Source organism: Eutrigla gurnardus, assembly GCF_963514095.1.
Source record: "Eutrigla gurnardus genome assembly, chromosome: 14".
In the NCBI taxonomy this organism is placed as follows: Eukaryota; Metazoa; Chordata; class Actinopteri; order Perciformes; family Triglidae; genus Eutrigla; species Eutrigla gurnardus.
Window position 1 is genome coordinate 4,996,814 of NC_139937.1, and position 59,218 is coordinate 5,056,031.

Consider the following 59,218-nt stretch of genomic DNA (forward strand, 5'->3'; position numbering starts at 1 on the left):
GCAATAATTGGAAATAACAGACAAAGGAGGAAGAGGAAACAAGAAAAGAAAAGAGGAGAGGCGGTTGGAAGAGGAGGGAGGAAGGGAGGAAGGAAGGGAGGAAAAAGAGATGGAGAGAATGGAGAGAATGAAGGGAGAATGAGAACGGTGGGCTTGGTGAGGAGGGAGTGAACGATAGCTCATGGTAAGTGAGGTGTGGCTGTGTGGGTGTGAGAGAGTGTGTTGTCAGTCTGCTTGCAGTTTCTGCTCCTTCACTGTCAGCTTGCGTCAGTTAAAACACTGAAATTGCCATTTTCTTTGGAACGACACACATGCACAGACACACACAAACGCACACATACAGGTAGTTGTGAACATAACACACACTTCCCGACTGTTCCTATCCAATTTAGGGAGAAATAAGTGGACCTGTTTAGATTTAACAACTCTCATTATTCTGAACACCAACATGGACGTGAAGTGTGATGCTGCTGTTTACAAATTAACTTCCTGCATCTCCCAGAACCAATTTAAATGATGGAGGTCTTATAGTGTGTTTAATGCTGCGGGAGCAAAGTTTTTCATTGTTATCAGCAAATTTCTGAGAATCATCGCAATTTATCAATTTGTATTTTCTTGTAAAACAGGTTGTGTAACTCCCAGCTGGTTCATATTTAATGGGACACTTAATTAAATGAAATTAAGAATAAATGTAATTCCTGCAGATTTGAAGCAGTTAACAGCAACATCTCTACAATCAACTAACCCTTCATAAAGACACTACAAATAATCCATGCTATACCCCTGGTAGCTCTACTTCAAATAGCTGGCACACACACACACACACACACACACACACACACACACACACACACACACACACACACACACACACACACATAATCACAGATACATGCACATGCAGACAGATACACATTTGAATACAAAGGGATGTGCATGAGACACACACAAAGAAGTTTTCAAGCACACACCTCTTCTGGCAGCACATCAAAGTGTGTGTGTGTGTTTATGTATTGTGTGTATCGTGTGTATTGCATCGGTGCTTGTTTGGTAAGTAAAATAGAACGGCTTCTTGGACAAATGCAGTCTAAATAATCTTTCTATCCTGGCCGTCCAGATATCAACACTGCGTCCCATGTGGCTTCATTACTGTTGCAGCTAATTAAGCAGCTCCAAATAAACACCATCTTCTGCCTTCATTAACACAAACACAGCGGCATCAACACATGCTTAAACTGGATGTATTTGTTGATGCCGACATACGTCAATAAGTATGGAAATACATTATTCACTGTTGATAATGTAGAAAATTAACAATATATACAATATGATGTATTTACTATTCCTCAGAGAGTTCATATTCCCAACTGTTTACATTTCCCATACCATGTTAGCATCGTCTTACCTCTTAGATCAGACTCATTTATTGATGGGCATTTGTTGAATATGAATCCATTTCTCATGAAGGAAAACTATTTTAGAACTATACATTATATTATGTTTAACAGTACTTCACAATACTATTCCTAATAATAATGTGACATTGATGGATTTGAAAGCCTTTCCATGATAAATTAATATAATTGCTTGTCTGGAAAACGTGGCTAAGTGGACAACATATGTGTATATAAAGACAGACGACGCATTCCCACTATTTCTCATAGGGCTTTCAAAATTTGCCAAAAATTATGTTTGAATATTTGTTTTAGAAAAACATGAATAGGTTCAAAATATTCAAATATGATGTGGCTCTCTCTGCAGCCGAGTCAAATATTCATTTTCATGTTTAAATCTGTTTTTTGCTATTCAGATGCATATTATCAATACCTCCTATTGTACAGAAGTGAAGCCAAAATATCCTTGATATGGGAGCTGCCATCTTGCACTTTTGACGACATTTTGAGAGTGTGCACAATAGCGATCAGGCGTTAGAGCCTGATCGCGGCTCTGAGAGGCTGTAGAAATGGCTAAATGCTAACTTATGCGAACAATGCCTGACAATGCTGACATGTTAAGCAGGTATAATATTTACCATGTTTATCATCTTAGCTTCTATCACACTTCACACAATGTACTGATGGAAAATGTCTAAAGTTCTGCAGGTATTAGTTCATAAACCAAAGTACTGGTGAAGGCACTAATGAAAAGCTGGGGATCCACAAGGTTATTGCAATTCATAGGGAACAATACTGTCTGAACAAAATGTCATGGCAATTCATCACAGCAACAAGTGGAGTGTTAAAATTTCAGGGTTAAACAGTTGTGAGTTGATTTAAACTCTCAAAGTGGAATTTGAATACATTCTGATTGAAATGGTGCTCAGTGTTGGAGTCATTAGATAGAGTTGATCACATCAGTGCTACTTTAACTCTGTAGGGAGTAATCCTGAAAACCAAGCTCTCCTTGGTTTGTTGCTTGGACTGAACAGAGAATGACGAGGTGATTAGCTAGCTAGCTGTCTACTGCACCTGTTAAGCTTCAGAATGTCAATTAGGATTCGACAAATCACATGAAAGCTCAAAGTGTTGAAAAACAAAGCTTTCCATTTTTAATTTTTGAATTGTTGTTTGGGGCTGGCCCTAATGCTGGTCTGTTTTTTTCCTGTATAGCTCATTTTTGCCACAACATCAAAGCTGCTGCTCGATGGGGACGCTTGCCAGGAGGCCATGTTTCTGCTCAACCATCCCACAGACAACGCAGAGACCTCTCAGCCCCGTCAGAAGCCTTTTAATGACGAAGTGTCTATGTCCTCTTCACCGTCACAAGATTCTTGGATACAAAGGGATTGATAAGTCAGGAGTTATTTTTTATATATATTATTTGAATGTTTGAATTGCATAATAGCTGTTTTTTCATTTCTTAAAGGTGGACCAAGACTTCAGTCTCTTGTTTGGTATCGAGATCCTCCATGCGGCTTCAGAAATACACATTTGATATCCAAAGCTCATATTGTGTTTCAGATGACAGTTTGTATATCATAGATTCGTACACAATGTTTTAATGTGTGTTGAAAAGAAAAAAAATGCCTGTTTTGGAAATGTACTTTGTTTAATAGAATTCATTCTAACAATTAATTATTAGTATTTAACACTTTTTAGCATAGCCTGACACTTTAGGGAGGGAAAACCAACATTAACCAGGATGTAAAAAATGCTAGTGTTAATGTATCTCTGTTAAATGAGTTTAAGAAGGAACTGTGTTAAATGTTAACTCTAGAGAGTGTGGAGCTATATAAACCCACACAAAGTGATTTTGCTGTGATCCAATAGATATGGCAACATTGCAATCAAAACCATGTGCAAAGGGAAAATGTCAACACAAGCAAGAGTTGTTGAGATATTTCAGTCTAGCAATGCCACCCCTACAGCCACACTGCTAACATGGCTAAAAACATCATTTTATAATATTTTAACCAATATTTTATATAATAGCTGCTGCTCAACAATTCTTTCTTTTTTTTGTTGTCTTACTATGATGAACAAATGAATGAACAAAATTTGGAGACAGATCTTTAGCAATATCCTCAACCCCCACACGTCTACCGTTGTACATTATAAAGGACCTACAGAACAAGGACTTAAACTGTGCCAACATCCGTGACTAACACTGGAGGATACGCTGTCTTTCATACATCAGCCTCATGACCACTAACTCACTGTAAGGATAACGGAAGAGTCACAATATATCCACCTCCTCGACTGCATCACAGGATTGTGATTTATTAGCAGCCAGCAAGGAGGCAGACAGCAACTGAAGATCTGGTTTAATTAATTTGAGTGGGCAGTGAAAAGTGTTTAATAACAAAAGAGCTGAGCGTGGAGAAATCATTGAATTGAGGTGAATTACATCAGACTTGTTGCGAGCAAAGTGCGTCAAAGTACTTTAAGGACAAGACACACATGCTACGGCGTGTCTGGCTACATACATTTGTGTCAGCACATGCAGTGTGTGTACATTCTGCATTCATACTTTATGCCTGCACAGCAGTGTGTGTGTGTGAAATAATGAGCAGAAGATAAAACATAATTGTATGCTGAAATCTCAGCGCTTCAATTTATTCCTCCTATGCAGCTCAGAGTTAGACACAGTGCAGAGAGGGAAGCCTTTGATTATGAAGCTGTTAAGAGCTAGAACACAATGTAAACAACAACAGAACGCCAGACTGAACTTTTAGCTTTTCTTTCATCAAAAACAGAATTGATCCACGATTTGCATACAAAGACATCTAGCTACAAAATGCTTGGATTGTTTGTTTGAGTTGTTTGTTTGAGGACTGCAGTGTTGCAGTTTTTCACAGAGATTTGCTTTCACAAAGTGTGAGGTTAATAATGTCAGAGGAGCTGCAGAGTCAGAGAAAAGCTGTGATAAAAACGCTTCATAACCCTGTGACGAAAGGACGCCTCGCCTCTCTTCTCATACCCCCTTCAAATCTCCATCTTTCCCCACCTTTCCCATTTCCAACAGTTTACCCTTGAGCACCCATTAAGGTACATAGACAACATAGACCGGAGTGTGTTGGAGATAAAGGGGGAGATCATATCTGTACCTGTGCAAAGTTTGAAGTGAAAGCATTATAGCCTCACGTTTTGAGCTTGTTTTCTAGGAGGAGGAACCGACAAGGAAATCAAATAATCAGAGTTTTAATATGGGTGTCACAAACTAACAAATTAGCATCCTGTGTAGAATTTTACAGTGTTGTTTTGTAGAGTGCTGATTATTTCAGTGACAATTATATGGAGTCGACAAGTTGATGGGAGTGTTGTTTGTTCCCTCATAAAGTTGATGTGTGGTTCTGAGGCAAGTGTTCAAACTGCTTTAAAGTCTAACTAACATTAAAGGGTGTACATTTACACTGATTACTTCCACATTGATTTGTTTATTTGTTTAAATGTCGCTAAATGCTGCCGAGCTTAATGAGACTTCATGAAACCTGAAAAGTATAGCTTTATTTTTTAAAGTTCAGTCTGTTTTTTTATCACACTTGTCACATTGTGTGTGTGTGTGTGTGTGTGTGTGTGTGTGTGTGTGTGTGTGTGTGTGTGTGTGTGTGTGTGCGGGGGGGTTCAACTGTCTAGCTGCAGTAGAAACAGCTCATTTACCTGCAGCTATCGGTAACCTCATTTATTTTATCTCATAAAGAACCAGAACGAGGTTTTTTTTTTTCCAGTATAGCCAAAACAGAAATGTAAAGAATTATTTTTATTTTTAATTAACTTTTAGCAATTTACATGTTGAATTTTCCTTCAGGGCCGGTGATGTTGAGTTTCCACATAATTGAATGGTGAATCATAGCTGTGGGAGAATAGATAAAAAACATTTTCTGTGGTGATGCAATGATGGGAAGTGTCACAATTAATGAAAAGAATAGAACATGTAAAAATGAAGACGTTATGACATCATAATGTGAAACCCCATTGAAAATTCATGAGTATGAATTCACAAGTGCATAATGTGTCACCTCCAACGATCAGCATACTGCCATATTCCCGGATAGTGTGTCTGAGAGAGGAATACTACTTAATCATTCACAGTAGTGGAATAACTAATGCTGTCACACAGTGAGCAAGGCTATCAATGCTCAGATCAAAATAAACAATCAATAAATGATGGCACACAAAAGTAATTGTACATTTTAGAAGAAAGATATGGCCATTTGATGCATATTGGCAAACAATATTTACATTTGGTACTCTATCATTAACAATTTAATATGGGTGTAGTTTTCCCCATGGTCGGTGAATAGCTTTAAAGCCATTCATATTTCTATGTTAACAATGTATCACTTGTATGTGAAAACCCCAGAGTTCCCCTGACAAACCCCAGAGTTCCCCTCTATGGTGCTTTAGTGTATGTGAATGGATTTAATGTTGATCTGAATCAGTTCAAAGTCACTTTGATGACACATGACCAAAAGCAACCCCATGAAGCAGCCAAGACCCGATCCTCAATATCTGCTGGACTTTTTAGACCAAAGAACATCCTCGCCAAACCTTTTTGTCACATATTTTTTTCTGCATGGCAGCATGCAGGTTTGAAGATCTCTCCACTGAAACCTGATCTGATGAAATTCTTTTAGCCGGAGAGTCCAAACTCACCTATTTCACGGTAGGGAAAACACTGAGGCTACAAATGAACCAGATAAAATGCTTCTCCATTCTGTCCCGTACAAAATCATTTCCATTTTACATCACGCTGATATAGCGAGTGGTGAATGACATTTCCCCAGGCCAACCGTTAAACATGGTCTGCTTCACACACACACACACACGCACACACACACAGATAAAATGCATGTGTATAAAAACAAACTGTCTTGTCCCTCTCTGCTCTGTCTGTCTAACTCCCACTTCTGCCCTTTAATATTCTGAAACAAGTCAAACTATTTTAGGCTGCATTACAGTGCTGCTTGCATGTGTCCAGTGAATATCACAACAGTGGTAAACTGCTCTGATTGTAACCTTCTACAAGATATAATTATCTTTGAGTTCAATATTTGGCCATATGTATTGTTTTATAAGATACGGCATTGAATGACGGATGCAGAGAGTGAGGGGTGTAGAGCAAACATGACATCTGACAGGTTGTGATTCATACTCAAACGGACCAGTTTGTCAGCATGAAGCATGTATTTACAGCCAATGAGACAAAGGTATTAAACTTCACAGGGCTCATGAATGAGAGCCGTGTTTAACACATAATATAGTTTGGCTTTTGCTTCATTTTTCTTGTATTCATCATTTTCAAGACAAATTATGATTTTTAAAATAAGTTTGTTAAATTCAATAAAAGCCAAATTGCTGAAGCTCACTAGAAAACAGAATGTATATTGACTGTGAGAGTCTAAAGTAAATAAGAAAGACAAAAACAAATGTTGTATTCAAGCACAAAAAACAACAAACAATTGAACTATCATCATTTATGAGCAATCATTTTATTTAACTGGTGAAAAATCAGTTATTTGATTAGGATATACTTCCTGAAACATTATTATTTCAGAATTCAGAGCACATCTATTGCTTCCTCACAGCTCTTAACGCGGCGACGGCTGAGCCGGCTAATGATGCTCACAGCACGAGTGTTAACAGTGTTTTCATGAGGGTGGGCACTCTGCTTCCACGATGGCACCGTCTGTCAGGGTGGCGTTATCAGCTGTAACCGCCATACGAGTGCAGTGCAGAGCGGCAGCCATAAGCTAGCCAGCGGGGCACTCTCACATGCACTAACATGCACTAAAAGGCACACACAGCCAGCCCGCTATGTAAGCAAAACACAGAGAAGTGCAGATTACAGCACAGAGGGAGAGTGACTTCATTCTCTGATCAGGTAGGCATCACTCACTATATCTTTACATAGCAAATCATTGTTTGCCGTTATATTAAGGCTTACAAATCCAGCAGCTTTTACAACTCATTTTCAACAGCTAAAAAGTCCCAGATGATATCTGGGAGAAATAAATTACATGAAACACTTTAGGCAGACACTATTACTCAAGACTGAGATCCATCAAATTACCAATACTCCACCTGAAAGTCCCCAAAGTTAAAGCCACAATAACCTAGAAGTAACAACATTCTCACAGTCCTACAATTACCATGTATGAAGAAATAGGCATAGAAACATAAGCTAGGAGAAAAGTTATTTCCATCTGCAGAGTGCAGTGGAATTCAGCAAGGAAGGGAACCTGCAGGGTCTTTTTTTAAGAGTTTTCAGATATATCAGAAAGCAGAAAGCTACTCTGTACTTACTATCTACAAGGTTATTCCACTATTAGAAAGCTAAGAGAAGTAAAGGCCCTGTGGGTTTTTTTCTGCAGGGAAGGATGAGCTAAGAGTCCCGTAATACACCATGCTGCATGGCTCGGAACACTAGAATGGATCATGATATGAATGGGATAGCTCTGCTAGCAGCTTGGTTGAGTTTTCACTTACATGATACATGCAGTTACAGGCTGCAGATCTATTCCAGGGTCCTTGACAAGAGCATGTTTATTCCTTCATCTACCATTTCCCCACTTTGATTCCAGTCACCTAGCAGGAAGTCCACCTCTCTCTCTCTCTCTCTCTCTCTCTCTCTCTCTCTCTCTCTCTCTCTCTCTCTCTCTCTCTCTCTCTCTCTCTCTCTCTCTCTCTCTCTCTCTCTCTCTCTCTCTCTCTCTCTCTCTCTCTCTCTCTCTCTCTCTCTCTCTCTCAGACACATGGAGATGGATGGACAGTGTGTGCAGGAGTCCTTGGCTGAACTGTAGAAATGCTGACGTGGCGCCAAGCCCTCTAACAGCGTGATGACGCCTCTATCCGTCTCTCTGTGATGTGCTATCTCTTTCCCACACAAATATACGCACTCACAGGTGCACGTATAGAGGTACTTCACATATTAATGCAAGGCTTGACACAAACACAGACAAAATGGCACACATCCATGCACTGCATCTGCACACAGATTTATGTGCTCTCACATGCAAATGCACATTAAAAGGCACCGGTGCACGCACAAACACACATGGGTGCACAAACTGCGAATGCACAGCAGAGCACACACCTCTCTATCACTGTCTGTCCATCTCATGACACCGTTATCACTCCATCCAGTCTCCTATACAGATGCACCCACACACAGACACAGACACACACACACACACACACACACACAAACACACACATGCACACACACACAAACACACACACACACACACACACAAACACTCAGGTCAGCTGAGTGATGTTGGAGTGTGTATTTCTCTTCTGCCTGTGTTAAAGTGAGTCATCTATCCTTCCACAGCTTCATTACAACCTGCAAGGGCAAACACTATCTCTCGCTCCCCCTGCCTCTCCAGATGGAGGGAGAGAGAGTTAGAGATATTCAGTAGATAGAAGGTGAGATATCCCCCCCTATTTCTCTTTGTATCCCCCCCATCTTGCTCTTCCTTTCTTGTTCCCTCGTCTCTATATTTATCTTCACTCTCTACATCTATTGCCTTATATCCTATGTTTTCAATCACAGTCTTTCTCTCTTCCTCTCACCACCTACCCTTGAGCAAGTACCAGCATGGTTAAGCAGCTTGTGATGTAAACATTTGAACCCAGTAACAACACAAATGCAACAGAGAAAATACACAGACCAAAGGCCAAAAGTATATGCAACCGTATACAGATAACGGCCTGCTTGGGGCATTTCTAATTGTTTGGGCAAAGGACAAACGTTTTTGTACCGTTGTATGCTTTCTTCTCAACAGTAAGAAAAGAAACAAAAATAACTTTCATGTTAAAGAAGAACTTGATTGGCCTGCAAAGAGCCACAGTATGCTGTAACTGTATAGGCACACATGAATGCCTTTGTTTGGAGATTTTGGGGGGAAATGTTCAGGGGACCAGCTATAGATAAATGTAGACATGCAAGGTAACCAAGATGTATTAAATAGGGAAAAGGTCATTGAAAGGTCATGTATCTGTAGCAAGATGCAGGAGGAAACACGGACTGTGCAAAAATAAATGTGCTGTGTTCTTGGCTACCTCGCTCACAGCTCAGACAGAGAGCTTGTAGAAAGCTTCAGTTTTTGAGGCCCTCCAGAAAGCATGAATAATACATAGTTAAAACCTTTTATTCTCTAAATTTTAAATGGCCAGCTGTTATCAAGAATAACTTCATCTGTGGAGCATCAGATGTTGCACGCAACAGAGTGGCTTCAATAATATAACTTTGATTCATATTTCCAACTTTCTGAATGTGCCCAGCAGAACCAACAGTCACTCAATAGTGACTCATATTAATGATAATCACTTAGTCATGCATGCATTTTCTAATGAGAATACATGTTTTGACTTATCACCAGGGCATGTCCGAGATCATGACTTCACTAAAAATAGACTTTAGGTTTTTCAACTGGGAACCTCAAATAACACAAATCACAGTGACATGACTCACCAAAAGGTTGAAATAGGATTCAAGTCTTGGACTCCCTCTACTGGCCCGTAGCGCAGAATGTGAGAAAATGCTGTGGAAATTGTTGCACCGTCGTGGCTGAGACGTCTCTTCAGTGTAACGTCATACCGCTCAGCTTCCCTGAGGAAGAATATAACAAGCTGTTAGAAAAGACACCAGAACCAAACCCTGAACTCTGGAAGAACTATGCTGCTTTTGTCCCTTATAATCAAACGACAGGCCAGCTTTATATCATTTTACAGTCACTGCAAACAAAACAAAAAAAGAGCAAAATGAAAACTAAAAAGGAAACTTGAGATTTGAATGGTTTGAGGGGAAAAACTGCAGTTCAGCGAAGAGTTAAAACAATTAGTCATAAGTTTCCTATTGATCCCTCCCCAAGGTCTCTTATCCCAACAACTGCAGACAGGCTCATTACTCTAAAAGACAACCTTATAGACAGTAAGGAGTGATAAAGCTGGATCAATGCCACTGACCAGTTCCGACCACGGTATGGATAAGCATACAGAACTAGAATAGACAGAAAGGGCATTCTCATTAAATGAAAGCTTTCAAACTGTCTTTTGGTTGCTACACACATATGGCGTAACTTGCGAGGTGTGATGTAATGATCCTGTTTGCTACAGTCTCAAGGAAGATAGTTGAAATACCAATACATAATAGTTCATTGGCCATAAAGTCAAAAGGCTGTAATGCTCCTTGTGCACTACACAGCTATGGATGGATGAAGTAGAATGTTTGCCTTTCTGGGGTATGCCATTAAAGGCGGTGGCCACCAATTAAAAGGTACATTTACAAGGTTATTCCAAGGTTATTATCATGAACACTCTAAGAAGCTGAGCCTGTGCCCAAAAACTCAGAGGCAATAATGCCTTTCTAACTTCCTCTGTGGACAAGCATTGAGAAACACTTCAATGTATTTACAAAAGTGGCAGATTAAAAAGTATATTTTTTGTTTAGCTCTTTGAATACAAATGTCACAATGTCATACATGATCAGGAGCTTCAGGATGGCTACTAAAATGGACCTTGAGGTGTTATTGCTTTTGAATGCTATATTCAATTCTATCCTCCTAGCTTTCATCATGCAGCAGATGTGCAGGACCCGATCAGCTGGCAGGAAGTCACAACGCTCCTGTGTAGTTTGACTCTTTTCTGGGAGGAGTCCAGGCTCGCCTCTCGACGGATCCCGGTTAAACACTTCCTCATATCTTTAGTAAACCCTCGGGGTCTGGCTCACCTGTCGGGTCCAGGGTACAACAGTCAGACGAGTTACTGTAGCTGCTGTCACTGGCGCCACGAATACACTCCTACATCCATGTCAACCATACGGATACGCTTTGGGCGGGTTGTTCAGCAACCCGTTCACTTCCCTCTCCCACGCCAGTGTAGCCACACACAGGCATGCTGCTGTCAGAAGTAGTCTGAGTAGGTTTAACAAGGGCTCGTTTTCACTCTGTCACCATGGGGGAATCGGACACGGCCGCCGGGGCCGTAGCTCGCAGGAGAAGGGGGACCTTCGCGGCGGGGAAAGGTGCAAGTCTGCAGCCGACGAACGTGAGCTCTGCGGCGGCGTGTCAGAACTTAGTGGCCGCCGACATCGGCAGAGCCAACGGCCAGGGAAAACGGGACCGGTCCCTGGAAACGGTCCGGTCCAAACCGAGGAAGGAGAACAACAAGCGCAGGAATGACATAAGTGACAGACTGAGGTTAGTTAAGGCGTCAAAACTTTAAGAAAAGTTTACTTTAGTATTGGATTCAAACGACGTACCGTCGACGTTGCATTTACTTTACGCTAGTTACGTCATTATTACCGCCTTAGTTAGCATAGTTTAGAAAGTGAGCTAGCTTACATGTGTGACGTTAGTAGACGCAGCGGTTAGCGGGTCGTCTGAGGTCGCCCGGTGTTCGAGATTAACTGGTGGCTGAATTAACTGGTGATATTCTTTATACTAGGCAGATGTTTGGGAGGCGTGTCCTTCTGAGGACCCCTTGTTGACTATCCAGGAAATAAACATTTGATCGCTTCTTGTCTTTATCACGTTCATGTGTCGGTGTGTTTGGAAACATTACGGTCCGCTGTAACATTATAACCGTTCGCCAGCCCGTCGGTGAGCTGCCGCTGTCAGGACTCTCCTAGCAGGACTAGCGAATGAGACAGTAGGTGACTGTCCCGATGCCTGTTCAATACACTGCTAACGTTAATAAATCTGTTGAAATGTGTTCTTGTCGTCAGTCTCATATGTTTAATCACACATGGTTAGTAAACTGCTGTCCAGACGGCCCGATAGCTGGTTCTGCTTTAACCCACCCTGCAGGAGAAGCAGTTTCCAGCCCGCTCAGAGCGGTGAGGAGACTGTGGTCAACTGTGGTCTGCTCAGATTAACCTGTGATACAACATCTGCTACCTACCTGAGCGCTCTGCTCAGCTTTCTGCTCAGCTTTCTGCTCGGTCTAGACAGAACCGCTTGGTACCATCAGACATCTGGGCTGTGGAAATATGTTGTGTGGCGACAGAAAAGAAACAAAGACATGTTTGGCGGAGTTCAACGCGGCACATGTGAACACGACTTGGCTGTCAAGTAGCGTCAAGACCCGCAGATACCAGCGCACTGACCTGTGTGGACCTGCTCTGTCATATAAACACTTCCAAATAAAACATGATGCAGCTAAATGTGAGTTTACACACTGTAGTCATGCAGCACACTGCCAGAACTACAATCAGTCATTACTGTAGCAGAAGGAGACACAATGGATCAGTAACAATTCAGAATCACTTTTATTGTCCAAGTATATGTAGACATACACTAAAAATACAAGGCAGTAGCATGTCCTTAATGTACAGAAATGTGACAGACATATCTCATCTGCCAGTTGAGGTGTGTTCCTGTCCTGTTTGAATCCAAACCAGACTGAATTAGTCTGTATGTGGAGTCTGTTCTAATGTTCTTCCAGACTGGACTATTGCAGTGTGGAATGGGATCAGCAGCTCCGGAGGCAGGTTGGACCTCCAGAAGTAGCCAACACGGGTCTGTAGCTTCCTTATAATTTTCAATCAAAGTACACACGCAGGACAAAAATAGTTAAGGTCTGCTGGGGGACTTCCAACGCAACTTGTGTGGTACCACAGACTGCATGTGGTACACTCAATCTGAAAGGGAAAGAGATAGATGTTTAAATATCGACAAACATTTATCCTGATACTAGGGTTAATTCTTAGCTGTGGGCCTGTATGTGGAGTCTGTTCTTATGTTCTTCCAGCAGTTCCAGTGCCTCCAAAAAGTGCAGACATGCAAGTTAGGTGAATTAAAGTAGACATTTTCAATATCTGTTCAATTGTGACTGTTCACCCGGTGATGTTGAGGTGACCCATCCAAAGTGCATCCCAGTCTTCCAGCCAAACTCTGGGCAGGATATGAATTAAACTTCTTACCCAGTCGTCAATGTCAGCTCCCGAGCTGAGCTCCCCACAAGCTCGGCACAGCTGGGATAGGTCATCTGTTAAGGGGGGAAAAGCCATTAATGTAGTGCAGTGCCAGTATGGACACATTTCAGTGTAGCTGGTACAATCCTGAATACCTGAATTTTCCACCAGAGCCTGTGCCATGTTAAGCCGTAGTGTCGCCACCCCCTCCTGGTCCACACGATACTGCACAGTTTCATTTAGAAGTATCTGCTCTGCAAGCTAAAGTGATAACAGGGAGTACAATTCTGAAGGGGTTCCAATTATGTCAGAACATGCATGATCAAATTGTTACCTTGCACACAAAGACTCCACATGAGGACCCATCAGTCTGTCTTGGATGCTCTATGGTCGAGCATGTCCACCTTCCTACAGCGGGTCGTTTTTTGCGAACCAGTGCCCTGCACACAGAACGATTACAGTTTGGCAAGTGTATCATGAGCCCCAAAGAGATCATTTCCAATTAAAGATCAGCTGAATGGTGAAAAGGCTTCGTGTTGCTACCTAAAGACCAGCCAGTTGGCATTTAATTCACCTTGTTACATCTTTGCAGTGATTTATGTGTTCTGCAGAGGCCCCAAATGGGTCCAGGTACAAGGACCTCATCTCCTTCAGATACATGATCTATGGAGAGGCAAACAAGATGACAGCCAAGCCTTCATACATCAGATGGTCTCATAGTTTCATCTACATCTGTTAACTTTAAGATTACTTACAATGAGTGTCCAGTGTCCACCGTGACAAACCGCTCCAGCTGCCACAGCATACTTTAAGAGGTCCAGCTTACCAAAAAAGTACATAAAAACAAACATTATGCATGTACTGTGGAGGGAAACTGACAGACAAAGAGACTCACCGATCTTAAACTGCCTGTATTTCTTCCTTGCCAGAGTGAGGTCATGAGATACGAATCGATGATGAGTGCCCCAGCTCTCTGGCCCACCATCATCAAATACGCATTTATGATCTATGAGAATAATAATTAGTCGTGACAATGTGAAAGACAAATATCAGGCCAATATAAATGTACCTCTCCCTCCAGCAGCTTTCCTGGGGCCAAGACCAGCAGATCTTCAGAGAACAATTTGTATGGGCCGATCTTGGACCACAGCGTCTTCCTCTTCCTCCCACTCCATATGTCTCTGATCACTGTAAACATAGCAATACCAGTCATTTGTGAAATTCATATTTTATATGTACTTTGTCAGGTTACTGACAAGTTTCTGCAGGATTACAGTCATCCTGTGCCTTGCTGGATGAAGGTGGTCTTGCTGGCAGGGCACTGGATGTGGTTGGCATCTCACGGTCTTGTGGACCAGCCAGAGGAGAAGGATCCAACACCTTTTTTAATTTGGCAGGGATCCTCTCCTCTGGCTGGAAGTAATGTGTCAGGAGGTCTATATTCGACATAAGTTTGGCCTTCCCCTTTTCAGAGGCCAGGACCACATTTTTCCCCTCGAGTTCCATGATCCGGTATGGACCCATCATGTCACTCTCCATCTTGCCCCCTTTCCGTTGCTCCCGTCTGATGTTCTTTTTAAGAACTACATCTCCAATTTTGAACTGGTCATCTTGGCCCCTTTCGCGCTTTCTCCTTCTCACCATTTCCTGGCTTTTTGCGATGTTGGTCCTGACCTCTCTGTACGTGTCCTGCTGCATTTTTAGTCCTTCTGGAAGCTCCTCTTTTGTGACCAGCCTTTCTACTTTCTCTTCGGTTACCTGGCACAAATCACAGTTAGTATGTAGAGGACATAGATGAGCCCCTTTTTTAAGGATGAGAACATTAGAGCAACTTACTTCATACTCCTTTGGTACCTCTGAAGGATACCTGGCCTCCCTCCCAAACATCAAAAAATATGGGCTATACTTTGTCGTCAACTGTTTCTTTGTCCGCAGACCAAACATAGTTGACTGCAGAAACTGGTCCCAGGATTGTGGTTTCTCACCCACCAGTTTGTTCAGGGACCTCAAAAAGGAGACAGGAAAGAATTTAGATACTCATGCACAGTATGACAAAACACATATTAGTTTAGCTCAATATTTCATGAAGAGCTTAAGTTATTGAACACAAATATACCTCTGTATGGTGCCATTAAGCTTCTCCACTAGGCCGTTGGTCTGGGGATGGTAGGGGCAACAGAGGCTCCTTTTTATGCCCAGCTTCTTGCACAGGCCGTAGTTGACCTTGAAATGATCAGTTGGACTAACATTAAATAGGTGAGCACAGCAGCAGTTACATATCGGGCAGTCATAATGCTTCATCATGGTACCTTGTTGCGGAATTCTGAGCCCTGGTCTGTTAGCAGTCGTTTAGGTGCACCAAATTTGTAAAAGAAATCAAGAATACAACTGGTCACCTCATCTGCTGTTTTGCTCTTTAGTGGGTAAGCCTCTGCCCATTTAGTGAAATAATCAACCATGACACATATGTACTGGTTGCCACCATTGGTTACTGTGAGTTTACCCACTAGATCCATCCCTACGAGCTCCAGAGGCTCAGTTACCTGGGAGGAAAAAAAAAAACACATTATAGTATTTCTATTTCAGTGTTGTGATTGAAAGCTGACAAAATGTGCCATTGATTCCCTTACCTCTATCGGGTTGTATTCCCTCTTCTCTTTCACGTTCGCTCTCTTGGCCTGGCACTGTGGACACTGAGCAATCTAAACATAACATGAGTTCCAACAGCATGATGAATGTGTTCACACAAATGATTTCATGATACATTATATTGAAAACTAATAAAACATACTAGCAGTATATGAACAAACACATCACACTCTACTGTACAAGCTGAATGAGTGTTCCACCTCATTTTAAAGATACAAACTTACCCACTTGCGAATGTCCTCCTCCATGCCAGGCCAGTAATACCGGCTGATGATGGCACTGTGGGTTTTTTCCACGCCACAGTGTCCTCCAAAATGGCTGCAGTGGAATTCTTCAAATATATCATTTGCTTCCTCTGCACTTAATACAACCTTAGCAAGGTGCTCAGCTTTATTTTTTCTGCGCCTGCAGATGTAGTGCAGATCTCCATCTGGTGTTTAAATAACATAATGCTACATTTGTTAGTTTTACCATGGCAGATGATCACTGTGTTCTGAACTTCAGATGGCAAGCATTCTTACCTTTAATCCGGGAGGTGTCCGCTCTCCTTTTGATAACATATTTTTGTTTGGCCGTTAACCCCTCAGGATACTGGTTGTGGAGCTTGAAATTGAGCACCTCCTGCACAATTTTGGGATCCATCACCCCTATCTGTCCCTAGCTCCTACCTCCACCTGTCTCACCTGCTCCAACCTACCTACTCACCCCTTCACACACAAACAGATACACAACAAGATACAAACAGGACAACCACAATAAAGACAAATAAACCTCTCAAACACACACAGCCACACTCTACTACTCACAGCAACCACTCAACTATCGACTACTCACTCACTCAGCTACTAACCAATCACCTAACTATGTCTGACTTATATGTTTTATCTCTCTCTATCTCTCACTATCTCCGTCTCCTCACAAACCCACAAAGTTGGGGCATGTCAGTTGGGTTTATATAGTCTGTACCATGTACCAATGAAACCTGCTCCCAACCACCCACAGGTTAATTTAATAACACTGATTAACTGTAACTCCTGATTAACTCCTGCCCAGAGTTTGATTGGAAGACTGGGATGCACTTTGGATGGGTCACCTCAACATCACCGGGTGAACAGTCACAATTGAACAGATATTGAAAATGTCTAGTTTAATTCACTTAACTTGCATGTCTCTGCACTTTTGGAGGGCACTGGAACCGCTGGAAGAACATTAGAACAGACTCCACATACAGACTAATTCAGTCTGGTTTGGATTCAAACAGGACAGGAACACACCTCAACTGGCAGATGAGATATGTCTGTCACATTTCTGTACATTAAGGACATGCTACTGCCTTGTATTTTTAGTGTATGTCTACATATACTTGGACAATAAAAGTGATTCTGAATTGTTACTGATCCATTGTGTCTCCTTCTGCTACAGTAATGACTGATTGTAGTTCTGGCAGTGTGCTGCATGACTACAGTGTGTAAACTCACATTTAGCTGCATCATGTTTTATTTGGAAGTGTTTATATGACAGAGCAGGTCCACACAGGTCAGTGCGCTGGTATCTGCGGGTCTTGACGCTACTTGACAGCCAAGTCGTGTTCACATGTGCCGCGTTGAACTCCGCCAAACATGTCTTTGTTTCTTTTCTGTCGCCACACAACATATTTCCACAGCCCAGATGTCTGATGGTACCAAGCGGTTCTGTCTAGACCGAGCAGAAAGCTGAGCAGAAAGCTGAGCAGAGCGCTCAGGTAGGTAGCAGATGTTGTATCACAGGTTAATCTGAGCAGACCACAGTTGACCACAGTCTCCTCACCGCTCTGAGCGGGCTGGAAACTGCTTCTCCTGCAGGGTGGGTTAAAGCAGAACCAGCTATCGGGCCGTCTGGACAGCAGTTTACTAACCATGTGTGATTAAACATATGAGACTGACGACAAGAACACATTTCAACAGATTTATTAACGTTAGCAGTGTATTGAACAGGCATCGGGACAGTCACCTACTGTCTCATTCGCTAGTCCTGCTAGGAGAGTCCTGACAGCGGCAGCTCACCGACGGGCTGGCGAACGGTTATAATGTTACAGCGGACCGTAATGTTTCCAAACACACCGACACATGAACGTGATAAAGACAAGAAGCGATCAAATGTTTATTTCCTGGATAGTCAACAAGGGGTCCTCAGAAGGACACGCCTCCCAAACATCTGCCTAGTATAAAGAATATCACCAGTTAATTCAGCCACCAGTTAATCTCGAACACCGGAACCAGCCTGTTGACTCCGCGTCGGTTGTCGCTCTTTTCCATTCACACTTTGAGTTTCACGTTTTAATGCCTGGTAAACAAAATACAACTTAGCACTCACGCCAGGAATGTGTGTGTGCGTGCGCGCGTGCGTGCGTGCGTGCGCGTGTGTGTGTGACGGCTTCATTGATTAGAGGCGTTGGCTATCTAAGGGCCTGACGAACAGGGTGAATTGTGGGCGAGCATAATGCCCTGAAGCAAGTTATTACCCAAAATACTCCAAAGTGAGCTGATTAAGCACGGGTTGTTATTTACTTTATTGCGATGTGTATAATTAAATATTAAAGTAGTTTGTCATTAAGGGACATATTGAACCTCACCTTGTTGTTAATTAGAGCACATTTGAGCTGCTGCCTCATCATTTTTATTATTGGGTGTAGACTATTGTTTTTGCTGATGTAATCCATCTTACTTTATTTCTTATTACTAAAAATGTCAGTTAATCTGGAGGACAAGTATTCTTAAAGGACAACCGTTTCTTTTTCCTAATATTCATCGTGTGATGTGCAATTGATGTGACGTTTAAAATGACAGTGATAGTCTTGATTGTTTCACCCATTCATCCATCGTATTCATTCTGTAGCTGTCATAAGACACAGGAGTCCCTGCTGAGTTCAACCAGTGGTTACAGTAACTACAGAGGAATCCTCAACTGGTGCGTGGTCATGCTGGTAAGACAAAAGCTTGTGCACACAAATAAACCAAACATATACATACAGCACTGAAGCCATGTCCACACCAGGCTGCAATAAAAACACATCTTTTATGTTTTGGCTTGCGACAAAAAATACTGGCCAAAAAACATTCTGCAAATTGGATAATAAATAAGAGACCAATGTGAATAGAGGATGGAAATGTTTCCAGATTTTTTTTTCTCCATCTATTTTATGTAAATTTAGATAATGTACTTAAATCCCCAGTAGACACTTCAGTTTCCTCAGTAGTGCCTTGTTATGTCCTGCATACATTTTACAGTTTCTCTGTCTTTAGTTTTTTTTCACATTACAGCCTCTTAATATGAGTTAAGTGATGATGTTCAGGTTACATTTTTCATATTAAGTGAAAATATCTGTGAAATATATAATGTGCACTAAGATACGTAGGATTGTTGGTTGTAATTCAGCTCATATTCGGTTCGTGCTGATCATCTCATTCCCAGAACCCACTATAAAACAGAAGGAGAACCAAGCAGATAATCTACTGGCATGGATTGATACGATCATTTCAAAATCATATAAAATAAAGAAGAATTAGTCCACATTGTTCTAATAATACCCATTTGTTTTCAAACAGACTCACATTGTCTGATCCTGTGTTTTATCTGGTTTTCTGCCAGCTAAGCCACATGGCCAAAAACCTGAGTCTGAGTAAGGGCTTGTGTTTGACAAAGGTGGTTTAAATCAAACATGTCACAGTGCAGACAAATCATTTTAGGGGTTAGAGAAAAATGTATGTTTCCTTTATTGTCCACATGTTGCATTTTTGTTGTTGAATGTATATTTTCTTGAAATATCAAAATGATTAACAAGTTTATGTCGAGCTCAACACCTTCTGCAGTTCTTCCTCCTCTGTGCTGGGGAGAAGCGACAGAATAGGAGAGAAGACAAGGCTAGCAAAGCCCTTCTGTTAATCCAGGCTTTGAACACAGATCGTGTTCAGCGCAGGAGGTTTTTCTTCATTCCCACTGAACTTCTGTCCCATCCCCAGGCATAGAGCCTTTGTGCTGCGTAATGAGATATTACAATCCATTTAGAAAGAGGAAGAGCGAGGAGGAGAGATTAAAAAAAAAAAGAATGTGTGGGGGATGAAGAGGAGGAGAAATAGGTTGAGGAAGAGGAATGAGATGCGATACAGGGAGAGGTGGGAAAGCAACAGAAGGAGAGAAAAGTGTAGAGGAGGAGAGAAGTGATGTGGAAGGATGCAGTTATTGGATTAAAACCGTAGAAATGAAAATATGAACAAATGAAAGAAACATACACGAGGCAGTCGGATGAGCATCCTTAATCTCGCTTTGTGTTACAGGTGTTGAGTAATGCTCGCCTCTTCTTAGAAAACCTGTTACGGTGAGTACGTTTTCAGTCTTTAGACATTGTGTTCCTGTCTTTCCCACATCCTGATAAATGACAACTTGTTATTTCCTGTATCCTTGTGTCCAGGAAAATGTAAATTCCAATTGTGCAAGTGATGAAAGATGGCAAACATCTCCCTGCTTTTACAGAGTGCTCTAACTAATCCTGTAATCTCTCTTTATTGTTCTATTTTGAAAATGGATGTTTTTCATCACAACACTTTGACATGTAGAAAAAGCACAGGTTTAAATAATACATCAACGACTGTATTTCACTTAAGGGAACTGGTTTCAGGGTCCTGGTATTCTGCATGTAAAAATTAAACCAGTATCAGAGTCAATGTTAAAAAAATCACGAAACTTAAATGATTCATTTCTCTTGTATAGTAGACATCTGTGCAGCGTGTAATCTCTTAATATTAAAAATTTGAAGGGAATCAAACTCATTAATTGACTTTAACATCATCTCTTTATTCTGGTAATTTAAACACATTTTAATATATATTTGTCAATTTGAATACCATTTTTTTTTTGTGTGTGTGTTTCAGATATGGTGTTTTGGTGGACCCGATTCAGGTGATTTCCCTGTTTCTGAAAGATCCCTACAGCTGGCCAGCAGCATGCCTGGTGATTGGTAAGTATACTTTTCATCTGTCCAAGTTACCTGCAAGAAAAGCCACAACACAATCACAGGCGCATCATTAAATAGCATAATTCCTATGTGTAAGTTTATGAACATCTCCTTAATCATTTATAAGAGGGGGGAATAGCATTAAATGCAATGTGTGTGTGTTAAAATTAGCTTAAAAAGAAGCCATTAAAAATTAAAAAAGGGGATAAATGGATGAATGTTGGAACTATAATTACTCCTAAACACGAAAGCCTGAAAAATAATATGTGACAAATCAGAGTTGTTTTTTAGACGATTAGATAGAATAATTAAACTGCATTTAAAGCAGTGAACATGTTCTTTTGGTGGCGTGATCTGACTCTTTTAAAGCCTTGTTTGAAGACGCAGGGTATATTAGGGTATAATGTTTTTTCAATATTTATTTTTATGGTATATCACAGTGAAGGTCTGCAGTGGTGCAGCGTACAGTGTCTCTAGAGGGACAATCACCTGCCCCATATACTGCACACTGGTGCTGTGCTGCAGAGAGAGGGAGAGGGAGAGATAAGTGGGGCTGAAAGGAAAGGAGCTGGGGGGAGGAGGCTTCAAATGGAAGAGAAAATGAAGCGATTTAAGGTCTAAAGAGAGGGGTCGGGAAGAGGGAAAGAATGCAGGGATGAAAAAATAGACACAGAGCAGGAAGAATAAAGGAGTGGGTAAGAAAGAGAGAGAGGGCCAATGTAAAGTGCTGTATCGACACAGGACAAGAGAGGGAGGAAGAGATGGATGGAGTTGAGGTAAATGACCACACTGCGATGGCTAGAGACAGGTGAGAACGAGAGTGTGTTTACAGTAGCACGGACAGTAAAGCAGCCCATCCCCAGAGGGTATTCAGTACATTAGAGTGACTGCAGCAACTTAACTCACTCTCCCACACACAAACACCCCAACACAAAGTGAATTAGAAGCCTACCATTTATGGTAGCCCAGCAGCAAAATGGGTAACATTTGGGAAAACCAGCCTAGAGTCTCCCATTTAAGCAATTGTGCCTGTGAGTGATCAAAATAAACATAAAACTGAAGGAGTCTGTTGCTGCCGGGAGTAGCTTTGTGGATACCTGGAGAAAGGTTTACATGTGTCTAACAGGTGCTGAATGGTGCTCTTTGTTCCAGTTTGATGCACAAGTTGCCTCAATAGTTGATCTTCTGTCACAGATACTCAACAGGCCGGTTTCTGAAAGAGATTAAAGAAGAACATCAGCTGCATTTCTTGTGGTCTCTGCTCCTCTCTGATAGAGTCTTGATGTGTGATGAAAAACTTAAAATAAAGTAAATACATTTACATTTTTATTTCGTAACTTGTCATACACAACCCTGTTGAAGAAATAGTTTGACTCAAGTTGTGGACATTTTTTCAGTGGAACCAATTCTGCTGTTATGATTAAAAAATGTATTAACATGTTTTCATCACTCCAGAGAGGTGCATTTAGGGGTAAGATAAATTGAGACATTTGCCTTAATATAGAATTCCATGTACTATAATTTTTTGCAGAAACCTGCTGATGCTAACTTGTCTTACTACCCGAAAATGATGACATGTTGAATAAAATTAGTTTCACTTGTGGATGATTAACTTGCCTTATGGATACATCTGGTTATCATCACATTAAAAAGAGAACCTGCTCCCTCTTCCTTTGTCTCTTCATAGTATAAGCAAGTATACCATGAAGTCAAAAACAAGCAAGTGACTGCACCAGTAAACACACTGATTTGGGATGGCTTTGCTGATGAACAGTTGCATTGATGACAGAATGATAAGACCCAGTAATCAAAATATCTGACAGTTAACACATCTGCTCATTCTAGATTAGATTGATTGACACGCCAATGCACTGATTAGGGTCTTAAAATGGAACAATTGCTGCAATTATGTTCCATCAGTGTGGCTCAGCCGGGCCTAGTCATGGGGGAGAGCAATCTACATACCAGTGGTTTCCTTAAGTTCATTTAGCAGTGACTTACCCTGCAGTTTAACTGAGAAATCTACATACAATTCAGCCCAATTTGTTCCACACCGACTCAGGATCAGTGGCAGCAATTAATTCATAATAAAGTGTGCTTTACATTAAAAATCAGGATATTGTAGCTGTGTAATAACAAAGTAAGTTCTCTTTGATTTCCTTTCATAAAGATCTGAAAACTGCCTGCCCAATCGCCATATCGCTCTAAATAACTAGCAGTTGGCGTGTGCTGTGCAACACATATGCTCTGTTAGTGCTGCCTCATTTCTTTCATCAGGTGTTGCTGTTTAATCGTGTGTGTGTGTGTGTGTTAGTGACAGCAGGGTTAAGCTAAATTCACTCAAATAGTCAACTTGACACCAAACCTGTGCACACATTAGACTTGAAACCAACATCCAACTGCTTTGAAAAGTATTATATCCACAAAGAATTGTTTTCTTTCCTTTTTTGGATGCATATTCATACGATCATCCTGCAGAGACGCTTCAGAAGTGAGACTGTAAATAAAACAAAGCGTAATCTGAACTGTTTGTGTCTTGACAGTGTCCAACGTGTTCGCTCTGGTGGCTCTGTACACAGAGAGGCAGCTGTCCAAGGTGAGTGGAGGAACCCCGCTTGCACTTTAACAGCAGAGCACTGTGGATTTTAAAGGTTGAATTTGGAGCACTTTCGCAACTCCCAGGAGGGATTATTTTTCTAAAACTGACTGACTAGCTGACCCTCCCCAATTGCATTTGCAAATGTTAAATAGGAAAATGAGAAATTAGTTTCACCATCTGCATTTAGGGCATATTCAGTTATGCTGCTTGGCATGAATATGGAACATTGTGAGCTTTTAAAAAACTTGAATAGGCCATCCTAACTGGAAATGTGGTTCTGTTTTATACTGCAAAGATCTGTTCAAATGCAAAGCAAAGAAACACTTGCAATCTTCATGTTTAGCTGCTTTACTCTTCTCATTGTTTTAAGAACAAGCGCCACAACAAATGGCTTAAGTTGAAACATCTGCTGATAAAATAAAGACGATGGTGTCTTAAACCGGGACAACTTGTCTTCAAGATGTAATGTAAGACCTCCTGCTGTCCCTCTTCGCCTCTCTTCCTGCCCAGGGGTCATTCACTGAACTTGTGGGATTTCTGGTCCATTGCATTAACATGGCAATCATCCTAACATTCCCTGCTGCTGTGGTCCTACTGGTCCCCTCCGTGACCCCAGGTAAAATGTTTGTTTTTACCGTTGTTAAAATCATATGCAGCCTTGCTTCTACCGGCTGTTCTTCACAGAGTTGAGTCAAATAGAAACGTCCATTTAGCAGCCAAACCATTATCCATTCACAGGTGGTTTACAATGTTGCCACGTGAATAAAACAGAAAATAATGTAATTGTAATGAAGATTAAGAGGACGTTCACATCCTTGCCCTTCAGAGAAACAGGCGACCAGTTTGATAGTGCAGTAAAAGACATCTCTTATACAGAGTCATAATTGGTCGGTTAGTGGTAATGGACCAGTTGGTCATGACTGGATTATTTCCAGCTGGCTCTGAGGAGAAGAGAGGAGAGAAGAGATGCCAAAGTAGGTGTGGTTTGCAGTACAGGGTCATCCAAGAGTCACCTTCCTCTGTCTTCATCAGGCTGCCTGACAGAAACCATGGCCGCCCTCCACAAGCGATACCATTCACCTATTGATAAACCAGCTATACTTTACACAACGCGATACACCAGCAGCACACAATAGTCCTTTCACTGATTTAATTCAAAACATTTTAGATCCAGTTTAGAAAAGTTGCTTGCTTTGACTATTTGAAAAGTAGTTTTATCCAGCGACTCTTTTCTCAGCTGGGAAGCGAAAGAACGAGCAAGTTGTTTGAGTGAACACATCCTGGTACGAAACACGCAGGCATCGTAGCTTCAGCAAGGGACGTCACGTAGGCTACGTTGAGTTTGTAGTCTTTCTAATCACATATTTTCACATCGTATACTTTGACAGTCAGAAGACAAAATGTGACTCTTTGACGCAGAATTGGATTTTAAATTGATAATTTGTCGCACAATTCAAATCCCAAAATGATTTGCCTCTCGCCATTGACTACCGTACATATATTAAAAAATAGAGGTCTCATGGGAAACACCAGTCTGACTTGCTTCTTCCTCTCCTGTCCTCTCATCTGTTCTCTCACTGGGAGGCGAAGGAGTAAAGGAGTCAGTCCATCTGTCTGTCTGTTCTGCTCTCCACGCTGCTTCACACACTGAGGGCAATGGCAGAGGGCAGGTGTGTGTGTGTGTGTGTGTGTGTGTGTGTGTGTGTGTGTGTGTGTGTGTGTGTGTGTGTGTGTGTGTGTGTGTGTGTGTGTGTGTGTGTGTGTGTGTGTGTGTGTGTGTGTGTGTGTGTAGATATGTGTGTAGATATGTGTGCGTGTAAAGGGAGCTTTTGTATCTAATGGACACGGCTTATGCAACCAGTATTAATGTCATTCTACATGAAGCAAAGTGCAAGGATCTGATATCAAATGGTAAATGGTCCTCATTTATATAGTGCTTTTCTCCAAAGCGCTTTACAGTGTTGACTGACATTCACCCATTCACTCACACATTCACACACCGACGGTGGAGTCAACCACGCAGGGCGACAGCCAGCTCGTCAGGAGCAATCAGGGTGAGGCGTCTTGCTCAGGGATGTTTAATTTTCATTTGTATTACATTTCTTTTGAGGGTGGTACGTTCAGTGAAGTCCGACATACTTGGTGTGATCCGAAGCAGAAGTAAACACATTGTTAACCATTGGGCTTTATGTACAACAGTTTTGTTGAACTTTGGTTCTTGAAGTTTCCTGTCTTTACCATTTAACCTAAAGCCTGCAGATGTTAACGATGCCAACGATGAACAACTGTAAAATAAGTTTTTAATGCAGGTAACTCTCAGTGAAAAAAAGCAGCAGAATAACGCAGTCAGGCGCTGCCGGTCAAACGTTCTTTTACATTTCGCTGATCACATCTCAGATCAAAACTTAGATAATTATCCATATTGGAGAGGCTTTGAAGCAAGTGTGAATTGGCATCTGGATAACCTGCTTTGTTTGAACTTTTTACCCAGATCAAAGCACTCCCCAAAGAGGACAGCCACTTCTTACCACAGAAAATGGAGCATGTTGATTGTAATCTGTGGATCTTTACCCTCCCAGTCTTTGGCACTCTAGAGTCAGCTGACGGAGGAAACATTAATAGCACAGTCGGCCTCGCTGAGATTTTTGCTATTTTAAAGTGAATGGTCGTGCGTTCAAAGACAAATTCCTGATTTTGTTGGGAAATTGTGAGTGGTTCCTCTGGTATGTTGTTTTTTTTATTTTATTTTTATTAATCCACTTATAGTAAACGCCGCCTCTTTGTGTGTCTATGGTTATTATATACAGTAGCTCTCTGGAGCCAATCACGTTGTCTAGAAGCCACACAGTGCCAGAGAGACAGATGGTTGATGGATAAGATCTGCTGTGGTTTGATGCCAGGTGCGCTGACCTGCACCTCACCCTATTGGCACAACAGGCAGTTTTTATTGGTGTGTGTGTTTGTGCATGTATATATGTGTGTGTGTATACTTTGTGGTGTGTCTTCCTCTCTGTTCAGCAAAATCCTTTGCTATCAAGCATATGGTGACAATTGATAAAGCCCTGGTAGGCAAACTGTGTGTGTGTGTGTGTGTGTGTGTGTGTGTGTGTGTGTGTGTGTGTGTGTGTGTGTGTGTGTGTGTGTGTGTGTGTGTGTGTGTGTGTGTGTGTGTGTGTGTGTGTGTGTGTGTGTGTGTGTGTTCAAATCATTGTTTTATATTTACTCACAAAAAAACTAAACTGACACAGTTTTATGAATGCAAAGAGCACACACACACACACACACACACACACACACACACACACACACACACACACACAGAGGTAGATACGGTGACCAAACTGTATAATAATGTCCTTGGCTTAGTTAGACTGCTCTCATACTTTGAGCTGAGATGATTTATTTTACTTGGCTTGTTTTGCTGTTTGTTCAAGATCAAATGACGACCTTTCTTTCTCTCTTCCCTTCCCTTTTCCACTGCTTTAATCCTCCCCTCTCTCTTTGCTTTTCTCTTGCTCTCCATTCTGTCCCTGTCTCTCTCCCCCCTTCTCCATCTCACTTTTTTTGCCCACATTTTCCTCTTTTCTCTCCAGTCCCTCCTCCCTTCTTTCTCACCATGTTCTACCTTCTATTAGCTTTCCCTCATCTCTGCTTCTCATCCTCATGCTAGTCATTATCACATTACAGCTTTATCCAAATCACAGTGTTAACTCTCATGTCTTTTCCTCTCCCTCTCTCATTCTCTGTCAGTTGGCGGTGCATTCGTTCTCGGTACTTACACCATCCTCTGCCTGAAGCTTTACTCCTACAAGGACGTCAACATGTGGTGCAGAGAGCTGAGCAACGTCAAAGCAAAGAAACTGTCCCGGTCGCTGTCTTGTAAGTCACAAACACACGTACATATATGTAGTTTGGCAAAAGAGGGTATTCTAAATCCATGACCCAAATGAGAATTCATTATTTGCACATTTTAAGGTTAGTTTCTGTGTACGGTTTAATTTACTAAGTGATCTCTCAGCAATTTGCTCATGTTGATACAGTGACATCTAATGGCAGATACTTGATACTGCAGCTCTTAAATAAAATAGAAGTTTGACAGATAAGCAAACACAGGCTGGCAGAGTCGCTAACTCTTGATTATGTCTAAAAATTGTCTTGCACATAATTGTTATTTTATGATTGTCTATGTATTTGTATGTGACCACTCATACAATTAAAACCTTCTGTTATACATACTTGACATGCGTGTCTGTGTATTCATTCTGCCGACAGGTCCCTCAGCACAGCACTTAAATGGAGGTGACCAAAAGGTGTGTTACCCTGGCAACCTCACCATCAGAGGTACTCAAATACATATTTCTAGAGTTTGTAGTATTAAAACCTTATTAGTTGTTTCATGTTGTCACATATACTTTGCCTAACCGTCACATTGACCTCCTCTCCATCCCTATAGACATGTACTACTTTGTCTTTGCTCCAACTCTGTGCTACGAGCTCAACTTCCCTCGCTCCCCTAACATCCGCATGAGTTTCCTGCTGAGGAGACTGTTTGAAATGGTGAGGAAATATCTAATGCCAGCATCACACAGAAAACAACAGCCTTTCCTCATGATGATTTATTTTAGTGTTTACTGTTTTGGTGAATTGTGTCACAGCATCTCCCGAAAAATACTTCAGGGCAAGAACAACTTTGCGACTTTTGAGAGCTTAGTGTTTGCTTGAGGATGATAATTTCATTTGAAAATATTTTTTCTCATATAATAGAATACATTGGGTCTTATGTTTTTAGTTTTTGTCATCATCATTAGCAGTTATGATAATAATTTCCATATTAAGTTAAATGCTGGTGACAACAACGTCCAACAGAGCAAGGAACATGAGTATTTAGACACTCCAACAGACAAACCATCTCTGTTCTAAACAGTATAGTAGATTTACTTTCCAGTAATGACACATAAGAAAGCTTTATTGTCTGTCTACTGATGCATTCCCCTTATTCTCACGTCATGTCACTCCCTCATGTTTTTGTCCCCAGCTGTTCTTCATCCAGCTGTTGGTTGGTCTCACTCAACAGGTACTTATAATGTCGTCCAAGACTGATGTTTAGTGCTTTATTTGCCTGTCCATTCACATTTAATTTTTTGATGTGATGATATAAGGTGTGGGTGTGATCATACTGTGTTGATCGCCAGAACTATGGAAGTACTTTGGCAAAATGACTATAAACATGACACCAGTGCTTTTTGCTTTCTTTCCATCAGTGGATGATTCCTGTCATTCAAAGTTCCATGAAACCACTTGAGGTGAGGACAGAATTACAGTCAAAGTGATATAGCATAAAAACAACGTGTCATTGTGTAGTCTTAAATACAAAGTTCTGCATCGTTTGTGAATCTACGGATGTCTCCCGTCCTCTATAGGACATGGATCTGTCCAGGATGACTGAGAGACTTCTACGGTTAGCTGTGAGTAAAAACACCACATATATAACATACTGTTGTTTGTCTTCATGCTTGTAATATGTTAGTGATTGCCTCACTTTAGAGGCAATATATTTTATTATATTATATATTTTATATATATATTATATATATTTTTTGTGATCTTGTTCATTGGGGTCCGTCCACATCTCCAACCCTTCTCCAGGTTCCTAATCATTTGCTATGGTTGATGTTTTTCTACGGGTTCTTCCATTCGTCTATGAACTTCACCGCTGAGCTGCTGCGCTTTGGAGACAGACAGTTCTACAACGACTGGTGGTAAACGGATAATTACAATCATTTCCCCTTTTCCTGCATGACAGCAACGATTTTAGACAGCTTTCCATCAGTATTGATCCAACTGTCTTAGATCCATCGTTTGAATTGCATAATGCTTCAACACTCCATTTGCTGACTCTTCTTTCAGGAACTCTGAGACGGTGACATATTTCTGGCAGAACTGGAACATCCCTGTACACAAGTGGTGTCTACGGTGAGTTATCCATACATGAGCACACTGAGAGGGAGCGGGGAAATTTATAGAAGTGAACACAGAGGACAGCACGGGTTCGATGCAGGGAGACAGACTTAACAAGCCGATGTATTTGGGAAATTGATTCATCTGGCTGTGAGAGAGTAAGTGCTAGTAATAAATATGGCGCCTGCAGCCAGTTCCACATACACTAACACAGCAGCAGGAGCAAACGCAGTGAGGTTATATTAAACAAGACAAAGCAAATGAAATGCTGTTTAAAGGGTTTAAAGCCAAGGTTACTTTGAATTCCTGTCAGGGAGGGAGAATTACAGCAAATAAGTGAGTTGAGATATTTCAACACGCCTTACACATTTACAGTATCCCTCCTAATCCATTTCAACATCTGCTTTTATGTCTTGTAGCCACTTTTACAAGCCGCTGCTTAGGAGAGGATTTAGTAAAATAGTCAGCCAATCAGCTGTCTTCTTCCTGTCGGCTTTCTTCCATGAGGTAAGAGCTGAGACCAAAACGACTTTCTCTGCTTATGTTGACATTGAATACAGTACACCGTAGACCTTCAGTGTCCTCAAAAATCTTCTTTCTGGTTATACTTTGTAGAGAATGCAATTAATTGTCCGTTTTATTTTTGTTTCCCTGTCTGTTCCTCTGTCAGTACTTGGTGAGTGTTCCTCTCAGGATGTTCAGACTTTGGGCCTTCATGGGTATGATGGCACAGGTAAGACCCAACGCATATCACTGATGATAAGCATAAAGCTGTGGTCAGCAAATTAATTGTGGTCTATGTACATACATTTTATCAGAAATTCCATGCCATCGTTTAAAAAGGTAAATGAAAGAGTTTAGATAGGCCAAAAGTAGTGTTGCATTTAGAAATGTGGTTTATTTGTGTAGCCCAATCATATTAAAATAAAAGAAACATGGATGACCTGTCGTTTTGACTCCTATGGGACATTTGAAACGCTGTGCTCAGTGTTTGGCCTTGGCTTCAGTATCATTAACTGAATAAACAACCTCCTTAGCATAACATATTAGCATGGGCATATTTGATGTATCCTGGGAAATATAGCAGGACAATAGGCAATATATTTGCCTCGTGGTCTTTGCTGACTTTGTCAGTTTGTTATCCATTAGTGTGCTGAGTCATAAAACACAGACAACAGAAATCCAAATAATATACACAGTGAATGTGAGACTGTGATTACTCATTAAAAACCTAATCATCCACTGTGTTTGTTCCATTTCTATTTTTATTTACTTCTCAGCTTCCATTAGCCTGGTTTGTTGGTCGCTTCCTGCGCGGTAACTATGGCAACGCTGCCGTGTGGATCTCACTTATCATTGGTCAGCCATTCGCCGTCCTGATGTACGTCCACGACTATTACGTCCTGCATAACAGACAGACAGGAGGCTAAGTGACACACACACACACACACACACACACAGAAGCACCACTTTGCCTCCAGTGCTGTATCTTCACACGTCCAGATGAACTGATCACAGCCTGATCGCAGCATGTTTACACGAGACACTTGTTGGCCGTTGTGTTTTCCTGCAATGCATGTGTTCTTCTCCCAATAAAAATGTTTCCTTTAGCAGGGAAAGTTAAGAAAAGCTTGACAGCGGGAAATATTTTGATATTTAAAGTTGAAATGTTAAGTCTTGAAACATCACTTTTACATAGGGAGGAAGGCTTCACTTCTCTATCAAGTGATATAGTCATGCAGCATTTTACTCAGGTGATTTTTCTTCCAGTGTCTTTTTTCAAACCTCTGATGGCCAGAGTGGGTACTGTATGAGGTTTTGCTCCTCTCCAGCTGTGTTTATGGCCAATATAATGAATGTGGATGAATTTTACAACATGATTCAAGTGCTTTTGTAAAAGTTGTTGTGGAGATTCATGATTCACTGTGTTTTCTTTTCCTGAGCCAAAGGGGCCTTAATCTGTCGGGTTTTAATGTGAGATTGAACACCACTAGCAGTCACCTTTTTGCTGCTAGGATTTGATTAACATACTTTATTTTTTTAAGAAAGCTATGAATAGCCAGTTTTCTGTATGTCTATTTTTATCTGAAGTGCCATTTAATAATATAGAACACATCACATCATGCAATATCTTTTGTGAATATATTTGGGGGGAGGGGGGTTTGTTAATAAAAGAAAATTAGACAGCATGCAAAATCACTTACTTTGTTGTTTTTTGTCACGCTAATATCTCATTGGGCTATTGCCAAGAAATGATGTCTAATGATGCTTCTAAATACAAGGTGTGTCTCTGAAAATGTCCACAGCTTCTGTATATTTATTGTTCTTACAGTAGCTGGCAAATATATGCAAACATTCATCCCCTCACAGTATCGGTGATCTGCTGCTGGACTACTTTTTTTGGAGGAGAGTCATTAACAGGTAGAAGAGGGAATCCCTGACCCACATACTGTACATCTAAGTGGGTTACACATTTGTGAGAAAGCTTTTACCAAAACCCAAAAGGTTTGTACCATCAGCATTTTCTAAGCTGTGCTTCAGCATAAAACCATTTTATGTGTCCATTCAGGAATTAACACTAAATGTATTAGTATACAGTCTATGTTACAGGATTTCTAGTTGTACAATCTGTTATGTTTTAGTCAGACTCCCTTTTTTGTTCATCTGTATAGTAAACTTGCAGGTTGAAGTCACAGAAAGACACTGCATTTACAATGTTTTTAGGCCTGTAAAAATCAGACTAGCATGTCAGATCATATTTGTTGCCATTGTATCTGACAGAACGTCATAATTCTAATTATAATGACTTCTTCTCAGACTGGGAGTAACTTTAATGTGACTGCATCAACCCAACCGTCAAAATACGCCTGCTTTTTATTCACAATTTTACAATCAGATCTTCATATGACTTTAAGGAATCTGTCGGCCATGTTCCAGTGTGATTCCCTCAAAATTGCTTTCTTAAAGACTCCTTTCATTTACATTTTTCATTTACAAATGCGTCTGCAACATTGATCCCCTGAACATCGATCCGGTGTTCTGCTGTTTTTACCAACAGGTGCTATTATCAAATAAAACCATCTTGCAGGAGGCTCTGAAGGAATCTATATTTCCACACGTTGGGCACTGATGGAGCTCTACAATTCTGTGCTTGCTTTTGTAATGTCACTCTTAAAAAAAAAAGACCACACTTCAGCCTGATCCCAAATCAGGACTCGTATTTAATCTCCTTTTACATCCTTAGTATTTCTTCACTTCCACGTCTCTGTGCTGTGTCACTTTCAATTCTTGCGTTCTCTGTATTAGTTTCCGTCACAGACATGTAACACACCACAAGTTAAATGACTAAAAATCATTGTTAGCCAGTGATATTCATCATCACTATGAGGCTACCCACCAGGCTTAATATCAAACTCAAGACAGCGATAAACATCATTTCACCACTTTGCTATTGGACATCTCACCCAAGGGCACAAAGCTGTGTGTGTGTGTGTGTGTGTGTGTGTGTGTGTGTGTGTGTGTGTGTGTGTGTGTGTGTGTGTGTGTGTGTGTGTGTGTGTGTGTGTGTGTGTGTGTGTGTGTGTGAGAGTGAGTGTGTGTGTGTGTGTGTGTGTGTGTGTGTGTGTGTGAGAGAGTGAGTGTGTGTGTGTGTGTGTGTGTGTGTGTGTGTGTGTGTGTGTGTGTGTGTGTGTGTGCCTGCCTGCCTGCCTGCCTGCCTGCCTGCCTGCCTGCCTGCCTGCGTGCTTGTGGAGATTTGTCATCCAGAAATGTGAGGACAGGACTGTGAACCTGTGTTGTGTCAGCTTGACAGTGAATTAAACAGTAAGTCTGAGGCGTGTGTACGTGCTCTGTGAGTGCGACATTCGGTTAAACAGTCAGTGGGGTTTAAAGTGTAGATGTGCCAGGAGACGTGGTACGGTACACGATACAATACAGAGAGTCAGCGCACAGTGAAAACAAACACCTTATTTTCCTCCGTAAACCTTTTGTTTTTTTCTCATTTCAAATTCTGCAGATTAAGATTAATCGAGGTCCAAAAGGGACTTGATCCACTGTTTCAGCAGCGTGAGCATAGCTAGTCTGGGAGATGTGCTCCTGTAGGGACTCGCTGAAAACAAGCACATGACCCTTCATCGTCAAGACTTAGAAAAATGTTGACCCACTGTGCTCTAATGAGGGGACTTTAGTGGCAAAAAAGCTACACACAAGCAGTTTCAGCATCACGTGGTTCAAATCCTACTTTGGTCATTTCCTTCAGGGGTCTTTAAAGTCTCACTTTGTTGAACATAAATACTCTGAAGTGGTGGTCTACACGAGATGCGGAGGGCAAGCAATGTTTCTGCATCTCGACAGGAGGGATATATGTGCAATTATTTGTAGAAGGAATCGATTTCTCACAACCGTCCCCCATAACTGCCACCGCTGCCAAAAAGTAAGCTTTTCCTGCAGGACAGCCGTAATCCTCCATCCATCCCCTGCTCACTCCTGACAAATAAACCATGAGAGAGAAAGGACGGGAGGTGGAGTAAAAAGTGCAGGAACCCTGTCGTCTTCCATCAATATTCAGACGTTTCTTGACATAAACAAAACTTTCCAGTCCCCCTGATTGGAGTATCACATCCATGCACCTCTCTCTGTAGCTGCAAGCACACGTGTCATACAATAATCTATCATTTCAACAGCCACACATAATGCACAGTCTCTTCCAGGCTTTGCTTTGTCTATTTTTTCTTTTTCTTTCCCCCCTCCCCCCCTTCTCTCACTCCTTTCTGTCCTGCACCTCATCCTGGTGCCCGTCCCCAGTAACAGGTTGATCCATGGCTCTCCTCCTGACATCCGTTATTCCGGATCTTTCCGAGGAACACTGACAAGCTGTGAGTGATGATGATCCTCGAGACAGGAAACCAGGAGAGACAAACCTGCCTCATTCTGTAAGATGGATGGAGCGTAGGTCAAGGGACACGTTATGAAGAGACGGCCGGTGCCTTACGTGTGAATACCACTTTTAGTCAGGCGTTTGTGCATTTAGATGGATATATGTAGATGAGGCATGAAACAATTGTACAGTATGTCCTTAATGGCAGTTTAAATTAGACACAAACCCTGATTTATTTTTTTATTTTTTTTTGCAATTGTCAAGACACAAAAACCGTGACTCTGGCCTAATTATTGAAACCGCTAGCTCATGTTTATTTCCTCGCTGCGCTAAACCACAAGCAGATAAAACACACTTTGCTAATAACTACACATTGTTATGTACATTAGACACATTCAAAACAAAAAGCCTGCTTGTGTTGTTTACTAAACCCAACGCTCAATTATCAGTCACCCAGAATGCACCAGTGAAAACACATGTTACCAATTACATTGCTTACAAATTGGAGCTTGAACAGAGAAATTCAGGTTTGCTCTTTGGTGTTCATGACAGAGGCCGATTTTAGATAGAGAGAGTGAGTTGATCATGGATTGGATTTGTATGGCACTTTTTTTAAGAGACCCAAAGCGCTCTGACAGGGTTCCAGGTTCCATTCATTCACATACAGTCATACCAGTGGTGGTAAACTACGATGTAGCCACAGCTGCCCTGCAGACTGACGGCTGCCATTCAGTGCCTACGGCCCCTCCGACCACCACCTTAAACATACAGCAGCCATACACATTCACACGAGGCAAGCTGGGTCCGTCATTGGCTAACCCGCTCTACCACCTGAGCCACAGTCACCCCAAATTACAATGAAATGTATGTTTGTTTACAGTACAATACAATAATATGCTGATGTCATCTCCAGTTAAAATAACACTGTTATTATATGAGTAGTATGTGAGTATTGAGAATAAACACATTGTATTTGTGTACATAGTCCATATTTACAACATGCTATAAATAAAAACAAAAAAAATACCAAAGATTCAAGATAATGGTGTTTTATATTTGAGTATATATCAGTGTGAGTTATTATTTGGTGTTTGTGTGCAAAGTTGTGATGCACTATCCATCTTTAGAAGAGTTAATCTAGTTTTAATTGAGTGCAAGATATACATTTTTTGTATTTTGTGTATGTATTTGTGTTTTGTTTGCAGAGCTTCAACTGAACAGTCAAACAAAATGCATTTGATGAAGAGCCACCGAATACAAACATTTTCTGGCAGCAGGAAGTTAACGGGACATACGTTTGGCTTAATGTACTCTATCTGGGGAAAAAACTGAGAATTGTATTAAAAAATATACAAAAGCTCAAAGAGCTATTTATCTGGGGGGGGAACTGAGAATTGTATTAAAAAATGTAGAAAAGCTCTTTGTTCCTCCTTCTGTCAAATCATCTGCCTCCTCCCAAGATAATACCCACAATGCAAATTACCTAAACCTTAACTCAGTAGCTTCTGTCTGGGTATAAAAAAGTGTAAGGATGAAAAAACATAAAATCACTTGTTCGGCCCGATTTGTTTTGTAGCTCAAGCTCAGCAGTGTGAGATGAAAAGGTTCCTTCAGGTTCAGGATTTTGTGTTTTGATTTTATTTTAAATAAATCACTATGAATCACGACAGCACAAATCACAGGGCTTCATCTTCCAGTTCAATCCCGTATATCCCTCTACATTCATCTTCACATTTGTCATCAGAGACGGAGTTGGCTCAATCCCTTCGCTTATGAGACACCTCATTTACTAGTATGTTATTTTACATCAGAAAGGAGGAGATTTATGGACGCACCAACAACATACATTATGTCTTCTTCTTTATTTGTCCACTTTTGGTTTAGTTTTTAATGCCAAATATGATCGTTAAAGTATTTATTGGTATTAAGATAACATTCAGTGTCAGTGTCAACGTATAAGAATGTATATATGACGTTTTGGGTCATATAATGATGGGTGCAATTCCATTTCCTGAATATATCATTGCACAGTTTAACATTAGTGTAAGGATGACAAAATGTTCATGTCTTCTCTGTTAGTTTCGACCCCAAGCATGTTCCTGTCCACCTGCCTTACAATGTTTGAAATAATTTTTCCTCTCATGTCTCTTGAAATGTGATGTACTGCACATTTAGTAGTATTTCAAAAATGTTTACATATAAGTATAGGTCCATTCTTCATTTACGCTGAGGGGACATTCGGGACGTCTATCATGTGTTTTCAGTCCTTTAAACTAAGCCTTATACACAACAATATCTGAGGTTTGTGTAGATTTGTACATTAGTGTGTGTGTGTGTGTGTGTGTGTGTGTGTGTGTGTGTGTGTGTGTGTGTGTGTGTGTGTGTGTGTGCAGTGTGCATACTGTACATGGACAGACATGAGGGTGTCCCGGCAGAATGTAAACACATACTAAGACTTCCTGTCTGACGACCAAACCGAGGGAAAATTCAGTGTGAGGGAGGAAAATAGGAAGGGTCATTGAAGGGAGAGAGAGAGAGAGGGAGAGAGGGAGAGAGAGAGAGAAAATGATAGTTGCGGGCAGAGAAAAAGAAGACAAGAAGATGATGAAGAGGACATATTGAAAGGAGTGAGATGTACAACAGTTGAAGAAAGATCTGAGGATGTTTGAGGAATCAATACGGCGCGTAGCAGCAGGCAGGATGACAAAGTGATAGAAATGACGGCGGTACACAGGTCTGAAGGAGTGTGTTGATTCCTACAGTCAACTGGCACGACTCAAGGATCTGACACAAGAGACACGACTGACACGCTGACAAGAGAAGTTCTCACTGCGATGCTGAACCGGCTCCAGACGGAGCAGCGGCTGATGTGAGCGGACGTTCGGAGATGATACGGGGTCGCAAAGGTCACGGAGAGTTGAAGCATCCTTAACTTGGAAAAGATCCAGCATCACCTGGTTGGACCCTGACGGGCATGAAGACACATCAGCTTCAGCAGAAACAGATTTGATTTATCCTGGTTCGACTGCGTAGTCCCTCCTTCACTAGAGGTAAGTGGATAAACAGTGTATTGTTTTTAAAAAGGAGAGGAAAATGAAAACCAGTACTTCAACCAGTAAACCACACTAATCCAAACATGCAGGTACAATGAAAACAGGGGCATGATCAGCCCCCAAGTACATTCACTGTAAAATATATTAAGTGCATAATTGTTACATTAAATAGACCGTACAAGCAAGCAGAGTGATCCATTAATGAGTTGCCATCGAGATGCGATGTTTGTAGCATGTTACACAATCAGAGTGCACAGAGAGACCCCCGTGAACTTTTATTGCTAGTACAAGTACAACTATCACCAAAATTAGAGTCACAGCGGCAAGAAAAAATGTTCTGTTCGCCTTTAGGGGATCTCTGTGAAGCTATAATTTGATGCAAGACAGCGTGAGATCTGTATTCCACTATCCCATCCTGTCTGTGTCCCTTTCTTTATATTTCTCTCTCTCACACACACACACACACACACACACACACACACACACACACACACACACACACACACACACACACACACACACACACACACAACAGGACTCCCACGCTGTTGGAATTTATTTGGACAGTGTTATTTGTGATCTGCCTCGGGGCCCTCTGGTCTCCTCTCAGTATCACTTTACAGTCATTGCATCACCACAGCCTTTGATGTCGGCAGAGGAAGAGGAACAATGGGATGGCAGCAGTGATGCATTCGATGGATATCGTATTATCTATCGGTGAACACTCAAATCAGAGGCCTACACAAGCTTGCATCCCAGTATTCCATATATTTTAGTATTAGCATTTTCATTGGGAAGCTGCATTCGGGTTTTATATCATGTTATTTTATCGTGTGTTGATTTTCCTATTGATATTTTGATATCTGATTGGCTGTTGTTTAGACCAGTCGGCTTAAACATGCATTCTCTCTACTGCCCATCAGGGGGGGGGACTCCACCGGGTGCAAAAAGAAGTCAGATTACATGGAAGTCTATGAGAAAATGACCCTACTTCTCAACATGTCTCAATTACTCAATACAGCACGATGTCCATTTTGTATATAATGGTCCAATTTACAGTTACATAGATGATAAAGCAGGGTGCTTGAGGGCAGGGCCATTCAGTCATAGAGGGGAAAATGTTCAGGGGCCACATTTTCAGAAAACTATGGGACCGGGGCCGGACATTTTCCTGAACTATTATTTTCAGGGGTATATTGACCCACTTGACTCCTTTCTGGCCTCATGATTTCTGACATAAACTCCAGATATCACATATATGTTTCTTTATATTCATTTTATTTTCAAAAGGGGGACCAAATATGAGGGATACTGAAAAAAAATCTAATTTAAAACAAATTTCCTTCAAATCTACACCACCAAAACATTTGGATTACGTGAAGAAACAGCCAGTTTATATAATGGGATTGTTAGATCGAGGGTGCTATAATGATCAAGTGTGCATCAACAATGGTGTAGTGACAGAAAGATTCTGAGCAACAGGGCACGTAACCGTAGTAACTCGCTGTCACTCCTGAATGTGTTGCTTCAATTGACTACATGTATGATCAACACTGATTGATAAACAGGTGGCAAATGTTCCCATTAGGAGTAACTTAACCTGCTGACCTCCAGCAGTTTATTTCCCACCTTGCTGCAGTGACGTAGGTGGACTCCGTGATGTCACTGTTGGGTGCTACAGCTGTGACCGAGCACCGTTCTGACCACACCAAACATCTTTGGATGGTTCAGTCAAGGATATTCATCTTTCCAAAGACCAGCTTTGACAGCGGATCATTGTAAACCACTGGAACATTCTGCTTGTCATTGCCATTTGTTTCTGAACAAATGAAGTGGTTTAATACACAATTTCCCAAGAGCAACGCTCATAACACTCGTTAGCGCTGTTAACGATGATGAACCATAGCTCGCAGTGAGATGAACAATACCAGGGGATGTTACTGTGAAAACACCCATTTATTTCATTCATTGGTCTTAATGTCTTATGGCTGGACCCATCTTGTTAATGCAGATGAAGCACATTATTCATGCCTCACCCTCCGCAGAGCATGTTGTTCTCATTAGCCGGAGTAGACTACATATTTCATCAGCCCGATGATTATTTCGCTGTGAGTTTCGTTGTGAGCCACGAGCAGACACAACACAAACATACCCAGTCTGGGATTCACATGAGCAATTAAGCTACATTTGTCATGGAAGAATAGGGTAACGTTACAGCCTCCAGACGATGCCCGGTGGAAAGGCTTCACGAAAAATATGGTGTTTAACCTCACTTGACTTGACAGTTTGTTTTATCTTCCAAATGCCTGTGGATTCCTCTTGGGTTTAAGTCCATCAATACGCAGTCCTAAATACTACTGGTATATCTGAAAGTCAGTGTGCATGAGTCTGTCTGTCTGCCTGCCTGTCTGCCTGTCTGCCTGTCTGTCTGTCTGTCTGCCTGTCTGTCTGTCTGTCTGTCTGTCTGTCTGTACATCAGATCCACTGAGCTACATTATGGCACAGTCACTGACTGCCCTCTGCTGTCTATAATAATCACACCTAGATTGTAGTTGATATTTGCATATTTTCCTCCTCACAGCTGACAACACCATATGGAAAGGGTCACGCCGTTACCATGAATGTCTAATGTTGTAAAGTCTCATAACAGCAGGGTTTTCCTTGTGCACCAACACAAATGATCAGCACACGGTGAACATGTGAAATCTGGCAGGAAACTGACTTGTTGCATTATGTCACAGTGACATCTGTTGCAGTTTCTTCTTCACCTTTAAATGAATAAAAAGCAGTGTTTGTACAGCTTTTTGTTGTTAACCTGTATTCACTTTGCAGTTATTTTAGGATGTGGACGTTTCATCTTGTGCCTTTTCCTCCAATAACTATGTCACTGGAGTGCTCCACTGAAGCCAATGAATGAATGTAAATTGTATATAATATAATTACATACTTGCACTGTATTACTAAAAACTTTAAATTGTAAATATCCGGGAAGGCACTGTTATCTTGTCCACATACACACACACACACACACACACACACACACACACACACACACACACACACACACACACACACACACACACACACACACACACACACACACACACACACACACACACACACATAATTAATCCAGTTTACCCAAATCCCCTCTATTTATCCCAATTTGGAGAAGAATGCGCCATCTTTCTTCAAGGTAAATAAACAGGCCACACAGAGGCACAAAGGGGCTATTTGTGGTTCAGATCTCATCTATTTTAAAGATGGAAAATCGTCTTGTTATGACTGCCATGAAAAGGTCACATCTTGGCCAGAAAGTGGTAGATGTTTTATTTCTGCGTTTTACGAAGTGTGCCAGTAAGGTAAAATCTATATTTTCTACTGTAATAAAAGAAAAATGCTGGAAATAAATTCCCCCCTGACACAACATTGCTGTAGGCATAAATAAACACGGTTACATTACAAATAAATACTCCAAATAGGTTTTATATTGGTTTAAAGTTGCTTTGTCATGGCTTGTCATGCCAACAGCAACACACACTGAGGGGGAGGGAGTGGACGTCAGGACGGGTGGAGAGAGGGGTGTGTGTGTGTGTGTGTGTGTGTGTGTGAGAGAGAGAGAGAGAGAGAGAGAGAGAGAGAGAGAGAGAGAGAGAGAGAGAGAGAGAGAGAGGGGGGGGGGGGCTATTTAGGAAGAGCCTCTAGTTGAGTTAATGTGGCCAAAGTTTAAAAAAGTAACTCAATAATAACAGGTTGAATCATGTTCGCATCAGGTTTACATTATTCCTGCAGTCTTTTGTAAGTGTGTATGTGTGTGTGTGTGTGTGTGTGTGTGTGTGTGTGTGTCCCTGTCGCCTAATGCATGATGGGATAGCCTGCAGTCCCTGAAAAGCTATAAACGGGTATAGAACTCAGATTGAAGCATTGAAGCATCCTTCCATAAAATCTCCCAGTTTAAACGCAGACTCAAATTTAAAGAAAATGTTTACTGTATCACAATATTCTGTGATTTTTGCCAGACAGTTCCTGCACCAACTCTGGACCATCATCCTCCTCATCCTCCTCATCATCATCATCCTCGTCATCGCCCTCATCATCATCATTGCCATTACCATTGCCAACATCATCATCATAATCATCATCATCGCCATCATCATCATCACCATTAAGATGGACTTCAACATTACTGAGTCCTGGCTTTTTATCAACACTTCATTTCCCATCCTGCCTGTAATATCCACTCCCAGTAACAGTAGTGGCATGGAAGGCTATCTTCAAAGACTGGCTCATTTAGACGAGGGGCTCTACAATGACTTTTACGGCCTTTGGATCGCACTGATGGTCATAAACTCTCTCATATTCCTGGTAGGCACTCTCTCAGGAACCCTTGTGCTATAAGTAAATATTCTTACATCCCTATGAGAGATTCAAAACTCATACTGCCAATATCACCCATGCACAAACTCCTTAATTCTCCTCTCCTCTCCTGCAGGTGGGCCTGGTGCTCAACACGGTCGCACTTTATGTGTTCTGCTTCCGCACCAAGCACAAGACCACCTCTGTGATCTACACCATCAACCTGGCGGTGACGGACCTCTTGGTGAATCTCTCTCTGCCCACGCGGATCCTGCTCTACTACAGCGGAGGGGCTTGTCTCACCTGCTCCTACCTGCACATCTTCAGCTACTTTGTCAACATGTACTGCAGCATCTTGTTTCTGACCTGCATATGTGTCGACCGCTACCTCGCCATCGTGCAGGTGGGCTTTGCCTCTGGTTTGGTGACAGAATTGGTCTCAGTGACGTTTTATGAAGGTATAACCGATCATCCTGAAGTCTAAAAATTCGAACAAACTGCATAGTTCCTCTCGTCCTTGCAGGTTGAAGCTTCTCGTCGGTGGAGGAACTCCAGTGTGGCCAAATGTGTGTGTGTCTCCGTCTGGCTGTTTGCCATCGTGGTCACCTACTCCTTCCTTTCCACTGCTTTCCAGCACCCAGGCTGCTGCCTCTCCAAGCTCCTCTTTCTCACCATCACCGAGTTCTTTCTACCCCTCATCATCATCATGGTCTTCACGTTGCGGATTATGTGGGCACTAGCTGATCGCCGCTTGATGCAGCAGAGCAGGTATAACCAATGATACCGGAATGATGAAAAAATCAATGATACCAATGATACGTATCCAAGCTTTGGATTCAACAACAAAAGGACTGAGATAAAAAAAATACTCATAGTTGCAATATTGGAAGCACTGATGGGATGTCATAGTGGTGGTTCTAACTTTCAACTCCCCCTCAGGGAGAGGAGAAGGAGGGCAGTCCAGCTGCTGAGCACAGTTCTGATCATCTTCACCGTCTGCTTCACGCCTTTCCACATCAGACAGGTGAGAGAGAGAGACAGCTGTGACACGTTGTTCTAACATAAAAGGAGTACAATTCAAATACTTCAATAATAAAGTTTTACACTATGGGGAAACAACATTGATAGTGTTATTGATAATGCACTGTGAAATTGGCCATCATCTGTGAAAAGTAAACATTGCTTTATTTGTAGCAACCGAAAAATCTTTGGGAACTACTGTCTTATCAAGACGAGTAGAAGAAAATGCAATATATGTTGCTGCTTTTCTGTATCTGTATTGGATAAATGTAACAACATGTTGTGTGATCTCATAGCGGTGTTGTGTTATTGTGTTGCAGGTTGTGGTGTACTTCCACCCTGACATGCCTCATCATGTGATAGCCTACCACTTGACTGTCACTCTCAGCAGTTTAAATAGCTGTATGGATCCTGTCGTCTACTGCTTTGTTACAAATAATTTCCAGGTAAGAGCAGAGCAACTTCATTCATCCCCAAATCCGTCCTTCCTGCCACCTGTCCATCTAGTTATTTGCTTATTTATTCATCAATTCATTGAATATTTTACCACCCTTTTCTCCCTCAGGCCACCATGAGAAATATTTTTCGTCGAGTGGAGCCCGAGCATACTAGCGGTGACATCATCAGTATGCAGCACAGCTCCAAGGCCTCAGGAGGGATGGCGAACGCCATCACAAATAATATGATCATGATGACCAAGGTCCCCACTTCACAAAAAAGAGACAATGTGGGCAACGACCACACACTGTAGATCCCCTTTCACGTGGGGTGAAGAGACACGAACGTTACGGAGACGGGAGGCTCACCTGCATGGGGAAAAGTGGCTGTTATTGGACTGCAACATATTGATCAGTTATTACAGCATTAGGATCAACCGCCAATGGTGTTGTTGTTCATAATAACAATAATACAAATAATAATTCAAACCAATCCAGCTGGTAGAGCAACATAAACACTTGTATTAACTACTTGAATTAATAACACCTGAGACAGGAGACCAGTTTAGTCTGCAGGTAAACATAATCATCACCCACAACTTTGGACATGTGACTTTTAACTGTGTGACAATCTCCCCATCTACATAACCAGTTTGCTGCCAAACAGACTATAAAGCTGATTCATGTGTATTATTGAATCATATCATCAAGTGAGTCTTGTAAGTCTTGATGAACAGATTTGATATCTACATCATCCACATTCTAACATTATATATTCTACCTTTAAATTGACCAAATACACTTCACTAAATTCATTTTAAAAACATACAAAAACAAAATCCAATGTTTGGTAACATAACAGGTATGGTTTTCACTGTTGTAAAACGATCTAAGGTTTCTTTCATACTGAATGACAAGTGACTTCTGTTATGCAGAATATCTGGTCAGGGCAGAAGTGCTGTTATTCAGAAGAGATATTGCTGATTCCTGATCCCGCCTGATACTGATACCGCCCCGATGCCTGCCTGATACCCCCTGATCCTGCCTGATCCTGCCTGATACCTCCCTGGGTCCACCTCACTCTTTTCATTGCAGTGGAATACACACTGTCAAACAGACTTGGTTTAACATCTCACTCTATACCTGGTGTGAACAGGAGGGAAATCAACGATATGCTGATGTAAAACATGCCACGCCTGTATCTGTTTACCACATAGAAAGACAGGAGTGTTTTTTGCCTGGATTACATGGTGGCCACTTTAGTAGATCCAGAATGTAATTTGTGAATGATAATCGCTTCTGTGCAGCAGAGGGCGACATTGCACTCCTTTCAGAGACCATTACAGTAAGAGACCAAAGAAAATAGTATCACTCAAATGGAGACTGCTTGTATGATTAAAAGCAGCAACAATGTGAATGTTTGGGCTGTAATATGATGTTGTTTTATGATAACAAATTTGTATATCATGTGTTCTGTTGCCTTTTTGATTCACCAACAATCATCAGAATCTCTTTTTGCAGGGATAATGTCACATTGAAAGTATAACGCAGAAATTATGGGGGGAAATAAAGGGGTGTTCAACTGAAATTTTAAATTTGCTTTATTTTATCAACTGGTATAGTTTTTTACTGGTTTGTGAAAATATTTGATTTTCCTTGCCTCACGCTGATGATATCTGTAGTGAATGGGTCAACATGTGTGGTTCTGAATATAGTTCTGCCTGCTTCTTCAAATGTGAAAAAAAGATTCATGAGCCTTACTTTTGCTTCTGATGAATGAGATTTGGAAAAAAACAATGACTTAAATGCTCCATTGTTACAATTTGAAATAAAATGCCCCTTTTCAAATTATTAAAACATCATAAGAAATATTAATTACATCGCTTTTGGGGTGTTCACAGCTGACGGAATGATATGCAGGTTGAACGAGCATTTCAACTCTGATGTGTGAAATGCACTAAAGCGCCTGAGAAAAACTGGTGAGTATGAAAATGCCTTAATGTAAGTGAAACATCAGTATTGTGCTTCCCCGCCCACCGTAGGTGAGTAGCTTGATGACGTCATACGCGTCTCTTTCGAGCACGCCCCGCTTTGTTACTGTGGAAACCAATGAGTATAATGAGAGGAGTGAAGCAGATGGTCACTCAGTTAGCCAGATTGCTAATCCAAAGAACAGGCTTGCTGTCACGTTATCGAAAATTGACATGAAGCGGAACTGCATTTTACTTTACCCGAGGTACGTCACGTCTGTCTAACTTTAATATAACTCTCTCTCTCTCGCTCTCTCTCCCTCCCTCCCTCTCTCTCCCTCCCTCCCTCTCTCTCTCAACACGCTAACGTTGGCTGCCTTAGTTATTAGCCAACCTAGCTCGCTACGGTAACGTTAGCCACAAACCTCAGTCACCTTAAAGTTGACATTCATCTTCCCCGCTTTAGTGCTCATCAATCGACATGTGCACCATCCCTTACGGCTAAAAGGCACCATTAACGTTTCATTCATAACTAGAGCAGGTTCGGTAGGTGCTCCTGGTAAATCGGCGATACCGACACCAGAGTCACCCGCATGCAAACATGCCCTCGCTGGTTCAACAACCCTCCCAGTCATCACACATGCCTCTAAAAAACCAACATTTCCATCTCTACCCAGGTGGAAGTTAAGTCATGTCTTGTGTAGACTAACCACTACGAAGAGGACCTGTTACTCTGTCACTCCCATCTGTGGGGAGTGTTTCAACGCTTGGTTTATCTTGTTTAAAAATTAATTTATACGTGACTCAACCTTCGTTTGGAACGAAAGGCTGAAAGTGACTGAGTAAACATGAGAGGGATTAACTATTCATGTTTTAACGGTTAACAATTCTGCTATGGTGTTGTAACAGGGTTTGGTTTAATGAGGATTTTGTTCTTGCCTCTGATGTCCTTGTATCTGTGCCAGTGTTGTGGTCAAAGGTTGTGGTTATAGATGATGCCACGGAGTATAAAAGAGTCAAGGAGGTACATGGATTTATAGGACTCTCCGACAGTTAAGGTGTGGCAAAATCGCTCCAACCTTTGTTCATTTATTCTGTTATATGATGCCTTATTCCATTATTATAGACCAAATGTAAGTACTGTGTAATAGCATATATAAACAGTATATAGTCTTAATTGACTGCCAGTAGCGGTGGACGATATGGTAAAAATAAATCAAATTTTTTTTCAGGCAGGATCACAATCCACGATCTTATCACATTTCTTATTCATGTTGGTTTTTAAGACTATTTTGCAAGTTACTGAACAGTACAACCAAACTAATTTCCCTATTTAATAAAATATAGCCCTACAGGTAAATAAACTGAAAGAATAATGTGAAACAATGTGTCAACATCCGTCACTAGAACCAGTTACTGTCACCCATCAACCCTCACTCTTAAAGGCACCAGCCCTCTGGTGAATGTCTCTCCCATTTTCCCATTGTGGGTGCCCACAGCAGACCAGTTAGGCCAATTCTACAAAGTATGAACATTCAACAAGAGTTTTGACATGGTTTAGACTTGTACTCAAGTACAATCAGAGACTTTTGCATAACTCCCAAAATGAAAATTGGTTTCAAAAGGTAAACAACCATCAAGTAAAGTGCACTCTTGCTAATATTAAAACAAAATCTAACATTGTTTGTAACAGTCAGGTAGCTTATTAGACACATCCTCAGCAAAACCAGTCTATTCACTTTCTGTTTTTTGAGGTAGCAGTATGTAACATTCTAATAAAAATGAAAAGTAAAATATAAACATAACAAGACATCAATGAGGAAACGCAATTTTCAAACAATAGAAATAGTGCATGTTCCAGGCCTTATGTTGCGCTGTTTCTGCTACAAAAATACACCAAAAAGGGTGGACTCAGTATGTAAGAGACTCAGTATGTGCATAAAGCTTGCGCGCTGTATACAAGCTGTGCGTAATCATTTTAGCTCAGCATGGTGGTGGAGGTATGACGGTGTATTAGGGCCACTGTAGTTAACACCAAAGCGATGCTACCCTTTGTACAATTGTATAGCTCTATCTTACTATCTAACTGCTGTCTGTTTTCTGCAGGTTGTGCCAAGACGTTTCCAGAAGCTTTGACCCCGACTTGCCAGAAGTGCACTTTCATGCACACACATACGTCTGCTGAGCCGCACTCTAATCATACCTAATTCAAACATTGTATGCACACAACCTTCAACAAACACGGACCAGACACAGAACAACCATTTATAATCCTATTCAACAATTCTCATAGCTTACCACAACTACTGGATCCCACACACAGCGCCACCCTCCTTCTCCCACCTCTTCTGTGCTCCTCCCCTCTACAGTACATACCTCGGAGCTACACAGACCTTCTCTGCTCGTCTTGAATTTTGAATCTACAAGCCACAGTGAGGAACACCATCGCCCAACTGATGACATATCGACATGTTGGCCACAGGATAAAATATATGGAATATATTTTTTACCACATAGATTTTTTGGGACTTTTTCATCTTATTAAAATGATGATTCCTGCCTCCGCAATTATTTGCAATTCATTGATCTTGAAATGCTCACCAGCAATCTTCGGCTTCTCACACAGTGAGTGATCAAGACGAAAAACCATGGACATTGCATGTTGCATTAGCATATAATAGCATAGCTTACGTATAAAGGAATCGGTAGCAAAAAGTGTTATACACCAATATATACCAGCCATCAAGCATAATAAACCTATTGACAGGATTGTAATGGGAGGAGAAGCCGAGAAGAGGGAGGCTTCCTGCCTTCGGGAGAGGAAGAAACCCAAAGAAGAAGCAGAAGAGAGTGAGAGCGAGAAGGAGGTGGGGGAAGAGGGCAGACGTATGCAGATCCCTCTGCATCGCTGGGTAATGCATGGGGCAGTAATGTTTGGACGGGAGTTCTGCTATGCCATGGAAACAGCCCTTGTGACTCCAGTGCTGCTGCAGATAGGTAAGGAGACACAATACAGTCACATAAAGGCTGATACACTCTCGTTCTACTGATATTCACATGAAAACTCAGCAATACTGGCAGCCCTGGGATTTGCACTAGCACATCCTGTGCACCTTGTTGTGATAGGTATTGGACACAGACATTAGCAGAGCAACTTGTGCATTACAGATGGGTTAAGTGCCATGAAGCACACACCGTCTACGTATACACTCCTCAGTTTAGGTAGCAGAGTTACCAGACCCCTCCCAATGCAGCAATATGATGTTTACACAAGATGGGAAGTGTAGCATACTGTGTTTACCCTGTCAGCTATCTTAGTGACATATTTGTGGCAGTGTTCCCCCTGGTTAGTGTTAGAGAAATTGGCAGACCCACACTGACACTTTACCCAGATTCAGGTGTGAGCATCTTGTTATTTGTTCATTTCTATCTATGAAAAGTTGGGTTGGGTTGAAGCTGTCAAAAAAAGTAGTGCACATCAGTCTAAATTCCAGCTGTAAGTTAACGGTTGTCAAGTACCAGTGCCAACACTGTGGAATTCCAGTGTTGTTCCATTTGCCAGACTGGAGCTATTGATTTCCCTGTCTGCACTCTTGTGTCATGTAACCTGTCTAGCAGTAGCCAACCAGGGACTATGCCGTTAGATGTCAGGTTTGCCACCGTAGCAGAAATGAAACAAAGGCATTTTCCCCTGGCGAGGTATGACAAGAATGTCTATCGCAGCACATTTTACTCTCTGTTTTCCTCCCTATTCACAATATTGTAAGAAAGATTATCTTCAAAAAAGTTTACAGCAAACCCCATTCGGGATGTTTTGAAAGCTTTTTTAGGTGTCCAGCTAGGCTAGGTCAGACATTTCTAATTTCTAATTTATTGTTTTTATAACTGTTTTATTGAGCACCAACAAGAGAGGACATGTAATGCAATTACAACAGAGGTACAGTGCTCACATTCTACTCATCCCCCCTCCCTTTTCCCACCCTCCCTCCCTCACCCCTCCTTCACCCTTTGAACAAATTATTTAAAGTCGGACACCCATGGAACCCTTAAAGTACTCCTTTATTGTAATTCCTACTTAAATAATCAACATAAAACATTTTATATAGTAACTATCAAGGCATGCCAAAGAAAGATCTGATTAATTAATGTTCTATTGAAGCCAGAACATCCTGAAAACTGAATGTTGAATAATGTTACCACAAAGACTGGAATTTGATGTCCCATTTTTCCATTTTGGAAAATAACACAATAAAATGTTGACTGATGGAAATCCAATCCAATCTGGACAACCTCGAGTGAGACTGAGCTGTCAGCTACTCCAAAGAACTGTAGCCTCATAACACTGAACTGAAGCAGGATGTGTGCTCAGCTTTGCATTCTTGCAACACAAGCCTGCATAGTGAGTGTGTCATAGTTTTAATTCAAAGTGCACTGTAGGAGTGTTCATGAAAACAAATGAAAGTCATGCTGACACAGTGGTTCTCTCCAAAACATATTGGATGTGTCCTTGAGGTCTAAGATATTTAACACATTTTCATCCGAATTTAACATTTGCAGAGTCAATTGTTTTTATATATATATATATATATATATATATATATATATATATATATATATATATATATATATATATATATTTGAAACCAGCATTGTTTGCGTCGGTGCCTTTGCTGGAAGATTGCTGTATATATTGGCTTATTAAAGCTGCCCGTCAAATAGTAGAATAGTGTGAAACCATTGGCAGGTATGTGTATCGCACCTACAATCTCCACAGGGTACAAGTCAAGACTTGCTGTAGTCCCGTTAACAGAGAGAGTGAGCGGCAATCTGAAAAATAGACAAAAAGCAACATTTTTCCTACTGCAAGAAGTCATCTGCTGTTTTGTTGACTTAAGGAAGAGGGAAGGCAGGAGCAGAGCAAGGCAGTGTGGGTAACATGTTGTTCCCGTGAGAACTCATTCAGCCAGCTGACTGAGTATATCTGTTGTTTTAACATTGAAAGCACTTCTTTATATGGGGTGGAAAATCAGGATATCGTCATCTAACAGACATTTGTTTTTTTACTATAACTGACAGCTAACAGCCGCACATTGTCTCCCATTAATCTCTCATATATTTGGGCCAAATCTGTAAAAAAAAAAGAAGTACTGATCAAACCACATACTGATACTTTTATAGCTACAGTAAAGGGATGAATGCTTCCTGTGTTTAGTGCATGCTGAAGCTTGACGTCTCATGACGGTCAACTGGAGGTGATTTCAACACTTTTTTGGCTGGTTGGCACATATTTCTGCCTGTGTTGTAACAGGTCACCTCATTATTTGATCTGCTCCTGTCACGCCGAACGCTGTTAGTAAAGGAAGCTGCTTAAGAGCACTTGTGGTTCTTAGATGATGCATTGGTATGCAAGAGCTGCCATGTGCTATGCTTTGAAAAACAATGTAACACAGGAAACATTTTGCACCAAGATAGCAGGACTGAACATTCTTGTAAATTAATCATTCATTACAAAGAATTGGAGCTCATTATATCAGTTCTTTGGTTGGTAATTAATTAAGGTAGGATTTATAATAAAAAGGGATTTTAGAATCAAACTACAATCATCATAATGTTTTAGCGATTTCTACATCATTGACTACATGTTTCTTGCTTCATCAGAAAGATAGGCTTCACCTAGTCCAACTGTAGACTTAGGCTGGTTTCTTCATCTTGAATCGTTTTGTTTCCGTGTACTTTCTAGGTCTTCCTGAGCAATATTACAGTTTAACCTGGTTCCTCAGTCCTATCCTGGGTCTCCTCTTCACTCCTGTGATTGGCTCAGCCAGTGACCGATGTACGCTGCGATGGGGCCGGAGAAGGCCATTCATTTTGGCCCTGTGTGTAGGTGTGCTGTTGGGAGTAGCACTCTTCTTAAATGGATCATTAATAGGTGAGTATAAGGATTCAAAGGAGATCACCACGTTACTGTTTCTGTTTAACCCCATCCATTAATATTTTGTGATGTTCTGTTAGGCCTTTCCCTTGGTGATAGTCCCAGCAGCCAGCCAATTGGCATCATCCTCACTGTAGTGGGTGTGGTGGTGTTGGACTTTTCTGCTGATGCGTCTGAGGGACCAATCAGAGCGTACCTTCTTGATGTTGCTGACACTGAAGAGCAAGATATGGCCCTGAATATTCATGCTTTCTCTGCTGGTAAGACAACATGCATGTAGAGACACACAGAGACACGCCGCCCACATAGACCTTTATAAATATCCACTATTTCATAACAGATACAGTATATATAAATAGTGTACACTTATACATTGTCCTACATCTACAAATTATGTCTCAGAATGTGAGGTTTAAAAATGTTTTACACACATAGGCAGTACCATTTCAGAAGCTGCTTGTACTTGTCCTTGTTTCTAAGACATTGCATGATAACTGACTTGTGTGTCTGTGTTTATACCTGTCTCCCCAGGGCTTGGCGGAGCAGTGGGCTACATGCTGGGTGGTCTAGACTGGACTGGCACAGTTCTGGGCCAAGCATTTAAATCACAGGAACAGGTCCTCTTCCTGTTTGCAGGCATCATTTTTATCATCTCAGTCACACTGCACATGCTCAGTATCCCTGAGCAACCTTTGGCACCTTCCAACAAGCTTAAAGTCACAAGAAGTGGGGAGTCTACCAGCCAGTTATCTTTCAGGCCTCTCGGCCACACGCCACCTTTACTTGATGTGATTGCAGAGGAGGATGCTTCAGCTCGAGCCCTGTCCCGAGAGGCCAACGAATCAGATCGTGAGGAAGAGGAAATGGACTTCCTCGCTGTGGAGCGCGTGCGGAGTAAAAGCGATTCAGTCTTAGCCATGCCAGATGCTACTATAGAGTTAGATTCTGACCTGGACCCAGACACACAACGTTTCCTGCCGGAGATGCATCACGTTCTTCCAGAGACGCAGGGAGAGCTAGAAGATGTTTTCAAACCATCAAACCACAGTATTGGGTCCTCGTCTCCTTCTGGTGGACCACCCGTCCTCACTGATGGGATGGTGCTCGTAGAGCCTATAAATCCAACATGGCCTGATCTTCAAAGTCCAACAAACAGTTCTCATCACTATCCTTCTGGCACAGATGACTCACATTTGAAAGCACAGGTGAAATCAGTTTGTACGATGGCAAATATTATTTGTGTTGGCTTAAAACTACATTACCATTGTTACAAGAACTTCCATATCTGATTATTGCGCTATTTTTCAATGAGCAATATATGAAATTGACTGACGACTTTTGCACTGTGTTTTATATGATATGTTGTCCAATGTCTTCAGTTTCCCTTTCTGCTTTTAAATATGTGCCTTACTCCCATCCCAGCAGGTAAAGGCTGGCAATGGTGTTGATGATGGCTTGTCCTCTGCTAACCACTGCAATGCAATGAAAGGTCATGCCTCCACTAGGCAGCCTAACCGCCCCTCAAACACCTCAGTTTCATCACGGCCACACCCACACACCTTCTACAGACAGGTACAACTGGATTGACCATTTTAAATTCATTTCTTCAACAGTCATTTTGCAAACATGAGAAAGCTGATATTGGTCTTCCTTTTTCTTTAGCCCTCCTTCACTTTCTCCTACTATGGACGAGTTGGATCACAGCGCTATCGACTGCGAAGGACAGCGCCACGGAGCCCTCAGCCAATTACCACCTCCCGCAGTCTGAACGACTTAAGTGAACTCCAGTGGCGTGCAGACAGACGGGAGTTCCAGCTGTCAGCTAGCAGTCTGTCATCTGAGGGCTCCAGCAGTGAGGGAGGACCAGATGAGGGTACAACTGTTCGACTGCTCTGGTTATCCATGTTAAAGGTGAAGTAAATTGCAATCGTCTTTAATATTGATGGAGTTCTCCTATTTTATTCATTTCACTGCTCTTTCACAATTGTAGATTAATAAACCAAACCCTTTTTGTGGACGTGCATCTCTTTGTCCACCCGTTTTTTTCTGCCCTCGGTAGATGCCAAGGCAGCTGTGGAGATTGTGTGTGTGTCACCTCCTGACATGGTTCTCCATTATAGCTGAAGCTGTGTTTTACACTGATTTCATGGGACAAGTCATCTACCACGGAGACCCCACGGTACTCACACATGCACATTCACTCACATCCTCATGCCTTTTATGCCTTATTTTTTAAAGACCATTGAGCTTTGTGATGGAATTTTATGTACATTATATTGTAGATCACACAGTAAAGAACACAGATAAATAAACCCAGCACAATTAATCAAAACATTTTAAAAATGCAATATGGCCTTCTGCAAAGATGAAATATCAAAATACCATTTTACATTTTAAATTGTTGTGCTGCAGAGATATCCTGGCCTACACATCATATTCTACAGACTTAAAAAAACATCTTTATTTGGTACAAATAGTCCGCAAAAAGTCATTCCATAATCGTTTTCATATGTTTTTCCATAAAAATGGGAAGACTTTTGGAGAAATCACCCCTCCTTCCAATATAGATCAGATCATATTGCAATTGCAAGATCAGTCAAAGTAATCATAATGAGATATAATTTTAAAGCATTCAGCCAGACAATACCATGTCAGTTATCCAGTCTATTTTACATTACTGGAATTATTCTTTTTTTTTTTTTTTTTTTTTCAGGCACCAGCCAATTCCACAGCGCTAGTCAATTATCACAAAGGAGTCCAGATGGGCTGCTGGGGACTGGTGGTCTATGCTGCTACTGCTGCTGTCTGTTCTGGTAAAACAATCCACTGCATTGCATTTGTAGATTTGAATCTTTATATTTGCATACAAAACAAGAGGCCGGTGATGCAATTTAACTTTTGACCTACCTTTTCTAACCTGCCTTTAAATAATTTTGCTATTTCTCTGTCTCTCTCTTTCCATCTCTACATGCAGCAATCCTTCAGAAGTACTTGGATAATTTTGATCTGAGCATTAAGATAATCTATATTGTTGGAACTCTGGGATTCTCAATAGGTCAGTTGCCTCCACAGAATAAACAGCTGGCAGTAATAGAGTGAAGTACAGTGGATTTGGGGGAAATTACACATAGTCTATGGGAATGCAGAACAAAGACAATGCATTTAAATAGCTTTTATCCCTCTATCTTCAGGAACTGCTGTCATGGCGATCTTCCCCAATGTTTATGTTTCCATGGTGATGATAAGTAGCATGGGCATCATCTCCATGAGTATCTCCTACTGTCCCTATGCACTCCTCGGGCAGTACCATGAAATAAAAGAGGTATGTACACACCCACACATCCATGCAAACCATCCAAGGCTGACGATACACAATAAAATGTATAGGAGCGAGGATAGTACTACACACGTACAACAACAAAAGCATCCAAGGTATATAGGTTGTGTGTATCATTTAACCTTTCTGCTAGAGGCATCACAATTACAAAAACCTTGAAATGTGTGAATATATTTGTTCAGTCAGTCACCAAGTGTGTGTACACTCATATTACAGTATCTGTTCTATATCTCATCACTTGAGACTTTTTCCGGTCTAGCAGTTTTACACAAAGTGTCAATGTTTGCCTTGCTTGTAATCAACACAATAACATTGTTTTAAACTTCACCTGAAAGCCTAAAATACTACATGATGAAAACCTACACATTAACAGTCTATGCAATTGAAGTTACAGTATCTCCTCTACGGTTCCTCTCTTTAGTACATTCACCACAGTCCAGCAAACACTCGAAGAGGTTTTGGTATTGACTGCGCCATCTTGTCCTGCCAGGTGAGCATTCATACTTTCCCCCCATCAGCTTAAACTTAAATTAATCCATTGACTTCCAACCAGAAATGTGTTCTCATTGAAATGAGAAACACTCCAACAGGACAGAGTGATTCTGGTCTTCTTTTTGTTGGTTGATCCAAAGACACCATAGTTCAAGCCGTGAGCTAAAATCACATGATTTCCCAAATGTATGTCATATTTAGGTGCTTTCCACTCTAGAGGTGTTGATAAGAATCTATGAAAAGCATTAATGTGTTGTTACAGGATATGCTTTTGTGTTGAATCATTTCATCCTGTGGAATCTCCAGGTCTATATCAGCCAGATTCTGGTTGCATCAGCCCTTGGAGCGGTGGTAGATGCAGTTGGCAGTGTGCGTGTCATTCCTGCAGTGGCCTCTGGAGGCGCCTTCCTTGGCTTCCTCACTGCCTGTTTCCTCATCATTTATCCTGATTTGGAGCCCAGCAGCTCAGAGCAGGACCAGAGCTTGGTAGGTTTACCTGGAGATCCAGACCCAAAAGGAACAAAGACCAGTGACCAGAGGTTGGCTTTACTGAACCTCACAGATGGAGATAGTTTGAAGAAGACAGAGAACCATGCTGTTGTCTGAGCATTGAAATGAAATCTAAAGAATTGTTTAGGTTTCTAAGCACAAGCCCCAGCATGTGAGGATTGTACTAAATGCCTGTGCCTTTCTGAAGGAGGAAAGAGGAAAAACATGACAGAAAATTGACTCTACAGAAATCTGGGTGGAATAGATATGGATACATTATCTTTTTGGAGTCGTAGACCAACAACAAGCTACAATGTCAGTGTTAGGCTACTATGCTTATTTGATATATTATTACTACTACCTCAACCATAAAACAAATAAATGTTTAAATGGCCAAATGGATGGAAGTAAGCCATTAAAACACAAACAGCCTTGTGATAGTGACTCGGTGAGACTGTTAAATTTAATTTATCTCAAACTACTGAAACAAATGTAAGCCTTTATTGTGAAAACACAAATGGGAAACACACAGAGCACCTCGTCTCACTTCCGAACAGTATTTTCACACTGATGCTGCAGAATGACGTGATATGTCATATTTTACTGAACAGAAGCTGCCCCATAACTGCTTAGTGGACAATCACGGTGCTGTAAAAATGTCTACCTTTGTATTACATGTCGACTGAATACAGATGTTAACATTTGTTCCAGTCTGTAAATGGAATAACTTTATTATGTTGTTATTTTAGAAATGCTGGAAAGTTTCCAAACAATGCCTTCTGCGTTTGTTGGAGACATAACAATTTCATACATGACAACACTTTTAGTTCACATTTATGATGTTGGAATCAAGTTGGTGTGCAGTTAGAAGTGCCCTTTTATGATGTTTTATTCTTTCTTGCCTGCAAAGAAACACAAACATTCTGAATGCCATGTTGTACTTTCATGCCACGATGCACAAGAAACATTTCATCATAATGTAGTTAAAAAAATTAAGCCAGCAGCTGTGACAGTTTGGCAATGTATCTGTTATCATGTCGCTTTTTTCAAATTAAATTACCCACCAAGTCTGTTTCAGTGAAGACAGATTTTGCATTCCTGTGAATTCACACCGTATATGGTAGCGTTATCACAGGCCCTCAAATCTGACCTCAGATGGTGTTGGGCTTCAGCGTGATTTGTATTAGAGGGAGCATTCATTTTGCTTTTGATATACATTCCAAGTTTTAAAAAAATGACAAACCTGTTCGTCAGGGCTCATCGCAGGGAGGGATTGCCGTTTCTGTTTGTGCTTTGTATTGGAGAGGCCTATATAAGCTAGCAGCCATGCTGATCATTTGTCAGCTGTTAAATGGTTCTGCTGTACAGAAAGGTCAAATCAAAAAAATAAATAGCTCCCAAACTGCCAGGCTTTAGATGACATAGAATAACAAGTAAGTGTTAGCAGAGTTTGTGGAGGATTATTGTGAACATAAGATAATATTTAGCATAGTCCCTCTGTTACGCCCCGGCCTAGGGGCAACCTGAGCGCAACATAAAAGGTGCTCTACTCCCTTTTTCCCAACCCCCCAGCAATGACAAAAACACGTGGATGCAGTCCAACACAAATTTATTCCAAGGGTAGCTTGTTTTCAGGGTGAGCACGGCCAACAAAACAAACAAAACTCTTATTTAGAAAACTAGCTTGCCTACCAAAGGAAATAACGAGAAAAGAAAACACAGGCTTCTTACCTGCCTCCCTAACACAAAACAAGAGAAAAGAGGTTCCCAAAATAAAATGGCTACTCACCCCTACCTACCCGGACTGCTTTTTAAATAAGCCACTATGGGCATCAAAACCAAAATCACACGCACAGAAGGAACTCTGGCTCTAAACACAACAATATTCACAATCACAATAAACACGGTTCCAATGATCGACAGCACGGTCTGGCTCGGAGTCAGCGAAAGGGTAGAGAGAGAGAAAGAAGTCCTCGCTGGAGACATCCTTTTAAAGCTGGTGAAATCAGCTCCCGACCAATCACCACCTGCACAGAGACAGAGAAAAACACACACACAACGGAGCAGCACCTCCCTCTGGCAGGGAGGGTTAACACACACACACACACACACACACACACACACACACACACACACACACACACACACACACACACACACACACACACACACACACACACACACACACACACATATGTCCCATGGACATAACACCCTCTAACATTTTAACATATTGGCAGTGATTTAGGCACAATCTTAATTCAAAAGAATAGTCTCTCCTTTACAAGTGCATCTTCAGTAGAACCTCATCACTCCTAATTATGGGAGTCTTAAGCTCACTAATATGAGCATTATTTCTTTAATTCGGAAGGATTAGTTTCACATGGTCTGTAATTGTTCCAGAAACCTGTGATGCTGCATACTGCATAGTAAAGAGGACCACTTCTATGCAAGGCCAACAACGGGGCGATGCAGACTCTCAATTAATTTGGCAGGGGTGTAATGAATCTTAAAGAGAAACACTGAACATTCTCAGATCACTTTCATCAAATGGTTGTTCAACTCAGAGGTACTGTTTGTAAAATGTGAAAGCAATGCACGGATTTTGACTTTCATAGCACGAAGGCGGTCTACTGTTATGACTTGACATAGGGCAAGATGTCGTCATTGGCTCTTGAGATACCACCAGTATTTGTTTGGACATTGTATCCTGCTAGATATGCATTGGTATGACAGAAAAGTGTCTTCTATGGTGTGAACGCTGCCACTCAGGACTTGAGATCTAAAGCCTCAAGATTTACACAGCCTGACTCACCAGCCCTACAAAGAGAACTTCCTCAATCTGTGGATTTTTGCATCAGATATTTAAGGAAAAGTATTGGGAGGATATTATATAACGATGATGATGATGATGATATAATTATAATTCCCCTGTAAATAATAATCGAGAGATTATCCGTGTGTGTGCGTGTGTGTGTGTGTGTGTGTGTACTATTGTGTTCTTTAGGAATTGTTCTGGGCCTATTTTTTTTAATAGCACCTGTTGACAAGGTTAGGGTGCATATGATTGTTTTGCTAAATATTGTATGTTTTCCAAAAGAAAATTCACATTTGCATTATAACACGTTGATGTAAATCAAAATAGAACAGCAATATTCCTTAGACAAATTAAAACACTTTTTTTACTTGCACAGAAGGAAATTGGCAGCTGAACCAAAGCCTCTGGTTTTCCATTTCCTTTCCATTACATTACAACGAGGAATTTAACTTCAGCTGATAAAATGTTTCCATCTCACAAAGAAGGTTTCCTGGGGGGAATACTCCATTTTAGTGCCATATTAACTACTATCCTAAAGGAGAATAAGAGTTTATTGGCCCCTGGTTTATTTAAATTGTTTTGATTTTATTACAATGTGAAGACTTTTAAGATGATATTCTATGTTTCGGTTTAAGAGTCAACCACTTGTGTGTTTTGGGAATTGTGGCTCTTTTTGCTGCTGCACAGACTTTTGTACAATGTGAACAATGTATTTTTGTACCAATTATTTAAAAATAGACGATGAGTGCACCTTCATTTGTGTCTGTGTTTAATGACAATTGCTCACATATGCTATTTCTACATTAACCCTATTTTATAAAACAAAAACATTCTTTAATGATGTTTGTAATCATTAAAGTAAAAATGGAGATGAAATGCCCTC

The 59,218-nt window shown here is 41.2% G+C and overlaps 3 protein-coding genes across 4 annotated transcripts; all 3 read left to right on the plus strand.

Annotated features, from left to right (window-relative positions):
- Positions 1 to 11,190: 11,190 nt before the first annotated feature.
- On the plus strand, positions 11,191 to 31,765 carry dgat1b (diacylglycerol O-acyltransferase 1b). The gene is made up of 17 exons (XM_084027638.1): positions 11,191 to 11,644; positions 18,883 to 18,970; positions 20,322 to 20,362; positions 20,916 to 21,001; positions 23,542 to 23,594; positions 24,108 to 24,213; positions 27,348 to 27,476; positions 27,870 to 27,938; positions 28,051 to 28,154; positions 28,633 to 28,671; positions 28,859 to 28,900; positions 29,018 to 29,062; positions 29,244 to 29,356; positions 29,505 to 29,570; positions 29,975 to 30,062; positions 30,226 to 30,288; positions 30,836 to 31,765. Exons 1-17 carry the CDS (start codon positions 11,400 to 11,402, stop codon positions 30,983 to 30,985), a joined length of 1,527 nt encoding a protein of 508 aa, XP_083883764.1. The 5' UTR covers positions 11,191 to 11,399; the 3' UTR covers positions 30,986 to 31,765.
- A 5,359-nt stretch (positions 31,766 to 37,124) lies between these two features.
- gpr20 (G protein-coupled receptor 20) lies at positions 37,125 to 43,643 on the plus strand. Its single transcript, XM_084026886.1, has 7 exons — positions 37,125 to 37,481; positions 41,504 to 41,849; positions 41,977 to 42,243; positions 42,364 to 42,608; positions 42,780 to 42,864; positions 43,181 to 43,306; positions 43,426 to 43,643. The coding sequence occupies exons 2-7, from the start codon at positions 41,655 to 41,657 to the stop codon at positions 43,609 to 43,611; spliced, it is 1,104 nt and encodes a 367-aa protein (XP_083883012.1). The 5' UTR covers positions 37,125 to 37,481; positions 41,504 to 41,654; the 3' UTR covers positions 43,612 to 43,643.
- Positions 43,644 to 45,404: 1,761 nt separating this feature from the next.
- Positions 45,405 to 56,599, plus strand: LOC311024987 (solute carrier family 45 member 4-like). Of its 2 annotated transcripts, none has more exons than XM_084027629.1 (14): positions 45,405 to 45,533; positions 47,374 to 47,892; positions 48,035 to 48,264; positions 51,008 to 51,196; positions 51,280 to 51,459; positions 51,731 to 52,404; positions 52,622 to 52,771; positions 52,862 to 53,110; positions 53,259 to 53,378; positions 53,913 to 54,012; positions 54,174 to 54,254; positions 54,391 to 54,521; positions 54,958 to 55,026; positions 55,335 to 56,599. In XM_084027629.1, exons 2-14 carry the CDS (start codon positions 47,861 to 47,863, stop codon positions 55,632 to 55,634), a joined length of 2,505 nt encoding a protein of 834 aa, XP_083883755.1. In that variant the 5' UTR covers positions 45,405 to 45,533; positions 47,374 to 47,860; the 3' UTR covers positions 55,635 to 56,599. The 2 variants fall into 2 exon arrangements, with proteins under 2 accessions (XP_083883755.1, XP_083883756.1); XM_084027630.1 differs by having other exon boundaries at positions 52,625 to 52,771.
- The last annotated feature ends 2,619 nt before the right edge of the window (positions 56,600 to 59,218 follow it).

Bases quoted from the DNA above. Each gene is read 5' to 3' on its own strand.
- dgat1b (XM_084027638.1), top strand. From the start codon at position 11,400: ATGGGGGAATCGGACACGGCCGCCGGGGCCGTAGCTCGCAGGAGAAGG. The intron at 23,595-24,107 runs GTGAGTGGAGGA...CTTCCTGCCCAG, and splicing joins CAGAGAGGCAGCTGTCCAAG to GGGTCATTCACTGAACTTGT. The intron at 29,571-29,974 runs GTGAGTTATCCA...TATGTCTTGTAG, and splicing joins GTACACAAGTGGTGTCTACG to CCACTTTTACAAGCCGCTGC.
- gpr20 (XM_084026886.1), top strand. From the start codon at position 41,655: ATGGACTTCAACATTACTGAGTCCTGGCTTTTTATCAACACTTCATTT. The intron at 41,850-41,976 runs GTAGGCACTCTC...CCTCTCCTGCAG, and splicing joins TAAACTCTCTCATATTCCTG to GTGGGCCTGGTGCTCAACAC. The intron at 42,244-42,363 runs GTGGGCTTTGCC...TCGTCCTTGCAG, and splicing joins GCTACCTCGCCATCGTGCAG to GTTGAAGCTTCTCGTCGGTG.
- LOC311024987 (XM_084027629.1), top strand. From the start codon at position 47,861: ATGCTCACCAGCAATCTTCGGCTTCTCACACA. The intron at 54,013-54,173 runs GTAAAACAATCC...CTCTACATGCAG, and splicing joins TACTGCTGCTGTCTGTTCTG to CAATCCTTCAGAAGTACTTG. The intron at 54,522-54,957 runs GTATGTACACAC...TCCTCTCTTTAG, and splicing joins AGTACCATGAAATAAAAGAG to TACATTCACCACAGTCCAGC.